General features: G+C 44.2%; 4 protein-coding genes and 2 non-coding genes across 6 annotated transcripts; 5 read left to right on the forward strand and 1 right to left on the reverse strand.

Annotated features, from left to right (window-relative positions):
• Positions 1–11,967: 11,967 nt before the first annotated feature.
• On the forward strand, positions 11,968–16,550 carry LOC102707136 (septum-promoting GTP-binding protein 1). The gene is made up of 6 exons (XM_040526497.1): positions 11,968–12,858; positions 13,132–13,252; positions 13,393–13,489; positions 13,602–13,641; positions 14,480–14,563; positions 15,713–16,550. Exons 1-6 carry the CDS (start codon positions 12,451–12,453, stop codon positions 15,875–15,877), a joined length of 915 nt encoding a protein of 304 aa, XP_040382431.1. The 5' UTR covers positions 11,968–12,450; the 3' UTR covers positions 15,878–16,550.
• Positions 16,551–18,416: 1,866 nt separating this feature from the next.
• LOC102707415 (60S ribosomal protein L44) lies at positions 18,417–20,570 on the forward strand. Its single transcript, XM_040525907.1, has 4 exons — positions 18,417–18,532; positions 19,710–19,889; positions 20,064–20,138; positions 20,305–20,570. Exons 1-4 carry the CDS (start codon positions 18,530–18,532, stop codon positions 20,362–20,364), a joined length of 318 nt encoding a protein of 105 aa, XP_040381841.1. The 5' UTR covers positions 18,417–18,529; the 3' UTR covers positions 20,365–20,570.
• LOC121055062 lies at positions 19,110–19,181 on the forward strand. Its single transcript, XR_005812281.1, has one exon. It is a non-coding gene; the product is annotated as a small nucleolar RNA R66 (small nucleolar RNA).
• Positions 19,467–19,539, forward strand: LOC121055063. The gene has a single exon (XR_005812282.1). It is a non-coding gene; the product is annotated as a small nucleolar RNA R66 (small nucleolar RNA).
• Positions 20,571–21,829: 1,259 nt separating the features above from the next.
• Positions 21,830–32,201, reverse strand: LOC102707695 (glucose-6-phosphate/phosphate translocator 2, chloroplastic-like). Its single transcript, XM_006657712.3, has 6 exons — positions 32,003–32,201; positions 23,622–24,151; positions 23,286–23,511; positions 22,759–22,981; positions 22,229–22,442; positions 21,830–22,117 (listed from the first exon to the last, which is right to left on the reverse strand). The coding sequence occupies exons 1-6, from the start codon at positions 32,199–32,201 to the stop codon at positions 22,106–22,108; spliced, it is 1,404 nt and encodes a 467-aa protein (XP_006657775.2). The 3' UTR covers positions 21,830–22,105.
• Positions 32,202–39,964: 7,763 nt separating this feature from the next.
• Positions 39,965–41,332, forward strand: LOC102707981 (vascular-related unknown protein 1). Its single transcript, XM_006657713.3, has 3 exons — positions 39,965–40,517; positions 40,688–40,753; positions 41,057–41,332. Exons 1-3 carry the CDS (start codon positions 40,086–40,088, stop codon positions 41,225–41,227), a joined length of 669 nt encoding a protein of 222 aa, XP_006657776.1. The 5' UTR covers positions 39,965–40,085; the 3' UTR covers positions 41,228–41,332.
• The last annotated feature ends 16,651 nt before the right edge of the window (positions 41,333–57,983 follow it).

Raw genomic sequence — 57,983 nt, forward strand, 5'->3', positions numbered from 1 at the left:
TTAGGCTCAAAAGATTCGTCTCGCAGTTCCCATGCCAGCCGTGAAATTCATTTTTCATTGTGGTCCGAAAACCCCTTCTGACATCCGGTCAAACGTCTGATGTGACACGTAAAAATTTTTATTTCACCAACTAAACACCCCTAAATTCTAGATCCTTGATTTAGAAGACTGCAAAAGACAGGACACCTAGCTATTTTTGTTTATGCTTTAAATCAATAAGAGTAATTGAAATCACAAAAAAAAAGTCTCCTCAAATTTGACTTTCGGGGCCTAATAATAAATTTGGAGATTAGAGACGCTAGCTTCATTTGTCAATGTGCTATGCGCGTACATAACTCAAGCAGATATACATAACTCAAGCAGATATACATTCCGCAGGATCGAGCAATCAGTCTTCAAGTTTAATGGATTATTATTCAGGACATTCTCGTGAGATGGACTAGATGCCAGTTTTGTGGTCCAAATTACATATATGGTTTCATACATCTCCAATAATTAACTTGGGTATGGTATTGCTATTTGAATCGGAATACGTTATTTCAATATGCCTTTTCTCACCTCTTAAATTTTCTTAAAAGGATAGACACTTTTCTCACCTCTTGAATGATAATCCAATGCTTCTCCTCGCTCCCATATTACTTACTATTTTTTAAAAAAAGTCAAATTATTATAAATATTTTTCTAAAAAACTTGAATAATAATTTTTTTCTAACCTAAACATGAAATAAAGTTACGACACATGAGCAATTACGAAATTGCATGGAAAAATATTAAAACTTAGATAAAATAAAATCATTTAATATATGACAGCAAAATTGCGACTACAATGGACTCAAGCTATACATTGCATAGCACCGAAAATTTAGGCGTGATTTTAGGCGAATGGAAATCTACAAATTTATGCGGATATTCACGCGTCTGAATATAAGAAAACCCACTGTTAAATTGTCGCACATTTTCATTTGTAACGGCCTTGACCCCTGTCGACGCACGGGCACTGGTCCGCACCCACAAACACACACACGGGGTTGTGCTGTGCCTGTGCCTGTGCTGCAATGTCACTTTGCAATTAGCTGGCCTGACCACGTCCTAATAACAAGCCGGCCCTTTGCCTAAGGGCATACGCAGTGCAAGGATTCTTATGGAGTGGTTCTAAGAAAAAACCAAGTGTCACGTGGAATAAAACCACTCCTCTTAGAGTGCTAGATGCTTAACGTGGGTCCCACAAAAACATACTTTTTTCTGGCGTGTTCTCTCTCCTCACTTTCCTCTCTCTCTCACGTCTCTTCGCTTGCTCTCTCTTCGCCCTCTCTTTCACACTCTCTCGTTTCGCCCGCGCCGGCGGCGGAGAGCTCGGCGCACGTGGTCCTAGTGGCGAAGGGAAGCCGGACGCGCCGGATCTAAGCCGGGCGGCTCCGGATCGTGGGAGGGCAACATCGGAAGGAGGCCGGCGGCGGCGGAGGAAGGTAAGGCGGCGACGGGGCGACCTCGGCGGCGACGGGCAACGTCGGTCGTCGGCAGCGCTGGGCGACCTCGCGAGCTACGGCAACCTCGCAGCGCTAGGCGACCTCGCGACCTCTCTTTCTCCCATGCTTTTCTGACGCTTTCTGACCAAGCTCCCGTGGACTCTGCGGGTCACGCGTGCCTCCGCAGGGGTGCGGTGTATGGTGACGTGGCAGTCCGGCTCTGACGTGGTGCGCTAGAGCCACCCGCCACGTCGGAGCATAGTGCATGCCCTAAGGGCATTCACAGTCGGCTTGCGTGGCGTGGATCCTCAGCCGCCACGACGGAGAGAGATTGCTTTTCAGCCGGTCAGCGAAGCTCCGCGCACCCCCGTGAAGAGCCGCGCACCTCTGCCTCGAGAGGAGCAAAGAATCGTTGAGTGACGCACTGGAGAGCTCGCGTCCCCGTCGTGTTCCCTAGCACCCATGCCCTCCCGCACCAGCATCGTCCTCCTCGCGAGCTCCGTGCCGTTGCCGTCGTCGCGAGCTTCGGCAACCAGCGCGCCCCAACGCCTGCCGCGCCCGGGCGTTCGGTACGGCCCGTGACCCTCCGCGCTCCCGCGTGGCCCATCCGCTGAGTTCCAGCGTGTCCTGGCGCCCTGACGCCCGCCCCACTCCCGCCGCCGCCACCGCCTCGAGCGCTGGTTGGATCTGGAAGAGAGAGAGTAGAGAACTACTGCCTGCTGGGGACTCGGTGAGAGAGAGGAACGAGCTGGGAGAGAGAGGAGAGAGGTGGGCCCCATTTCATGTGGCTTGCACGGTAAAACAAGTGGTCTCAGGAGGAGTTTTATCTACGTGGCATATAGGGGTGTAGCTCCTACTGTGAGTGTCCTAACCGAGCCACGCTAAAACAGGATTATAAGCACTTGGAACAGGGACGGAGCTACAGTACAATGGCCGGGGTCAACCGACCCCGATGACCTCTGACAAAATCCATTGTTATATTATTTAGGCAGCTTAGATGATACTAAAAATTAAATTAGATTAGTGTATTATGTCTTCAATGATGAACTAATTTTCTAGCTCCGCCTACCTACAGCAGCTGCATGTACTGTCACTCGCACCGCTCGCTCATCTTTTTCTCCGCTGATCGTTCTGCGCTGCGCTGTACGTCCGTGCGTCTGCACCATGTGTCTGGGTGAAAAAGATTCACAACTCCAGCTCACGAGATGCCTCCTCAGCCCAGCCCCCTGCAGCCTGCAGGCCACAGACAGCCACGACACCAACATGACTGCAACACACAAACGAGACACACCTGCGAAAGCTACTAAAAGCTAATTAACGGGGAAAGGCAAGAGCAACAGTTTGTAGTGGAGCAGTAGCAGCAGCAGCAGCAGCAGCAGCAGCGTTGGTGGCGAAACCCGGAGGGGGCGAGGTTGACGACGCGCCGCGCCGCGCCGCTCGTGTTAGTATGTATAGTAGAGTTTTTAGCCGAGAAGTGCGTGCGTGCGTGCGGCGGTTGCGCTCGAACGAATGGCGCCGTATATACGGCGTGGCGCCTCCGAGGCGGCCTCGGTTTTTCTCCTCTCCGGATCGTGCCTGCCGTGGCGTTCCAGATGGCCCTTGACGAGTCGGAGTTAGCAAGCTCTCCGCGCCTTTCCTTTTTTTTTTCCCGCGCATCTGTCTCAGGGCAGGACCGCAGGAGTACTGGGGTTGGACGCAGAGATCTACACGCTGAAATGGCCGCGGTTTTCCTCGATCCCCTTTTCGGGCCAAGCTTCAACTTCTCTTTCGACTTGTTAGCTAACACGTGGATCCAATATGTCAAAGAAAAATAAAAGTCACGTATTCTTAATCTTCCCTTGTCTTTTCTTCTAGAGGCCGAATCAAGGATAGGGCAGGTAAGCCTTAGCCTTAGCTGTATAATCTCGCTTATATCTTATTAATTCATCATATAAATTTTATAAATGATAAAGTATATGCTAACTCAGCTCATATTTGATTAGTTCCTAGTTCCGCCTCTGTCTTCGGCTACGGAAAGTTGGTGGGTACGTACCTGCAAAAAAAATAAATAACGCGGTAGCATAATGCGAAGGTCCATTGCTCCTCGGTTCATGCTTATCAGTGGTAGCGTCCTATCTTTTGCAGAAATTATTTATTTATGTTTGCACGTATATTCTCAAACTCCTATGTTTTTTTTCAAGATGATTCTATATAAAAATAGATCATCTCTCACATGTCTAAAGTGAAATGTCAATTTTGTAGTAATTAATTTTATATTTATATTATAAAATAGCTACCATACAAATCAAATAATCTATCATCTTCATCCTGCAAAAGGAGTGCATCGGTAGTAGTATTATCGTTCGGCGACGGACACGGCGACGCTTGTGATCGTTAGCTCGCAAAAAAAACGTCTAGTTTTAATTATCGTGTGGGTATAGGGCACTTTGCTTACCAGCCGGTTCACTCTCGATCGAAGAAGAAGTAGAAGAAGAAATGAAGAATGGAGTTTAGCTTTGGATGGCTACCAGCCGGGCACGGGTGTTAATCCTAAGTGTCATTGCCCCGTGTCCATCCGTGTAGCACGGGTGTAAATCTCGCTCTTACTTTTGGACGGAGGGAGTAAGAGGTTGTTTGTTTAATGTCCTTGTATTTGCGTCTGGCTCAGGCTTCGTTCTCAAGCGTTCAATTTTGGTCGCTTGTGGTCGGATCGACCTACCTGAGGAACCGTCTCTAGGCGAGGACAGCAACCAAACGATCTCTAATATATTCGTGTGTAAAGATTGAGATTCCGTGTGCATAGACAACATTAGCATATACATAAGGTTGTACCTAGTAATTTTCGTTCTATATAACGCTAGTCCCTCTTATCTAACTCTCCCACTCAGACTCCTTCCTCTCACATCATATGGCACTTAACAACGTCTGAGTCACCAGAGCACTCTCAGTGACTTAGTGAGACCCCCCTCATGGTCTCTTGAGATGTCACCGTCAAAACATGGATGATCTTTAAACCTAGACTTCCATGAACTGTCTCCCTTTCTCTCTTCACTCATATCTATACTTCTTATGGTGGTGGTGAATATACTGTCACCCCACCACCAACTCTTATCGTTTTTAAAAAGTGGTTGAGGACCAATATATGGACCATTCTCCACGAACTTAATTTCTATTTTATATAAAATAATAATACTTTAGAGCTATATATATATATAAACCATAATATTAATATGGGTTAATGACCATTTTCTTTAATTAAAATCTTGTTGTAGGACAATATGCTAGGTAGATACATTCCATTCAACTATCTGAGCTAAGATAATTGTGGTACGAAAAATATATTAAGTCATTAGGTACGATTGATTAAATATTAACTATTATAACTTAAAATAAAATTATTTAGTTTTAAAAGATATATAGAAGCATTTAACCAAAAGAAACGAGTTTACTAATATAAAATCGAGGGAGTAGCTCAGCTTAAGTTCATACTAAACAGTACCCTTGTCCCCCACTTAACCAGGATAAGTTGGCTGATGCCTTAGAGCTGAAAATTAGGCATCTTTTTACCATGGTAAGGCCCAGAAAATTTTTTGGGAGAGAAGTTACGTTAACGCGTACAATCACATATTTAAAGTATTAAATGTAGTCTAAATATAAAACAAATTTCAGATTCCGTCTGCAAACCACGAGACGAATCTTTTGAGTCTAATTAATACATCATTAGCACATTTTAGTTACTGTAGCACTTATGGCTAATCATGTACTAATTAGACTTAAAAGATTCGTTTCACAATTTTCCCCATGACTGTATAATTAGTTTTATTGTTCATGTATATTTAATAGTTTATTTAGATGTCGAGAGATCTGATGCGATGTTTTTAAAAAAAGTTTTTTGAACTCAGTAGCCTAAATCTAGCGCAAGACGAAATAGGCCAGGTCCACCTCTTCTCATGAATCGACGATAAAATGGAAGCAACACTCAACGCCCTTTATATTTTCTTTCTTTTAAAGCTCCCATTCAACGCCCTACTTCATCAATAATAGTAGTATATAATAAGTAGGGAAACTTTCGTTCTATAAGGATATGGAATATTACTTATGTTCTAAATTATAAGATATTTATGTTTTCTATATTATATAAATACTAATATACCTACTATATAATAATTTATAGATGATCGAATTCGGATAAAACAAAAATATCCTACTATCTAAAACTAATGGAGGGGGTAGTGTACGGGACAGCGACATGCAGAATAGTCTTTCAATCTGCTTCGAAGTCGTCGATGACGACTGCCGCTGCCCATATACATCGTGCATTCGTGCGGTATCGCGACCGGGTCCCGGAGCCCAACCGTGCATTTGCCCAACACCTCACACTTTCACAGTAACCATGCATGCGATGCGACATCTCTCCCGGCAGCAACCGGCCGGCATAACCAAAAAAAAAAAAATCACACAACTCAGCAACCATATACTGCTCAGGTTTACCGTATAAGAACAGGATAGTTTTTATTATCTTTGAAAAGGTACATCGATGCGCTAAAATTTATGTTTAAAATTTTAGTGTTTCGAGATACAAAATAACTAGTTATATCAAACTTTGTACTGAAAAATATAATATATATTGGTTCTTTCTCAGTGACAATAAAATTGGTAATAGGAGTATATTTTCTTCTCTTTCTCTGCGCCACTCACCTGGAAGGCTAGGCTGAAATGAAATTCACAACCATGCATCCCCATGCTGCTGCTGCTGCCACCAACTAGTATAGATTTACACTTGATCAGATCAGATCGTGAGAAGCAGATCCACAGCACCATTTGCATCGACCACCGTGGACGGACGCAGTACAAGATTCACCTGCCGGCAGAGGTTTCTTTATATACTAATACTTCCGTTTCATATTGTAAGAATTTTTAGTTTTGTCTAAATTCATCAATTGATGAATGTATATAATTTATATATATGTCTAGATTTATTAGTATCCATATAAATTTAGGTAAGACTAGAAAGTATTACATTGTGAAATGGACGGAGTATTAATCTTTGCTCTATCTTCTGTTCCGTTTTGTCTGGACGTGACAGTTGTACAGTAGTAGTAGGAGCATAGTTTAACCGGCCAAAACGAGATGCGTCTTCATTACTGCCAGCTGATTTAGTTTTCTGATCCGTGGGTGTAATTAATTAATCATCATCGTGCTAAACTGTAAGCACATTGTCCGGCAGATGAGATCGAGCATCCAGCTGACCGATTACAGTGATGATCCCAACAGCCGCTACGAGACGGACAGACGGAGAAACCGAGAGTGAGAATGGCTTCTTTCGCTAGGTAACACTTTGGCAGCCAACTGTTTTTGAGAAACTGTAATAATTGAGCAGGTAAATCCTAAACTTAGGGTGTGTTTAGTTCGTGAATGAAAATTTTTAGGTGTCACATTGAATATATGGCCGGATGTTGAAAGAGTTGTTCAGACACGAATAAAAAACTAATTTCATAACTCGCCTAGAAACCACAAGACGAATCTTTTGAGTCTAATTAATCTGTCATTAATTGGCACATGTGGATTATTATAGAATTTACGGCTAATCATGAACTAACTAGGCTCAAAAGATTCATCACGCGATTTGCCCCCTAACTGTGTAATTAGTTTTTTATTTATCTACATTTAGTATTCCATGCATGTATATAAAGATTTAATGTGATGCTTTTAGAAGAAAAAATTGAGAACTAAATCAGGCCTTAATGGTTTCTTCAGGTGACAACTCACTGGAATATAGTGAAAATATACATCCCAAAATGCTCGGCCGCTGCATCTTTTGATCAAAGGAAAGGACATGTAATTAAGAAGAATTTCTACTACCGGCGTATTATAATAAAATCAGATCTGTTAGATCTAAAGCAACGAATGACTCATAATTATTTGAGGGTACCTTAAAAAATCTACTTTTATAAGTATATTAAATATTTTATTTGAAGCTTTGTAAGATATTTATCAATTTATCTATTCTAGAATCATATATGACACATAAATTTATCGCAGAGTTATATATCTTAGTTTTAATTTTAACTTTATAGAATTTTTATTGTAGAGTTATATAATAAAATCAGATCCACTGGATTCAAAACGATTGACGGCTCAAAATCATTTGAGAGTATCTTAAAATATCTTATAAAAATACATGGTTAAATTTTACTGTACTACTACCATATTCCAAAGGGTTCCCGCAGCCACTAGCGATCAAGTTTTTTCCACAAACAGAGCACACGTTAGAAATGCTTGGGGTTCAACAATCAACACGGTGGATCTTGGGCAAAGCCATCTATGCAGGTTTACAGAGATCGCTGCACTGCATAGCGGTCACGTACGTGAGCCATCTACAATGTTGCATATTTGTCAGCCTCCCTGGCTCATCGGACATTTGGTCCACCCAAGTACGATGTGTTGTTCTCTGAATTAATCGACGGACCCTAGGCCCCGGCCATCCCTGTGGCACAGCCGCTGGGCTCGTCGGCGAGGACAAATGTACTCGTTATTTTTGCACACTCCATCTCAAAAATAACTTTGTGTTTTGTCTTTGTAAGTTTTGAATTAAAATGATGGAGTTATTTTGCCACGAATGAAGCATTACCAAATAATGTTGATGTGTGATGGAATTCACCTTGCTGTACTTGAAAAAGTATCTAGGTCATCTATCACTTTTGGCAACATGAGAAATAGTAATTATTAAGCAAATAGAAACCACTTCTCTATATTATGTAACAGCAGAGAGATTGTATCCATCTTGATTCTTTTTTTTAAAAAAAAATGTACGTAGCTCGTTTCTTGCATGTGGAACATTTAATATACCCCCGGACCCCGGCCCTCCACGAGAGTACGAGACAGCAGAGAGAATGTATACATCTTAATTCCTTTTTAGGGGTTTCATGAAATATACAGCCTCTATTATAGTTATTTGCGTATGAAATTGGTGCATTAATATGCTGAGCTGTAATGGCACAGTCGCACAGTTTTACTATCTATGATTGAAAATTGTGTTGCTCACTGTACCTGCTATCTTTATCTTTAAGCATACCGATTAAGTTAGCTCGATTCCTAGTTTAGTATGGTGCTTTCAGTAGCAGATCAACATACCCACTGTAGTGTTGTACGTATGAAATGGATAGCAAATTTTTTTTATTACCAACTACCTCCATTTTATGAAAAACTTTTTGATTGGATTTATATGAATACTGATAAATCTAAATATATAAAAAATAATATACTTTGATCGATGAATAAATGTAAGTATATCTAAAATATTTTACAATACGAAATGGATGGTGTGGCATATTTGCTTATGTGCTGCAATTGAATTTTATAAACATAAATTATTATTAACATGTTATTACCATTATTTTGTGTATATATTATCCCTTTATTGTTATATATATTTTATACTTACACATGAGTTCATAGGTCCCATAGTTTTTTTCTTCCCATAAAAAGTAGTGTCAGTGAGTGATGGTTAACAAGTCAGTTCTACCATCATTCTTAATAAGGAGCCAGTGGTGGCGTGGCTAGCAAATTCACTACCTACCAATGCTTCTTATTATAAAAGTATAGATATCTCATATTGCATATTGTAATATACCTAGACTTAGATATTGAATTGTTTTAAGCCAAAAATGTAATTGAGGACTAACCATGCATTCGTTGATTCGTATATGCACAGTCGAAACATGATTGAATACAAACCCAAATTTCAAACAACCTCACGCGAGCTTTGAATGCCAAACTTATGGGGCCCGTATCAAAGGATCCGTTGATGTACTGTACAGTGCTAACTAATTAACCTACACCACTGCACGTTGGTGTACTATCACATTATTAAATACTCCTATACAGATGCATCTGCTGTTAAGCTAGCTCAGATGGGAGAGGGTCGGCGAGGATTGAGATCCTCTAATGTTAATGTAGGATAGGTGTCGTGGTTATTGGCACGTAGAACCTATCTGTTAGGGTTCATATGTTAGCCACTTTGTATATTCGGTCGATGAGATGATCGTCGTAGTTGTTACCCAAATTATCGGTTATGATAAATTGGTAGATTTTCCTATACAATTTTGTGCGGACCTAGAATTTTTAAGAACTATTGCTTAGCCTCTTGAATTTGATAAATAATATATTGTGTCCGACCACGCTGAGGGATGATGGATAAAACTTAGGGTTGGTAAGAGTATCCTAGCAGATCAGTTATTCCATTCTTTATTTTAAAATATAGACAAGGAAAAGTAAAAGTTTAGCTCCAACAGAGCATCTATCTCATCTTCTATATTTTGATGTCATCCATATAAGAAGAGAGAAAAACTATATTTAGACGTTTTCTCCTCATATTCCAAAGAGATGCGGAGGATGTCATATAAGGATGACATGTTGGAGTACAAAGAGATATATTTTTTTAAGATCAAGATGATAAATTTAGATGAGTTGTTAGGAATGCTCTAATGGCTCAACTTTTTTGTCTATAAAATTTAATGGTTGGGTTTAAATGGGTTGAAGCTAAACTTTCATAGATTTTTGAGCTAAATTTCTTTAAGGATTAAATAGGGTTGTAAAAGAACACAAGTGCCTTGGCTGGTCCTAATGAAACTAAGTTCATAATAATTATTTAAGACTCTGGAAAAATAAAATAAATATGATAAAGTTAAAAGGTTGATGCTGATGAAAAATGCTTTTGCTAGATGTGTCGTTTAAGAACTTATGAGGCGTGCCCACTATAATTCCTTAATTGGCTACCAAAAACGAACATTCTCTTAGTATACAACTTGAAGTCTTGAACACTTGGTACTCCAAGTCTCATGTTTATCTATGGACAAAAATCACTATGTTAAATGGGAGAAGTTTATGGTCGATCCAATCTATAGCACCAATATATTTAACATACACTACGGACGTTGATGTTAGTAACACGAAATTATTGTTGCAATTTTGCTGTGATAACCAAACGAGAGAAAATCAGGAGACACGATTTTACAGAAGGGCTATTAAACACTAGAAATATAATCATATTTGATATACAACCATCATCTAAAGATACATGGTATTATTAGCCTGTAAGGTCCTATATGGAGGGGTGAAAAGTGGGTACGGACCGATACTATTCGTATAATCTAAAATTAGAATTTTAAAACTTAACTTTGGAGTTGACTTTTAGATTTTTTTATTATAGTTTATATTACAGCCATTACTTTTAGATAATTAAAAACACATATATAAAAGTTCTACCCATATATTATATTTTTTCAAGACTTTTCATTTGTAAAATTTAACTCTAATTTCTATAAATGTTGTATTGAAGTCGCTAGAGAAGTTAATTCATATGTATAAAAAGATTCCAACCATACTGAAACCATTTTCAGAAAAGTAATAAAATGTGGTACTATTTCTGACCACTTTATCTCTATCATGGACACTAATAATTACTATTTCAAGGGGAGAATTTATGACAACTCTGGTTTATAGCGAGCAGGGTAATAACCAGACAAGTTTTACTATTTTTAAGAAAATACATGGGTTAATAAAATTTTACAATATTTTTTTGGTACATCCATATACCTAATATCTATAGATGTTAAATTTAACATAAAAACAAAATATATTATCTCTTGCTAACTTATCTGAAAATGGTAAAACTACCCTAATGCTAACCAGGAAAAAGTGGACATAACCTAATCGAAGCCGTCGTGTTGGACTCAGCAAAATAAGACGACGACCTGGGAGATTGAGCGAAGAGAGGAGAGAGGAGCACATAAGAATGGGCGGAGTCAAAGCGAAAGGTATAATAAGAAAGTAACAATTCCGTCTCAGTTTTAAGGTATTTGTAAAATTTTATGTCCAATACTTGACCGTACGTTCTATTTAAAAAATTATAAAAACAAAAAATACTTACGCATAAAATATTTTAATCATCTAATAATAACATCGATCGTAAAACTTTTTTATACTCCCTAGTAAAAAAAAGGAAAAGAAAAAACACGAGACGACGTTCCTAATTTTTTTTCTAAAAACATCCTATCGAATTTTTTGACACCTAAATAAAGCATTAAACGTAGATGAAACAAAAAACTAATTGCGCAGTTATGTAAGAAATCTTAAGACTAATTTTTTTAGTCTAATTAGTCCATGATTAGCCATAAGTGCTACAGTAACCAACATGTGCTAATGACGGATTAATTAGGCTCAAAAGATTCATCTCGCGGTTTGTAGGCTAGCCGTAAAATTCGTTTTTTCATTCGTGTTAAAAACTCTTTCCGACATCCGATCAAATATTTAACGCATCACTTATCTCCGAAATTTTGTCGATCTAAACACATCCGAATCGTGGAGAAAAATCGCGGCCGTCACGTCCATCTCAACTCCCAAGTCCATCATCTCGCAATGGCGACTGCGAGACCACGGCCAAACGGGTCAACCACACCCACCCCTCTCCCGGTCTCCCTCTCCCCTTCTCCAGGTCTCCTCCTCATCCGCTTCTCTCTCTCTCTCCGCTCTCGCGCGCGCGCCGCCGCCACCACCACCACCACCACGCCATCACCAGACATGTCATCCACCACGCGCGCACCGTCCCCCCGCTCCCGCCCCCGCCCGTGAAACGACACCCACCGACCGCCCTGCGCCTGCGCCTGCGCGGCGAGTAGCCCAAGAACCACCCCCACGTAGGCAGGGCAGCCAGCCGCAGCCGACGAGGATAAAGAAGAAGAAGAAGGAAGCATCATGCCATCCATGGCGCCTCCGCTATAAGCAGGAGAGAGAGGGAGGGAGAGACAGCCAAGAACCTCCTCTGGCACGGGGACGGACACGCGCGCGCCTTGCTTTGTTTAGCGCCTCCCGGCCTCGATAATAAACGCGGTGGTGGTGGTGGTGGTAGTGGTGGGAAGGGACGGGGGGCGGCGATCCCGGTGGGTGTGTGTGTGTCCGAGGTGCGTTCCTTGCCCCGGCCCCCGGTGTGCATGGCCGAGACGCCATGACGACGACGAGCACCGCCATGAACGTGAGCAAGGCGGTGACGCAGCTCTGCGCCCCGGGCGGCGGCAGCGGCGGGCGGCGGAGGGGGAGGCCGGCCGTGCTGCGGCTCGACCTCCGGTGGGGACGCCTGCTCCGCCTCGCCGTCATCAGCAGGGTCGTCCGGCTCGTCTGGGACCAGCTACTCGCCTGCTCCTCCTGCACCGGCGGGGGCGGCGGCAGGTACCGCAGGCTCGGCCCGCCGCAGGGGGGCGCCGCCGGGGCCGTGCTGTCCCCGCTCCCCAGGGACGACGACGACGGCTGCTGCGGCCGCCGCGGCGGCGACCGCGAGGCGGCGGATGTCGAGGACGTCGTCAGCCTCAAAGTCAGCCTGCTCGGCGATTGCCAGATCGGCAAGACCAGTTTCATGGTAACTTCTTGCATCTCCTCCTCCTCATCCTCTTCTTCTTCCTTCAATCCATTCCAATCTCTCGCCATGTTGCTTTACTGCGTCGTTAACACTTAACAGCTTCGTCTCGATAAGTTCTGTTGGTTTCTTGCCATGTTCATGCTGTTTCATTCAACAAAGCCATCAACTGTCCAAAACTAACTCTGCGATCGATTTTCGCTTTTGAACAACTCGGATTCAGAATAGTCTATCCAGATTGTGAAAAAGTTAAATCTTTTTGTAATTGATTTGCAGGTTAAGTATGTTGGGGATGAGGAGGAGCAGAACGGCTTGCAGATGACGGGCCTGAATCTGATGGACAAGACCTTGGCAGTTCGAGGTGCTAGAATTGCCTTCAGCATTTGGGATGTGGCAGGTAATTGACACCTTTACACAAGCATGGGCCATCAAATTAGGATTTTTTTTCTCCCCTGTAATAATTGCATTTCATGAAGAATCAGATTTCCAAAATTTGCTTTTTTTTTTAAATGAGTTTTTGCTGTGGAATGGATGCAGGAGACAGCCAGTTCCTCGACCACGTTCCAATAGCGTGTAAGGACGCCGTGGCGATCTTGTTCATGTTCGATCTCACGAGCCGGTGCACGCTTACTAAGTTAGTACTCAGATCGGTTCCACAGCATCGTAATCTTGGATCAGATTTTGATTAATGTACCAAATCTTTCAGTATTCGTACTTATTGCTGCTTATATCTTTGTTTGGTGCAGTGTTATAGATTGGTATGAGAGGGCAAGGAAATGGAATAAGGTTGGTACATTGTTCTACTTTAATTGTTTGGTACCATTTCCTGCATGTTTTCTTTATGGTCATATCTGAACCATAGGTGGACTATTCATTGAAAAAAAATGTTACAAGTTGCTGCAAACAGTACTAGCAGATGGGCTCCCTCAATCCAACATGTGTCAGGGCATGCCTACAGATCACTGTTTCTAAACAATTTAGGGGGCGATTGTTTTCCTCTAACTTTTTTTTAAATCTCTGTCACATCGAATGTTTTGACACTAATTAGAAATATTAAATATAGACTAAACTCACCACATACTCTGAACTATTTCGTGAGACGAATCTATTGAGCCTATTTATTTAACTAGCATATCGCCCATGCGTTGCAACGGAATTTCATTAAATAATATCATTAGCATGTTAATAAGTAGAGTTAATAAAAGTAGTTTGATATGTAGGTCTTAATTATTTTTCCTTTTAAAAAATGAGAGGGAGTAGGTGGCGGATTCACCACCACCCACCACCACCACTACTCATCTTTATAGTAGTATAGATTATTAGCGAATATGATGCTATAGTAAACATTTGCTAATCATAAATTAATTAGGCTTAAAAACTTTGTCTAATGAAATAACCTTTATTTATGTAATTAGTTTTGTTATCAGTCTATATTTAATACTTCTAATTAATGTCCAAACATCTGATGTGATAGGGGGACTAAAAAAGTTCCTGATCCAAACAGCCTTAACGCTGAGATTTGTTCATATGCTTTTATCAGTGCTTTAGGTGAATAGTGAATTGTGTGTCCTTGGTTCTTGGTATTGTAGCTGAACAGTTATATTTCTGTTTTGTTTTCTGACAGACGGCTATTCCAATCCTAATTGGAACGAAGTTTGATGACTTCGCTCGGCTTCCTCTTGAGATGCAATGGACCATCGTTAACGAGGTGCGTTTATAATAGTAGTTTCTTGCAATCAAAATATTGCTCCCTTGCCTTTTTTTGGTTCTTGGATATGGAGCCTTCAGCATCTCCAATGTTGTTAGCATAGAAAGATGGTACCTTTTCTTGGTTCTGACGATATGGAGCCACACATGTTATGTTTTATCTCAAATGCTGCAAATTAACCAGCCGGATCAGAACTTTAATCTTGGAACGAGCCTTTTCATGGTTACCAAGCGCTAATAGAAAATCAGAAATATTCGAAAGCCAAGCATGCCCTGAAAATTCAGATTCCATTGCACTCCTTCAGTCTGCTCAGATTTCACAAAACTGCTACACTGAATCAGTTTTTCATCAAAGATTTTGAGATTCTTTCCATAGGCCATGAACACGAAAATTCTAGCTTGATGACATCTACAACTATTCCTATGTCGTGTTGGTTGGATACCCGGTGACAACGACAAGAGAGCCCAAATCAAACCTGAACCGAGTACAGCCGGCGACTAATTAAGTTTGTGCAGACCGTGCTGACCTGATAGCACCATATATATATGAATGCCTATTACTATTGCAACATTGAATACAGTGGACCTCGGTTGATCAAAGGGAGCATTCGCTAAGTAGGCACAAACGTGTCTTCTTCTTCGTCTCAGAGGAAGAAGGCTTGCCATTAACAGCAGCCGGGATGAGTCAGTGATGTAGAAAATTGGTTAGGCATGGATATAATTTTCCATTTTTGTTTGTGTCCACTTGCGTCTTGTCTGAACTATACGTCGATCATCTCTGTGGGCCTTAGAAGTTGGAACATACAGAATGTAGATCGATGGTCACTAATCACTCGACATATTAAAAGCAAGGAAAAGCTACATCACAACTAACTGAAAATAACTTTCTTTTTCCTCATGCTATTGGGAGCCCTATGCTTAAAATGTAGTTGCATTTCTTTTCTGCCTTAGTGAATAGCAATTTACTGAAAAGTTTCAGATATGCTTTTCAGTACCCCAGAATGAAAGTTCAATGGGAAGTCAAGATTGTGTTTTTTTTTAACTGATCCTAGAATTAACCAAGCTTGAAAGATGCCTGCATTTTGTTTACTCTTTGTCAACATGCCGTGTTCTTCCATCTGACGGGGAAAAAACTGTCGATTTTCTTCAGGCCAGGGCATACGCAAGAGCGATGAAGGCGACCCTCTTCTTCTCGAGCTCGACGCACAACATCAACGTGAACAAGATCTTCAAGTTCATCACGGCCAAGCTCTTCAACCTGCCGTGGACGGTGGAGCGCAACCTCACCGTCGGCGAGCCCATCATAGACTTCTGAAAATAGGGGACGGACTCCCCTGACTAACAAATTAAGGCTAGGCAAAAGAAAAGAAAAAAAAAAACTGTTACACGAGCCATTCCTTCGTCTTCCTCCTCCTGACCTGATCTCTCTCAGGCAATGGAGGCTGGCCGGGGTGGTCAGGCCATGGCTGAGCAGAGCTCATGCATGTACATAGGTGACAACGAAAATGGAAATCAAGCTGGGTGCATCGTCGAGGTGTTGGAGAGGAAACCGCGAGATGCTGTAGCCCTCGTCGGAGTGTATAGTACTAGGAGTTAACTGATCCGTGTAATATATGGTCATCGTTCTTAACACCAATTTTAGAGATGGGCGTGTTACAAGTATAAAAAAAACGAAAAGACGAGGGTGTTGGTCACTAGCCCATTATACACAAGGGCGGTATTAGCACTGGAGTAGCTAGAGTTAGAGTGGTCTAAATGTCCATTAAAATTATACTTTAAAGTTTGTGAAGTTCGAACAAAAATATATAGAAGATAACAGAAAATTTAAATTGTACTAATTCAGTTCTGCTATTGAGTAAACTGTGGTTCCGCCCCGGGCCTGGTTATACACACAGGTTTTAGAGACGGACAAAGACCAATCTGGGGACACTCATTGATACTAAGATTCATTCTGTTCAGTTAATTAGAGTTACCACGAACTCGGTTCAATGGGTAATTGTAGATTAGCTCGGGCCCTGACCAGTTTGCAATACGGTTCAGAAGGTGACTTCCCTCTTCGGTTTGGACAAATTGAACTGTTTCCTTTAAAATTTTTATAAAATTCCTGTGATCCGAATAAATTCTAAAAGTTTTTTTACTCGCATTTTCTGGCAGCTTGTTTGATCGGTTGAGTTAGGTCTATAGGAGCCTATGCTAAGTCTCCATAAAATTTTATGTCAAATATTAATAGAAAGAGGGCAAAACTTTATCTAGCTTGTTTACAGTATAGTATCATTTGCTAGATCCGTGAGCTGAATTGTTGGTTAGAAAAGATACGTATGAAAAGGGAACCCATGTCAAACATAACATACGTGAACGACCCAACGATCAATATATTTTTGATACAGGTCTTGAGTCATGCACGTACACCAATCACCACGCCTTTTGATTTGACTTTGGTCATGACACGCGGTTTAGTGGACAAATTAACCGGTGGTTAGAGCAGTAAATTTGTCAACGCGAGAGGCAGAAGACAGTTGCCGTTGTCATAGATGCCGGTAGTACAGCCACTGTATTTGGTGTTTCATCACAAGGGTAGCATTCGCCTCTGTCGAGTGCATGGCAGCTCATTCTTGTGACCCATCACAATTAATCCGACGACGTATAATTGCGAGCACTTACATTAGTATTCGCGATATAATTGCGATGTAACATGTCCACTTCTTAGTACGTATATACGAGTATAAAAGATTCAATGGAGATTGAATTTCTATCTTGAGATAAAATATGTGCTTCCTTTATTCGTAGGTACCTGTCACAACTCACAACTTTAACCATGAATAACTTTTCAATGTTTAGATTGCTTATATAGGTATTGGATAAGTATTATAGTTTTTTTTATGAAAAAGATGTGTGATGATAAAAGTTTGGATATTAGGCACTGTTTAGTTAAAAAAAATGTCGAGTTTACCGTCGAAACTTTGACAGATGTACAGAGTATTAAATATATTTAAAAATAAATAATTGCATAATTTAAAATAAATTTACGAGACGAATCTTTTGAGCCTAATTAGTCCATGATTAGTCATACCTGCTACATTAACTTACATGTGCTAATGACGAATTAATCAGACTTTAAAAATCCATCTCATGGTTTGCTAACACCCTATTTAATTAGTTTTTTAAATAGCCATCAAAATAGCCTTTCGATATCCGATCCAAACATTCGATTATGACACCCAATCCAAAAACTTTCATGATCTAAAACAAGCCTTAGGTCTTGTTTAGTTCCTAAAATTTTTTTCCAAAAACATCACATCGAATTTTTGGACACCTAAATAAAGCATTAAACATAGATGAACCAAAAACTAATTACACAGGTATGGAAGAAATCTTGAGACGAATCTTTTGAGCCTAATTAGTCCATGATTAGCCATAAGTGCTACAGTAACCAACATGTGCTAATGACGGATTAATTAGGCTCAAAAAATTCGTCTCGCGGTTTCTAGGCTAGCCGTAAAATTCATTTTTTCATTCGTATCCGAAAACCTCTTCCGACATCCAGTCAAACATTTGACGTGACACTCTCCCAAAAAATTTGTCAATCTAAACACCACATTAGTATCAGTGGATGCTTTTTGCCGTTCGAACCTGTACAACTCCCAGCCCATCTGGGCCGTCGGATGCAGACCAGATGGCCACGAATCCACAACGTCGCATACGGCCCATGGGCTGAAAGTGAGGCCACCACAAAATCGTGCGAGGCACGACGGCCCATCGGATGGGAAAAATTTAGGCCCACCAAGCAGCACGCTAAAGAGCCCTAGGCTCCTGGAGCCGCAGCCTGCCGTATAAAGAGGCAGACCTCTCCTTCCCCCTCCCCCTCGCCGCCGCCGCCACTGCTCGCCGCAGCTTCTCCACCAGACGAAGGGAGCCGCGCGCCTCCGAAACCCTAGCCCGCCCCCGCGTCCCCGCGGCCGCCGCCAAAATGGTATGCTCCTTCTCCTCCTCCCGTCTCGTCCGCCGCCCGACGGGAGTAGCATCGTGCACCCTGTCCTGTTGCTCCCTGCTCTTCCTCGACGGCTTGTAGGACGCGTCCTCTATTCATGTTGATCTGCCGTAGTTGAGGGATCCTGAGCCGGAGGAGTAGCTAGGTTCCAGCCGATGCGTTCCGCGGTCTAGAGATTTTAGCACCGGGGAGGTTTCTTCAGTGCTTGTAGCGATTTTTTTTTCATGTTGATAGGCACTGTGATTTTTTGTCATTTTTGTATTCGATGGTTATTTTATAATTCTGAGAAGACATTATTGATTATCGTCGTCGATTGTTTGATGGTTAGCTGGCTCTTTGCATGCTCTGTAAGATTATGAGTTCTGCTGGAAGCATCAGAACATTGTTGTCATTTCAGTTAGGCATTTGCGTCGTAAAGAGACATAACATTGTTCTCATTCAATTGACCACTTACCTTGATGTGTTAAACATTTCTATCATCTTCTCCCGAGGTCGTGGCATGAATTTATTTTGTGTTAAAACATTGTTTAGTAATCTCTTCTGGCTTTGACTTGTGGGCTCCTATGATGGCATGAAATCTTTGAGACCTGACATTCTTATGATGACAAACATAAGCATATTTTCTGAGGACCCAATCAAGGTTTTGATTCGTGGGTAGAGTCTTTATTATTGATTTATTGTCATCAAGATAGGCACGTTATCTGAGGAACTGACCATTGCATGCTCTAAAAGGCAGATTTTTTTGGTAACAGGCTATGTCTGGATTGTGTGTATTGTTGTCATTCAATTAGGCACTTAACTTCTGTGTTATTTTTTTTTATCATCTCCCCTCAAGGACATGGGATGAATTTCCTTTTTTCCCCTTATGCTCTGCTAAAATTATTTGGTACTTTTGCCTTTACTTTGACTTGTGGGCTCCTATGACGGCATGGAATCTTTTGAGACCTGATAATCTTGTGATGACAAACATAAGCATACTTTCTGAGGACCCAATCAAGGTTTATTTTTGTTGAATCTGTGTCTACTCTTGAAAAATATGGACAAACATTTGATTCTGATTATGCACGTTTGACTCTGCTGCTTATAGGTGTGCTATGTGCTTTCCAACAAACAGTATTGGTTAAGCTGAGTGTTTTTCTTTCACATTTGTTATCTATAGGTGAACGTTCCCAAGACCAAGAAGACCTACTGCAAGAACAAGGAGTGCAGGAAGCACACCCTTCACAAGGTCACTCAGTACAAGAAGGGAAAGGACAGCCTGTCTGCCCAGGGAAAGCGCCGTTATGACCGTAAGCAGTCAGGATATGGTGGTCAGACCAAGCCTGTTTTCCACAAGAAGGTATTGTGACAGTTTATGTGTGACTGTCTATTCGTTAGAAACATATGGTGTCATGATTGATTTATCCTGTTCTACTAATGTGGTAATGCCTATGGCTTTCCGCTGAGTAATCTTATTGCTTATGAATTTCTGCTGTGCATTTTTCATATTATAATATGTGGTTACTGTTTTCAGGCAAAAACCACCAAGAAGATTGTGCTGAAGCTGCAATGCCAAAGCTGCAAGCATTACTCCCAGCACCCCATCAAGGTACTATTTCATTCTCTAGAGTTGAATTTCTAAATTCTCATGAATTGATATCTTTTTTTATGTGTTGGATGGATCCCACTTACATTATTCTTCTGTAAATTCTCATGAATCCATATCTTCTTTTATGTTTTGGATGGATGCTCACTTCGATAATTCTTCTGAGCAGAGGTGCAAGCATTTCGAAATTGGTGGGGACAAGAAGGGCAAGGGAACATCTCTTTTCTAAATTGCTTGCGACCAACTGGATACTCTGCGCTTCATATTTCGATGTTTGTAGGAGCTTAATTTAAGCAGACCTTAATGTATTCAAGTATCATCTTCTGACGTTTGCTAGGGTTGGCTTTCTGCTGAATCAAATTTTTGTTGCTTAGTCTTCGTTGAATCCAATGTGATGGATGTGTCTATTTTGCAATTGCCGTTCTGATTTTGTGACGAGTTCATTTCCCTTGATTCCTCAGCGATTAATGGCTTTGTTACTCTAGTTTGCGCAATGTGATGACCAAGGGCGACCATCCTAAACGAGTTAATCGACGTGAGCATGAATTTTTTTTGACCAGTTTAACTAGTTCTCACCAACGTTTGATATTCTCAGCATCTATGCCCCCATGGTCTGTAGCGGACAGCATTGCTGCCAATGACATTGATGATGATGAATTGATGATAATGTATCCACTGAAATGCGGTTTTCTAAGTCACAACCATGCTGATTGTATTGCTGGCTCCAATTGTTTCGCTTTGGGGAAGAAAAAGTGAAATTTTGTTTTTTGCAAACGAAAAATAATTTGTGGATAAAAATTTTATGTGTTCGTAATGACCTAAAATTGAAATCAAAAATCGTTAAAAAAACATGATAAAGAAACAACAAAATCAACTTCTAAAATTTAATTTTTAACTTATAATCAATTGCAAGTGTGAATCGATGGTAGTCTGTATTTCTGTATCACAAATAGGCAGCAAGTAACATCGAAGAGGGCCATCTCAGTGATCCTCTCAAAAAGCAGGAAAGAAACATCTGCATTGGAAACTAAGCTCCGTGACCTTTTGAGCCCAAAAAAGTTGTTCCTGATCCAAGAACAGATCATCATCTGGGGTATATGCTTCCACCGAAATCCTAAAATTCTCATACATGCAAGAAAACGGCAAGAACAAGTTGAGCTAGAGTCCAATGCAGGATCCATCCCAGAGATCTCACTGAGCAAATCGCACAATGCCAGTGGGACTATTCAGGATTTCCTGGGCCATGCCCTGTACCCATCACCCTAAATTTTTACAATCTAGCTATTTTCGCAAGAAATTTTATAAATGGATCTATTTCTTGGCGTCTTACGTGGCGCTAAGGTGAGATTGACTGGTCTAACTCCACACCAACCTCACGTCTGAGCATATTAGATTCTAATCAATCCCATGTCGGTGCCCGGATGCGTGACCCTGAGAAATGAGTCTATTTTTTGATAATGTTTCTGAATTAGTCTATTTGTAAAAGTTCTTTACGAAAAAGGCTAAAACACCAAAATTCACCCCATCACCAGCAGCAGCAACGGAACAAGGCCGGGCTGTAGTGTGTCAAGCATGCACGGCTACTGCTCTCCGACCTCCTCGTGAGACATGACAAATTGAACGGTAGCCCCCAACTCATTCTGAACCACACACACCTCGTTTTGGACCACAAAATTTGGGAGGCAGCAGCAAAAGGGTCAAGCAAAAAATCTAACAGCTTTATTTAGGCAGATCCACCTCTCTACATCATCACCATTCATAGTTGTAGTAGTAGAAGAACACGACGAATTCAGAAAAGCACATTGGCAGCTAAAATCTACAGAAGAAACTGAAAAAAGAAAAAAATAAGAAGAGAGGAGAAGCTCTAGTATATTACAAATGGGTCCTTAGATATGCTCATAACATGTTACATCCCGAGCACCGAGTCGACCCGTGGCGAAAACGGCACCATTTCCATGTTTGAAGCCAGTTTACTGCTTCGCCTGAAAGAAAAGAGAAAAAAGAGAGTTTATTTTTGTCAGAGATTCAGGCTTATTTTCATGAAACTATGTGTGATTTGGTGAAAGAAAAGAACACGTGTGAAGAAGAAGTACCTGAGAGTAGATGAAAGTTCCGAGGATCGCAATGGCGGCTCCGAGGGCGTTGATGGGTTGGACCGGCGTGTGGAAGATGATGATGGAGGCGACGATGACGGAGATCCGCTTCATGGTGTTGCCGATGCTGAACGTCAGCGGCGAGATCTCGTCGAGCGACATGTAGGACACCTGGTTGTATAAGTGGTAGAACACGCTTTGCGCCGCCACCCACCTACAGCCAACCACACACAAAATTCACAGCCACATGAATCAGCTGGATTAATTATCAGACAAAAATATATCAGATCTTGGTATGATGGAAATTAACATATCTGGCTATAATGTTTCTTATGTACGTCTTGTTTCTCTTTCAGAATGAGCTGGATTAATTGTTAATGATTCTTGTGTAGAACTGACTAAGTGATTGATTGCATCAAGATTGTGATGCTACTGAAAGTACAGGCCTTGGCACGCTGAGACTGCTTGAAAACTATACCAAACACCGATACGAAATTGTGTGAATCAGTACAAGCAGCACGTGAGCTCACCAGAGGAAGTTGGGACCGATCTCGGCGACGGCTTTGTGCCATCCTGCAGCCCACACCTTGGGGCCCTCCATGGCGAGGGCGAAAGGGAGGAGGATCAGCAGGGAGAGCATGGAGAGGCAGGCGTAGTAGTTCATCCCGCTCACCGACCTGCCCTTCATCCCCTTCTTGGAGAAGATGTTCCGGAACACGAACGCCAGGTTTGAGATCATTGCGCCCATGAATCCTGCGACGAATTCAGCCAAAAACAGGTCAAAGAATAGTTGGTGTGTCTCTGAACAAACAGTGTGAGATTTCATCGTATGATTCTGATATATATATAAAAAATAGTGTTTTTGTGTGTGTGTGTGTGTGATAAAGTGTTGAAATGTGGTATCAGAATTATTAGTCAGTTCTTGTTCTCCAGAATTTTTTAGGATAATATATTAATTAATATCTGTGTATCACCAAAAAGTGAGGATATTTCTGGTGAATCTGCTGCGGCAAGTATCTCAGGTGAAGGGACAGAAAGATGCAGGGTTGCAGCTCACCGGTCATGTTGAAATTGAGCTCGGTGACGGCGGCGAGGGCGCATCCACCGATGATCGGGAGGAGGGAGAAGTACACCGGCGCCGGGAAGTGCTCGCCGAGGAAGAACCTCGAGACGAGCACGGTGAACGCCGGCTCGCCGCTCTTGATGATGTGGGTGAACGACACGGCCACCTTCGCCATGCTCACCGTCGCCGCGACGTGCCCGATGGTGTGCGCGATCGCCACCTGCTCGTCCACAGAACAAATCAATCCCATCCCAAAATCCACGCATCGTCGTTAGTAACAGAATCAGCAACGGCGGCGGCGAGTCGCCGACCATGGCGACGCGATCTCACCGGTGACAGGGCCTTCCAGAAGTCGAGGTCGGTGGTTGGCGCCTCGGCGATCTTGGTGGCCCAGGAGGCGAGCATGATGGCGGAGCCGGCGGCGAGCGACAGCGTCGAGGTGAGCCACGGGTAGGGGAAGGCGTTGAGCACCTTCTTGTTGTAGATGTTGAAGATCACGTTCAGCGCCCACCACGTCGCGAAGTAGACCCCGATCTTGGCGCGCCTCGCGGTCTCCGTCGGAGCTGCTGCTGCGGCGGCGGCGGCCTCAACAGGGTGAGCGCCGTCGGCGGTGGCGGACGGCGGCGCCGGGGACGCGACGGCGCGGTCGCCGGTGTGGCGGGCCCCCGCCAAGAACGGGTCCTGCCGGTACAGCGGGCGCGCTGAGAGGGAGAGGGGCCGTGGGCCACCGGCGGCGGCGGAGAAGAGTGGAGGGAGGTGGACTGGCTTGGATAATGCCATCGTCGGGGTGGCGGCCCCGGCCGTGGAGAACTTGACGGAGGCGGCCAGCATTTTGGCGGCGGGTTGGCAGCCGGCGTCTCCTCAGTTATTGTGGGCTTCCCTGCGTGTAGCCGGCCGTCGTCTGTGGCGGCGCTCCCTGCGGCGGTGCGGCGATGGTAGGGGAGATGTGGGGGTGGAAGCTCGTATTTATAGCGAGGAGAAGGTGAGCGGTTTGTGCATGTCGACATGGCATATTGCTGAGTACTAGGATGATATTTCCGAACAAAAATAATTTATTAATAAAATTTTTATATACACATTTTTAGTGATTTAAAAGATAATGTTAGAAAATAAACTTTGGTGGAAAAAAAATCCTAAAATCAACCAAACTTAAGGTTGAAAATTTAAATTTGGAATTAGCAATCTAAATCAATATTTAGAAAATAAACTTCAGGGATAAAGATTTCAAAATCAACTTTGTTAAAAATTAAAATTTGTCATATAAGCAAGTAAAAGGGAAAAAATAGGAGGGCTAGCCTTTTTTTTTGTTTCTTTTTCATCTTAGTGAGATTCTCTGTCTCCATTTTTGCTTTGATCTCTCTCTCTCAAAATGTATATGTTAGTTCTTGTTTATTATTTATTTGCCTCTCATTTTGTGCATTGGAGTTTTTTAGGGTAATTTTATCCATCAGAGTTGTTTACGGTTAGATTACGATCATAATCTTTACATAGTCCTCAAGACCTACGTATATTTATACCAGATCAAGAGAATGTAGTACTATCAGTAGAGACATTCACACCCAAATTCTACTGTAGTCAAATCAGGAGGACATAGATCCTCTGCAGGAAAAGGGCTAATGCTATGATAACTTCAATCTGCTGAGATAACTTATGGGACGTATGAACTGTCGTGTTCGATTAGGAGAGGCGATAAGTTAACTTATTCAGTGAAAAACATAGTAATAGATTAGTGCACGATTATTTAATTATTAATTATTAAAAGCATATAAAATAGATTAATATGATTTTTTAAAAACAACTTTCCTATATATTTTTTTTAAAAAATACAACATTTATCAGTTCAGGAAGCGTGCGCGTGTAATACGAGAGAGTTAAGTTAACTTATCTGCGGGGGCGAATGCGGCCCTAGTAGGATAAATCCTCACATGCTCACGTTCGGTTTGAACTGAGGATTAGTTGTTTCCTTTATCTTTGTTATGCATTTGTTAGCCTCTACACAGTATGCATGGTAAAACTCCACAATGTTGCTGCATTTCATTTATTCTTTATTCTTGTATCAAGTATTTTTCTCTTTTGTTCTAAAAAAAAGTATTTTCTCTTTCAAGACGAAATAATCATAGGAAAACTCTCTCATACTGAATTATATCGCAAGCAAAATCTGAAATTAACACATTCCATTTGTTTATGTTTTTGTAAATATAACAGTTGATTCGTTTTTGCTACAGTGTGCGATATTGAATAGCCCTATGTATATTTCTAAATCTAAATTAAAAAAACAGTGACAACTACATTTTTGTACGTGAGCATTCCAATTTTGTGTACACTGATATCGATTTATTCCTGAGGAATTCATAATTTTCATGTTGCGTTTTTGGGTATGGGCCATGACTTGCGACGTGTGAACCCGTAATACTATTCACGTACGTTTTGCACGTTTAAAATTGTCAACAGAATTTTCCTAGCATTTGCAGTGATATGTTTTCAGCCACGACCACTTGGCATTGGTTTGCCACTTTTGTCGCTGGGTGATACAACGAGGGCTTCATTTGACCGCAGCCTGTATACAGCAGCCAAATGAATCCTTCTCGATTTCTAAACATGCTCTAAGACTTCTATTCGGATGCCAAAACATCCCACCCTGCAAAAAAAAAAATCAACATCAATATATATATAAATGCCCTTATAGGGATACATGGCTTTATCAAACTTAAGAATGAGCAACGGTTGATTATGGGTCTGTTTGGGGAGCCTCTTCCAGCTGCAGCATTTGGAAAAAGCTGTCCTAAACGGTCCACAGCTTCTGAGAAACTGTCAGATTCTGGAAAATGAACTAAGAATCCAGAAGCTAGGTTTAGAAGCTTTTTTAGATTCTCAGAAACTGACTACCAAGCAGCTGCTTCTCAGAATGTAAAACTCCTCAAACAGACCTCATATAACTTACGCGTTCGATCACATAAGCCAACGACAATGAAATGAACATATTATGTAAATACTTACAAGCAGCTAGCATACCAAAACCTGAAAAATAAATGAGTAATCCTACATCTATGCTAGGAGTATAATTATTTGCAATTGACGATGAAGGGAACGGAAAATGACTTGGCCGCAACAGTACAAAACCTAGTCATCAAACTAGGCAGGAGGTCGATCGTCAACAGCCATCCCTGCTGTATGCCGGCAACGACCGCTAATTCTCACACGCCGTCGCCGGTGCAGCGAACCTAATTAGCGATCGAGCTAGCTGTCTTGTGTGTGTCTGTCTCTGCCTCTCAACCGTGACGACAAGGCCAGACCGACCGACCAAAACCCTCCTTGTCGATCGCGCATCACCAGCAGCGCGCGGGGCTTCGGCCGGGCGCTTTCACCTCGTGGGGGGTGACGAACCGGAGCGCGGAGCCAACGGACGGACGACGCGGGCACACACACATCGGCACGTCGAAATCGCGTCCTGTACCAACGCCAGCGGGCGCAGCTGTCTGTCCTCCCGGCCTCCTCGCGGCCGTCCATCCGCCCGTCCCACTACTGCCCAAGCGCGGCGCGGCGTGGGGAAGGAGAAGAGAGAGAGAGGGGGGGGGGGGGGGGGGGGCGTTTTTTAGCGGCGGAGAGCGAGCGTGGCTGGCCCCGCGTGGCGCGCGATCCGCGAGCCCTCGGCCGTCCGTGCGGACCCCCGGTCACGTGGGCGAGGCACGCACGGCACGGCACGGCAGCGCGCGCGGAGAGATTTTTTTCTCTCTCTTTTTTTCTGTCTGTCTGTCTGTACATGTCTCTGCTGGCGAAAATCGGTTTCACTTCGCTTCACCGAGAGGGGCGATCGATGGATCGATTCACGCGGCGACGATCGCCAACGACGCTGCAGCGGTAGCTGAGCAGGCAGGCGGCAGCGCCGTCGCTTTGTGCGCGTTTGCCATTGCTGCTGCTTCCCCTGAATGGCAAGTTGGACGGTAGTAAGCAGTAGTGGAGTAAAATTTGGACCGCAACAATGGAGTGCGTCATGTCATGGGTGATCAAGCTGTAGCCTGTAGGGACTAGGGAGGGCTCGCTCGTCCAAGAAAAATGCTATTACTATCATATAACGAATATTTACTACTCGACAGGAGGGTCCCGAATATGGGTGAAACTCCCGTTTTCAGGGAATCGAGCAGAAAGACACAGATGCTATACAACTTGCACGACCGGTCGATACCCAAGATGTAGCGACGTATTTGTAGCCTACCATGCTCATGCTCTCCATTGTAATTTACCGCTGCTACAAATTTACGATCGGTACGTACGCCCGTACCCACACACGGCGCCTTTCGTGGCATGCATTGCCGACGGCTACCAAACACGCCGTACGTTTTGTCAATTGTCGCGCACCAACCCGGGCGCGCGGCCGTGGCAAGCCAGCCAGGCCCCGTCTACTTCCTCCCTTCCTACTAGCCTTTTCCGCGCGCGCGCGCATGTCCGCGCCATGTGCTGTCGCGCCTCGCCCGGCTTTTGTTCGCATCCGCCCCCGGCCAACCCGCCATAGATTTTTCTTAGGAGCACCGTGCGTACGTGGGGCGTGCGGGTTTTTCACCACCACCCGATCACTGTTGAGTCTTGACGCGCGCGGCTCGGCGTTATTAGGGCGTGGTACGTGCGTTCGCGCGAGCGAGCGGGCGTACGTCTGTTTCCGGTGCGTGTTGCGGTCGGGCGCGTCATACAGGACCACGTGAAAAAGGAGGTCCAGTTCGTGCCCGGGTCTAAAGATGGCAACGGAGAATTCCTCGTTGGGGATGACCACCGTGTCCCTGTCCCCGTCAATATTGAACGAGCTATATTTTACCCATCCCCGTTCACCGTAGGTAAAAATTCCTCGTGTGTTTTTCCGACCCCGTAGCGCGCTGGACGAGGAGTGGGTGCATGCTGCGCACCAGTGGGTCGCAGCCGCGAGTAGGGGGTTGCCACGTGCAGCGAGGCCACATGTGCGGGTGGCGGAGGGCTGGTGCGCATCAGCGTCAGCAAGCGGTGGTGTGCAACGGCTGATAGAAGCTGGTGCGCTAGAGGCCTAGTCGTACGGGTGGAGGGGCGGGGCACCGACGGACGGAGGCCAGTAGAGAGGTGGCGCACCGGCGGGCAGGGGCCATGCACCCGCGTGCGGAGGGGGCGGCGCAGAGGTGGCGCACCCGCGGTCGGAGGGACGGCGCGCCGGAGGCTGGTCGAAGGGACGGCGTGCCGTCAGGCGGAGCAACCAAATGCTCTCCAGTCATCCACGCTCGCACTGGTGGATAGTTGTGTGCTAGGGTTTTTGCTTTATATATCATTTTATTGGGCTTAACTTTTGGGGCTAAAACATATACGAAGTCTATATTGGATCCCTCTACAGCGTAAATGGGTCACCGCGGGAAACGGGGATAGGGGGTGGTGCACCGTCCCCGTCATCCTCGATGGGGGTGAATTCCGAACCATTTAATTCCCCATGGGGTTATATATTAATCATCCTCGTCTCCTAATGGGTGAATTCACCGCGGGGAATCGATGATCAGGTCCCCGTTGTCATCTCTACCAGGGTCTTTGGAAACTGTTCTAGAGACTGAAACCGCACTCGAACGGTTTGGTGGAAACTGCGATTATCAATTAGTGTAAATTTGAATTTAAAAAATTGGGATCGAACCGTCGCGAGCTTGAATACAAAACTATGTGATATGTCCTAATTATCATGATAATTTTTAGATAGACATATAGATTTTCGCACTAGCAACAATCATTAGTTTGCTAGTGTCAATAGTCGTGGTGGCACGATCGGTATCTACAATCATAGTTTGGTGAAACACGTGATATGCTGCTATTATCATGATATTTTACTCTGGTTCTTTTTTTTTCAAAATTTTGAATTCTTACAAAATTTTCCAACCGTACCACGGTTTATCAAAGCCGCGTCCCGACGGATCAAGCGATTATCACGATAATTGCAACGGTTTTGTAAACACAGGTTTGTGTAAGTCTACCTCATTTTGTTCAGATCTTCGATCATACGGGAGAGGATACACAGTGATCCTACATGTTAAATCTTAAAAGGCACTAGTCCTTTTAAGGATTATTATTATAGATACATAGAGTTGCATATTCAAATATTTTGGACTTTATGGCAACTTTGATCATCAAATCTAAAAACTCATACCACACTTAAAAAAAAAAGGTCGAGCCAAGCCTGACCAAATTGGTCTTGTTCTTTTTGTCCTAGCCTTTGCCATGATTGGATCATATGTAGTAATTTTAAGATGAAAACGAAATCGCAGAACAGAGGAGACGAAGAAGAACAAAAGTTTGAGATGTGTGTAAAGCCGAGGACAAAAGGCAACAGTGCGAGTGGAGGAGGTGGCACTGGCACAACCCCTAGTTCAGGGAACGTAAAAAAACGAGAAAAAACTAATAATAATATGATCAAAGGAATACAACCTAATTTAACCTATGTCAGTCACAAGGTCTGTTAAAGCATAGCTATCCCAAAGGCAACGGAGGCTGGTTCATTGTCCACGGCGAGAATCACATTGCTTGGGACATCACTCCTTTGGATAAATACAACAATCCTCCACTGGTTATTCAAGTTCTAATCATAAGAGCTCGCACGTGATAATTGAATTTAGACATGAGATCGTTCCTAAATTTTTTTATATGATTTTGATAATAGGTTGCTACCTAACGATTATATTATAATTAGAAACAATAGATAAGACAATGAGACACTTAGAGAGGGACTTGGAGGTACGGAGGACCGTCAAGGATGTCCAGGTTAAGATGGAAACCTAAACCAAGTCGACTCGAGTATGTTTTGGAGTCTTGGATCTGTCTGCACTAAAACAGATGCACAGGTTGCATACATGCTCAGATTAATGCGTTCTTTATATGGATGGAAAGCTAAGAAGATAACATTTTCTAGTCTAATGTCCAAATTTGTTACGAGTCATCGAGAATCGACTGAACAAGTTGACGTCCAAAATCTATTCCGGTGTTGCATCACCAAATTTTGGCCTTTGGGCCATGTATCAGGTTGAAGCCCATTAAAGTTGCGTCAATGGGTGTCTGTACGACCGTGAACTCCATATATTAGTAGCCACTGCCACCTTTAAAGTTTTGGTTTTTCTTAGATTAATCTGTCAATAACATTTTCATTGATCCTTTGGTTTGTGGGACCCTAACTTGTGAGCTTAATCATTCATATGTAATTTGGTTGTAATCGTCCTTGTTTTTGTTTGTGCTCTTTGATTCACAATAAGGGATTAGCCTTCTCAGTGAGGTCAATCAGATTTCGACACAGTTGATAAGCAGAGGAGACGTGGTGCTACGATTACCGGACTCAAGAGCGTGTTTGTTAAGAAGTCGGATTGAATTGTGTCGTGACTCCACCAAATTGATTATTTATCAAAACCTTTTAGAAAATCGGGAACCCTTGTCCATCTCATCCTTTCTCTGTTGCAACCGCTCTCTCTCCATGGTTTGTGGCATCAACTAAGGAGCAGACGACAGGCCAGTGATGCGAGGTGCACATGTGTAGAGCTAGTTTGTGGCGGATGAAGTCATTGGGCTAGCAGCTCCTACTCTCTCCATAGTCCCAAAAAAACTCAACCCTTATGAGTATAATGAATTTGAACAATCGTTTGTTTAGATTCATTGTACTAAAAGGAGTCACGTCATTTCAAATTAAGCTTACCTAGAACGAAGGGAGTACTCTCTCCGTTCCAAAATAAACAAATCTTCTACTTTTTATATATAATGGTTGACTTTTCATCTTATTAAAAAAATTTTTACGATTAACATTTTTTGTTTTTATTAGATGATAAATCATGAATAATACTTTATGTGTGATTATTTTTTAATTTCTAAAAATTTTTTAAATAAGACGAATGATCAAACGCTGGAAACAGAATCTGAAATATTGTCTTATTTTGGGACGGAGAGAGTAGGCCACAAGCAGTGAGCAGCAGACGACATTGTCTGAGACTCGGGCGTAGGCGAACCGCTCCCCTGCTGGTGAAGCGAGCAAGCGCTGGGCATCAACGTTGTCACCAAGATACTCATGGACCAGAAGCCCAACTGACAGATTTCGGGGCCGCGCGTACCAATCTGGCGTGTCGGTGTGGACTCCCAACCAGGCCCCATTCGCTGGCATTTGCTCTTGAAATAAGTTCATCGAAGGTCCCTTAACTTAACATCAAGTTTACAAATAATCCCTAAACCACAATACCAGAAATGTTAGACCTTAAACTTGCAAATACCGTTTAAAATAGGTCCTAGAGCTGTATGGAATAGTGGTTTCGCTGTGGCATTTTAACCAACGTTTGCTCTCTTACATGGCAAAAGGTACATATGGACCCACGTGTTATCCTGACTCACGATCTCTCCTATCCTTCGTCTCTCCTGATGAAGAGGAGGTTGACGTGCTTGCCGGAGGCTACATGCAACGGCGCCCAATGGTAGCTCGGCTTGCGGAAGAGAGGACGACGGCGGCGAGGCGTCACGCGGCGCAAGGTCGTCGTCGACTAACGAATCGGGGGGGGTGGGGTGACCGGGTGAGGGGTAGCCGCAGGCAGTGCGGGAGGCATGGCCGGTGAATCGGGACGGGGCTATTGTCCCATTTGCGTTGCTGCCGCACGAAATGCGACGATGGCGGTGGCAGCAGGCGTGGGGTGGAGGCGTGGAGCAGCTGCTGTCACTGCTCATCGTGGGGACTCCATCCAACACGCCAGCACCTCCATCCAACACACCGGCCGCCGATAGCACCTCCAGCTCCTCCGCCTTGGACAGCAGCCCAAGCCACTCCATGGCCGACGCGACAGCCCCGTCCGCTCCCCGCCGACAGGAGGCCAGCCTCTCCGCCTTGGTCAACAGACGCAACTTCTCCACGTCTGTCAACAGCTTCACCGGCGCTACCGCCTTCCCGCTCATCATCTGGCGCGACCCCGGCTCCCCCACCGCGAAGCGCACCGTCGTCCCGGCCTGCACCACCGTAATACGGCCGCTCACTGCCGTTAGCTCTTACAAGTTACAAGCTCAGACGCCATGGAGCAAAACAACCAAATCCGAGGATGTGACAATCACGTACCCTTCTTGTGCCGGTGGCCGGATTTCTGGGTGGCCTTGGCGGCGACCTTGGGAAGGCCTGGGCGCGGACAGGGGGCTGGAGCTCCTGATGGTATGTGTTTTGATAATCGAACAAGAGCTAATTAAGCCCTATATACAACATGAAGACATCAAATCAATTTAACAGCACACACGACCAAATTAACAACCAAATTAGTGCTTTCATGCATGCATGCAGCCAAAATTTCACCATGGATGCGTATAACTACGTCGTCTCTACATGAATGAAGACAATGAATAGCGAGAAGCATACAGTAGTACGCCGGCCGGCCGACTGGCCTATCTCAGTTGATGCCGGCGTGTGACGGCACGCCGCCGGTGGCGGCCTAGAGGTCGGAGCCAACAACAACATCGTTGTCGGTGGCCAGGTGGGGCATGGCACCCCGTCATGGAGGGGTCAGCGACGTTTTGTTCAACGAAGCAGCACGCCGCAAAGGCGTCGACGGGGTGTAATCCGACAACGTGGCGCCCTGTAGAGGACTCAGTGGGGCGTAGTCCGTCGAAGCAGCGCGTCGGGGAGGACTTGATGGGGTGTAGTCTGGTGACGCAAGGAGAGAGGAGAGGAAGGGAGAGAATGAGAGAGAAAAAAAATTAAAAAAAACTAACATGTGGGACCCACCGGATGCCACGTCAGCAAAATCGGTCAAAAAAATAAGTTAATACTGCTGAGGGACTTTTTTAAACGGATTATAAAAGTAGAAGGGTATGGATTTCTGGTACTCCGGTTAAGGGATGAAAAACAGACTGGTCTTAAAGTTCAGGGACCTTGTGTGGACTTTTCCCTTTGCTCTTGGAGCCCACGCACTTCGCACCTTCCCAGCCCACCCCAACCCGCGTAATCCTGAGCATGCGGCCCAATAGGCCATACATAGCCCACACCCCCTTCTCTTCTCTTTTCTCAGTTTCCTTTCTCCTCGCTCCTCCCGCGCGCGCCGCCGTTTCTCCTCCTCCCTCCTGTCCCGGCCACCGCGCGTCCGCTTCGATACCGGCGTAGCAGGATCCCGAGGCCGGCCTGCGCGTTTCGCCTGCGGCGGCCACGTACCGTACCGGAGTCTCTCGAGATGTGGGGCCTGGGATGCCATCCTCAGGCTGAGGGTCCTTTGACTTTGAGTTTGAGGGTTTATAGGGTTCTGATGCCCGCGACGTGTTCGATGGATTGCGCGAGCGAGGGCGGTGGTTTGGGCTGCGTTCGGCGCCTTTCGGGTTTTTTTTTCTTTTTCTGGTCCTCTGTCGGTCTCTACCTCGTTCCGGCGTGGGATGGAGACTCGAGGCATGCTGGAGTGGAGTTGGGTGCTATACTGCTATCATTCGGGCAGCTAGAACAGGAAACACGTTGATTCCGCTGCTCAAATTCAAAAGATTGCTTTGCTGCCTCATCTTGTCAACCATCCTATAGCGGGACTGAAGGCGATGGTGATTTCCATCCCAGTAAAATCCGCAAGTTCCTGGATGTTGCACCTGCACTGCTGCACACCCCCTGATCTGCAGTCACATTAACCTTCTTCAGGAAGGCACATATGGTGTGAGAATGTCTTGTCACCCTATGGCCTCTGCAAACTTTATATGGAGCAAATGGTCAGATTTTTCACAACGTATGGTATTCAGAGGCTGCTGGCAACGGCCAATTTTTGCAACCTGTGACCAGGCAATTGCAGGATCTGTTCACATTGTTGAATTAGTATCTAGGAAAATAGATTATGTCGTCAGATAATGGTCATGCCTTTTGGCTCTGCTGCTGGGATCGTCATTTCGGTTTTGTGCCAACATACATCTGGTCTGTATTTTTTTCCCCCTGGAATCACATCAGCAAAAGCATTCTTTGCAGCTGGGAGTTGAAATATATCTCCGGCATGTACCCTTTTAGTAAACAAAGTATCAGAAATACACTAGGAAATAGGAGTGCTGGTTCCTTTTGGAGGTAGAAACATAAACTTAAATCTGTACTAGTGTATTCTTTTGCTTTTCGCCTGACCTTTTGCACGTTTTGAACTTGACTTACCTTTTGACAATCTGTTTACCCTTACCATATTTCAGGGATATGAGAAGATTCTATGGCCAAATATGCAGCTGTGGCATCTGGAAGCACCACAAATTGTGTGGATTCCATCTTTCTCACTGCTATTGCTACAAATATTTTTTGTTAACCAAGGAATCCTTCTCACTGCTATTGCTACAAATAATTTTTGTTAACCAATGGTACCCAGATTGCTTACTTTGGACACATGCTTCTCCTTATGTTCCTTCCTCCAACAAACTGCCGACATACTATTTATACTAGGTTTGCTGGTAGTGCAGTAAATTTTGGATATATCTGTATGTCCAGAGATTTCCTATTCATGTGACCTGACAATGATGTTTCTTTGGTGGAATTCAGCATTTGCAACTTAACTTTTTTAATCTGGTCCCTGTATCTCCACATGGTTAAGTTGATTATCATCTTAATTTTTTGCCATTTGATAATCTGACCAGATATATAATAGTTCTGAAGCTTCTGAATTCTGGACACGCACAGTTGTTTTTCCATGTCATATGGTTATTTGTTTCAGGCATCGCTATCTTTTAACTTGGACTATATCTGTAATGTTACATTATTGCACTATATCCATGCTTCTAAATTGTCTGCAACAGCTAACCACAGCAATCACATTGATTAGCCACCTTCTATGTATCTAGTTGTAGTACCTAAAAGCTAAAACTCTCTGATGGTCTACCTAGATTGTTCCCACATAGCACATAATAAACATTAGCCTTGGCATAAAATGTTCCAGTTATTCTGAAGCTGAATCCTGCATTTTATTAGATGATACGTATTACTATGTAAAATAATAGGGGATTGTTGGTGCTGATAGATACAAAAGGCTGTTCTTTGCTGTGTTTTTTATGCTTTTGTAATTTAAGACATACTTGATAATATTATTGTTCTGTGGTATCTTAGGATCTGGCTTTCCATTAACTTGATACATCTCTTTGGTTTTATTCTAAGCTTAGTATGTGTCGACCACCATAGTTTTAATATTCCCAGCACTGAAATGCTGCTAAGTTTCTATCTTGTATTGAACAGCTCATTATTTCTTATATTGAATTATCTGCACTGAATATTTGGAGCCCTTTCTTGCTGTTGACTAGTTAGAATAACAGTTGCATTTCCATTGATTTTTGTCCGTAAAACACGCCAGCATGAAGTTGCAGCTGGAGGTTTTCTGCGCTTTGCTTGCCACCACTGAGCTTAAAACGTGGACAACATCATTAAATCAAATCCTTAAGATTCTTGATGGATGCGAGGATAAACTAGTAGCAACAGCTGAGATCCCACTAGTTACTAGGATAATGATAAGTAGTATAACAACACATTACAATCCATTGTCTGTACAGGCTTTTAGTCTTCTGAAAGTTTTTAGTTGCCCTAATTACCTTGTATTTGTTTATGCACATACAATTAATATTTCTGATTTCTTGCTTCATGTACCTCTTAAGGGGCTGTTTAGTTCCTAAAAATTTTCACCAAAAAACATCACATCGAAACTTTAGATATCTAAATAGAGTATTAAACATAGATAAAATGAAAAACTAATTGCACAGTTACGTGAGAAATCGTGAGATGAATCCTTTGAGCCTAATTAGTACGTGATTAGCCATAAGTGTTACAGTAACCCACGTACGCTAATGACGGACTAATTAGGCTCAAAAGATTCGTCTCGCGGTTTCCACGCTAGCCGTGAAATTCGGTTTTCCATTCATGCCCGAAAATCTCTTCCGATATCTAGTCAAACGTCCGATGTAACATGTAAAAATTTTCATTTCACGAACTAAACACCCCCTAAATCATTTCCATCTTTATTGCAGGTCTTGTAAGCAAGTCATGGCAGGTACAATGGCACTATGTGTACAAGTCAATGCTCTCGTGCCATGAATTCTAACATGGGGCCCATATTCTATTAGCCCTTCAAACATACTTCCCCCTTCCCAATATAAATCCATTTAAAGCACCGTAGAGCAATTTTTTTTAAGAAAAAATAACTTACATACCCTTGTTAAATAAGAAGATGGTATGGAGTGAGTAGTAGGTAGAGGTAAAATGGATAGATATTTGAATGTTAGGCGATTGATGAAACAACTAGTGCTCCACAAAAATACTCTTGGTGAGACAAATTTGAATTCTTAAAATACACTTATTATGAGGCAGAGGTAGTAGTAGGGAAAACCTCAATAATTTGGCTCTGGAATGGTCAAAAGGAACCTCAGAAATGCTAATTTGATTACCCCGTCAAAAAAGAATTCAAGTATAACTTTCAACACCATGATCATTCTAGCTATCATGAAAACACAAGCCATGTGCACAAGCTGTGAGGTACATAATCTGTTTCTGAACATCAATTTTCATCCAGACAATGAACAGGCAGATGAAAACGAGTCTACTCTGTTTCTTTGGAGAAGGAACAAATTACATGTTTATAACTCGATCAGTTAGATGAAAACTCGCTATTCCCTACAGAAGAAACTCAATGCTTCACAGTGCGGCTCTATCTTTTGGTGTAGATACGAGTCAGAATATTAATCTAGACCACTTAAAATCGTAAACGGTGCAAACAACACCAATAAAACAAGCGCATTATGCCTATGTTCAGTCGTTTTAGCAACCATGACAGATCCCTTTCATGTCTTCGTATTTGTTTGCATGCATCTCTTTCAGGCTCACTATTGAAATGTGCTCTCCTTTTAGGTGCCATTTTGTACGTTGATACGCCAGGACAGATTCTAAATGTTTTACATCATTTGCATTCTCACACTAAGGCCTTGTTCAGTTTATGAAATTTGTTTGCAAAAACATCTTATCGGACATACGGACACATATTTGAAGTATTAAATATAGTTTAATTATAAAATAAATTAGAGATTCTACCAAGAAACTGCGAGACGAATCTTTTGAGCCTAATTAATCCGTCATTAGCATATGTAGATTACTGTAGTACTTATAGCTAATCATGTACTAAATAGGTTTAAAAGATTCGTCTCACGTTCATGTATATTTAATGCTCTATTTAGATGTCAAAAATTTGATGTGATGTTTTTAAGAAAACTTTTTGAGAACTAAACATGCCTTAACTCGTGCAGGGACAGGTTTTGTTCTCTCTTCCTCACTTTTCCTTTTCTTTTCAGAGAGAATGTCTGTTTGCTAGAGGGCATGCAGAAAACCAGGAGATGTGGTGCCATGCTGCCCCATGCATGCAGAGGAGAGTTTTGTCAACCACAACACATGGGCATCATCAATCATCCATCCATTAGAGGTGTAGTAGTGGTATGTAGTACTACTACTGCTCATCAGCATGTCAGGCATCCTGTCTCAACAATCTTGCAGGTAAGGTCTACATACTTAGGACCCTGTGTCATGTGGTAATCACCCCCAAAAATGCCGTAGCTGATACGTTGTTAATGGAGATTGGGCCACTTTATTATGCTCCCATGATCTGAAAATTTATCAGTTTGCTGAAAACCTGAAACCCGGTGCTTGCAATCTAGCTAGACAAGAAACAAAATGCCACTTGCTACATACATAATCAAGAGGTTCATGATACCATCAAAACACTTGTCATTTATAATTCCGTACTTCAAAACTAACGTTATTAAACTATAATAACTTCGTGTCAAAAGACCAAAACGGTGGACAGAAATCTATCACTCCTCCATACACACAAACACATTTTGGTCTGCACGTTGTCGACGGTGGCCTGAGTACCTAGCAAGCAAAGATTTTCCTGAGTTAATCATGGTGTCTTAGCTAGTACACTGACCCATCATTTAAAAAGCTAATTACTCTGTGATCCATTGCAGTTTTAATTAGGCTTAATTAAGCAGCTACGGTACGGAATTTTCCGGACTGTTTCTTGGGCGCGAGCATATATACGTTTTGATATGTCAATGATTGCTGGGCAGAGCATTGCCGCAAAAAAAAAAAAAAATAGCAGCAGCTCACGACGTGCGGCGCACTAATAGCAAGTTGAATAGGATAGCCAACTACGGACTACAATTTATCTATAGTCAATCTAATATGCAATTTATATTATAGTTACGTACAAAACATTAATACATGGTCTCATATATTATACGCACACTGTGTCTTGGAGACTGTACTGTAGCTAGCTACAAATTAGTAGGTCAATACTCTTCTATCCCATCTATTATCTCTTTGAAATATATTTATAGCTGGCTTATATAGTGCAGCGTACTATCGTTCCTGCTCTAATTGACATAGATTCAGTCAGTGCGTGCGTCAGTAACGGTAACAACGGCCGGGGTGCCAAACCAACATGTACACACCAACTGCTCTAGAGACCGGTGCCGCCATGTTCATCATCGTCATGCGTGCCTACCTATCTTGCATGCAATTTCAACGCAGCGATTGGTGCAGCATCTGCTTTTTATTTTTCTGAAAGTTGTTCTCTCTCTTTTTTTAAATAAAGATTCTTTGCAGAAAGCATATATCGGGAGCTTGATGATGTATGGTTCTGAGTTAATTATGAGGTAAACACATCACTCCATTTTATGCAAACTATTATTATGTGTTCTTGGAATTAATTAAATAGCATTGCTTATGTACTGCCTCTGTCCACAAATATAAATATTTTTTTTTATCTTTTATAGTACAGATCAAGGTGGAAGAAATCGAAACAAGTTTTAGTTTTTTTACGATAATGATCCTTGTCAAATGTGCTTTACAGAGTTGAACCGTGAAAGGAATAGGTCCGTGGTTAATAAGGGGCAGAAGAGTAAACAGTACAAATATATTGTTATGAATGTTTATATTTCTGGACAAATTCTAAAAGGTAGGAATTTTTATATCCTCAATGATGTCAGATTTTCCTTGCATATTTAAACATGGCTAATAAGAATTGAGAAATGAAAGGTGGGTTGCTTCATGCCTTGATATTAGCATGTACCATCCTAAATATTTGACGTCGTTGACTTTTGATCATTCGTCTTATTTAAAAAAATTACATAATTACTTATTTTATATTATTTTATTTATTGTTAAGTATACTTTTATGCAAATATATAATTTTTACCTATTTTATAAATTTTTTTAATAAGACGAATGGTTAAACGTGTATAAAGAAATTAATGGCGTTCAACCTTTAGAGACGGAGGGAGTATAATACAAAGTACGACAAATAACCATCTTGTGGTGTGTAGAGTCTATAGCTAATTGGTAGGTAGACTATGTTTGATGTGGCTGAAGCCTGAAGGCACATGGATTCATCAGATGTGAGCAATGTGTGAAGTGGGAGGGGCTGCGGCTGGAATTCTGCACATTACACTATTATCAAAAGATAAGGAGGAGAAGGAGGCGTGATTGATTAGGTCGGGCACTTCTGAAACCAAGGCAAAAAAATATTCTCTCCTCTCTCTTTTTTCTTCTCAAATAAAAAAATTTTGTAACGGAAACAGTACCGTTCCACTGTTGATCTTAACACCCCAACCACCTTACTCCTCGTGATGTCATTCAGCTAGCTTCACACCTCTCTCTCTCTTCTCTTCTCTTGTCTCCCTTCTGTTTATATATATAGAGAGCCAGGCTGTATGCATCTTTGCAAAAGCCATTGATCGATCCATTCATTGGCAGTACAAGCAGATCGAAGCTGTACGATTGAGGTTGAGCTTGCCTTAGCTATCACCTTCATTCTAACATCAAGAGACATGAAGGATCTAGTTAGTGGCGCCTCAACTGTGAGGAGTGTCCTTAGCTGCAGTAGCAGCGATGAAGAGCAAGAAGCTGCTGCAGCTCAGCCGGAGGAGAGCACCTGGACCGACTACTTCGTGGATTTCATGATGTCCGAGGAGGAGAAGAAGAGGCAAGAAGACGATGCTTCATACTGCACCCATGGCGACGGCGGAGACGGCGCCGTCGTCTATGGTGATTGCAGCGATCAGAAGGTGGATCAGGAGGAGGAAGAAGAAGGGGAGGAGGATTCCATGATCTCCGACGCCGCCTCCTGCGCCCCCGCGGCGGCGGCGGCGCTGCCTGATAGGTACAGGGAGCTGAGGAAGCTCAAGAAGAAGGTCTTCAAGGCCCTGGATCATGATGACTCCCTGGAGGACACTGCAAGCTCTCCTGTGAATAGCCCTAAGGTAGTTGCAACCTACAACTTGCTTGGCTTCCCTATTATTGTTGCCAAGGGTTTCATGTTAGCAATTGTACTTTTGGTTTTCATGAAGAAGAAGAAGCTAGAGAGTAGTTAGTACTAGTTGGTGTGTTAATCTGCTTAATTATGTGATGATTTTCATCTTTTGATGATCAGGTCAGTGCTTTGTCACAGCTGGAATTGAGCCCTAAAAGGAGGTGCAATATCAGGGACCTAACCAAGGTAATTTCAATTAGTAACTAGATGTTGTTTTTATTGAAAAGATAACTACTGTTATAAGTTGTTCATTCATTTGTTTCAGGGGAAATTTAACTTTTTGTCACTCTTACGAGTGGTCAAAACAAATTTACCACTCGCTGTCTATGACACGTGGGTCCTCATGAGTATATGACATGTCGGTTCAGTGGCAAATCTGTTATAAACATTTGGAAGAGTGGCAAAAAAGTTAAATGCCCCTTTTAGATATATATATCCTGAAATTTGAAAAGTATTCTAATTAGCATACTGTTTTTTTTTTCCTTAAAGGGGGTTGCGGTTTGCGATGATCATGGAAGAGAGATGGACTATGGAGAAGCAATGGTAGAGGGGGTGGGGTTTGTTGATCAAAGTCAGAAGAGTATAACTCCATGTGCAGAGCTAAAGGATAAGGGGCTTTGTTTGTTTCCTTTGTCCATGTTGCTACACTACCATGGATGAATTTAAGACTTCAATGTAGAGCATGTGTAGGGTTTATTACACCTTACATATGAATGTGTGGGATAAATGACCAAAGAATATAGTGTGCTGAGATTACTGTGGATATATATTTTTTTGGTGAAAATATATGTGAATATTACGGCGTATGCCGGCATCTCCTGTCTCGTGTCATCTCTTTCCATTTTGCTCTACTTACCAGCTATATATGTACTGTTACATAATGGAGCTAGCTCTGTGTAGTTAATATCTATAAGGATGCTCCTAAAACAATATATATAGATGGTTTGTACTTGGTCAAATAGTACAAAATTTGCATGGTTATTTACATGGTGCTTTCAGATGTTATACACAAAAATGAAGCAATGCGCCTAAAGCTGGGGCTTTTCTCCTGCACACACAGCTTTACATGTTAGTATCAAAGATCGATAAGAAACCATGCAACTTAATATTAGACATTAGAGAAATCTAAATGTCTTTGAGAAATTACCTAAAGGTACAAAAATTACACGCTGAAAATTTTATCACCTCAGAATACCTGAAGGAACCATGCTTTATACTATAAATGGTACACCTTTCATTACCTTCTCAAGAACTATAGTAAACCTACGGGAATTAATTTAACATACATTCACAAATGACTTGATGACCAACATGAGTTACAACATGACAATGCTCTCACTTTTACATGGATGTCTCTCACTTTGGCTCTAAAATAAAATAAGTGTTCCCAACCAACCAATGCACTAGCTTATCAGCATGATCAGATGGGCTATATCTACCAACTGCTACTTTTGTATACTGTACCAGTTTACCCAGTTACATGATATTTATCTAATTAGCTAGCTTTTAATCACTACCATGACTAGCTAATTAATTAGCAAATGCAACACTAAAATTGTAGGGTTTTGTTGGTGCTAAAGAAAAATTCCATTCTAAGGAGAGATCATAAAGTGGATAAGCATAAAGGCATATATAGGCAATGGCCATGCCTGAGCCCATGAACAAGTAGTGGTTAGGGAGTAGCTTTCACGAAGGGAGAATAGTTAAGTGCTTGACTGTTGCGAAGATTTGAAAGCTAAAAGACTTATTAACAAACCAATTAAATCTAAGGCTAGATGACTTCCCCCTAATTTGTCAGCTTTAGCTTGTCTCTTCATGCATGTTAAAACATTGTTTTCCCTGCACCATCTTCTTCGTAGCCTTATCAACCTTAGGAGTTAGGTTTCAAGCATGAAGTCTTGAGAGCTAGCTACTCACCCTATGTAGCTTATTCGTTGTACTACGTCTCATGCATGATTAATTCATCCTTGTTAATTACTGTCTGAACACACGGCTATATACTGGCCAAATAACCAATTTGCCTGCTGTCTAAATCAAACAAAAGAACGAATTCTACGTCGGTAACTGCTGTGCCTTGTTTTAAGGCTGTGTTTGCAAAATATTTTTTGTAAAAACATCGCATCGAATTTACGAACACATATTTGAAGTATTAAACATAGTCTAATTACAAAAAAAATTACGCCTGGAAACTGCGAGACGAATCTTTTGAGCCTAATTAATTCGTCATTACCATATATTGATTACTGTAGCACTTATGGCTAATCACGTACTCATTAGGCTCAAAAGATTCGTATCACAATTTTCTCCATAATTATGTAATTAGTTTTAATGTTTATGTATATTTAATATTTTATTTATGTGTCCAAAAATTCGATGTGATATTTTTAGAAAAAGTTTTTAGAACTAAGCATGGCTAAGTTGAGATTTGACATTACAAATAAATGAATGTGGAACATTGTATCATGTATTTAAAATGGAAAATAAGGTTTGGGAAATTTTGATTGATAAGACTTGTGACTGCAAAGTACACAAATTCAGACATGCATATGCCAGGCTCAGGGTTACTCCTCCATGCATATTCCGGAGGAGAGGCTAAACACAGCAGGACACAGTAATACATTTTATTATTGTCAAATATTAAATCGAAGACAATCATGTCTGGATCTCTTATGATGTTCTTCCCTGTTCGGCTACTAAGGTCTATATCAGTGCCAGTTTTTATGACATGTACTACTTTCAGTTCTGTATTATCACGAGGGGTAGATAATTGAGTTGTTTGTATGAGCTAGAATAGATGTTTAGATAATTTTATTTATTGAATCTTTTTGCTTTTGATTATGCTTATAAGTCAAAATTTAAAATTTTAACCTTATATTTAGAGTTCATTTTGTTTTTTTCACCATAGTTTATTTTTTGGCCTTGTCTTTTAGATTGCTAATAATACATGTATATAAAAGTTTATTCACAAATTATTTTTCGTTTATCAATATATCGTGAAAAAGAAAACAATCACCCACTAGAAGTTTGAGGTGTTTGCCAAACAATCCTTAAGAAATGGTACATTGCACTTGCAGATTTGGGCCATGTATGTTGGCCTGCATGTTACTGAAGATTCCAACCAAAAGGTGATACTGAAAAAAATAGAGAGAGTTTTTTTTAATCTAATCCTAATTAGGTACCAATCCTAATCACTACTTAGACAGCGTGCTGTCCTTTAAAAAATATCTCGAAGACTAATTTATCACACTTTGGTCTGAATCATCAGCTGTGTCGTAATGCACTGTGCAGAGAAAGTTAGGAACAAGTGGAACAAAAATAGCCTCTTGAATGTCCTGCTGGAGGTTGGACTAGTCTTTGGGGACAAAAAAATAAAAGAGGCTGCTGAATAAACAAAATTAGACAATAAAACTCAAACCAAGAAAAGAGTCATGTGTCCATGTGCACAGCATTAGGGTTGTTGTCACATATGAAAAACTGAAATATGATATCGTATCCACGTCTTGGCCGCCCGTGTATCCATGATTTGTATTCAATTCTTCATCAACTCGGCCGTCTGAATTTAAAAATTGCACCAAGTTGGAAATATTCTGCAGAATGGTGGAAAACATCAAAGAATTTTAGAAGAAGTCAATGTTCCCAGAGACAATCATGCTGCCACAGGCAAGAGAAATTATGAGTCTTGTTACTGTTACGTACCGTCAAACAACTGAAGCTATGACCTACTACAGTGCTCTCTGAGGTTTTCAGATACCAAAAGTAGTTTGATTCCTGAAGGCCTGTTGGCCCTAATTCTCAACTTTGGAAAAAAACAACATAAAAACTGGACTGTTTTCTTCCGAAACATCGAAAAGACTACTCATGTTTTTATGCCTCGTTTCCCAGAATCACTAATTGATCGACGCAAATATTATGTATTAAAATATGTGAGTAATTGAATCGCAATTGATTTGTTCTGTTCTTTAATTAATTCTCTAAAGCCTTAGGTATAGTTACATCAAGTCAAAAAATAACTTCTAATATGCAAATGTACATTATACATTACAATGTCCTGTCGAAGTGTCGAACTCTGTCAGGAGTTTGTTTTGTTGGTGTATGGATCAACTACAATTCGTTCCATGGTTTCTTTTCCCCTTATCTTTTTTGTTTTTCAGATATGGCAACAGTTTGTTGTACTGACAAGAAGGTTCCGTATGAGTGATGGATGCTTCACCTACCAAGAGAGCTAATTGGTGAGTGACAAGAACACATATAATGGCTCCCATCGTTTTGCATTTCAGAGAAATAAGCGAAAACGTGTTTTTACAAATAAAAAGTAATTTGTAGGTAAAACTTTTATATATATGTCCATAGCAACTCAAAAGCGAAATGTATAAATCATAAAATCAAGTCTAAAATTAAATTCTAAAATTTAAATTTTAGCTTATAAGCAGTTACAACTGTAAAACGAAATACGAAATGGTAGCTCACATGCTGCCCTGGAGTGTTCCTTTCTTTTTGGCTCGTTTCTTTTTTCTTTTCCTATCCATACAGGAGGTTAGCTAGTACAGTTGGCCTGTTGGATTGCTCACTCAGAAATTGCCACTCAGAAATCATAGCTTATTAGAACATACCCATCCATGTGAGAATCTTGATCAGAAGTCCTGATCACATAAAGCTCCATACTGTTGTTAGCTTCAGGGAGGAACTATGTATGAATCTTGGTCTGATCTATGGAACAAAATGATAGGCTGTATTATTATTCACACACCCTGATGAGATGTGTCAAGCATGAATTCAGAGTTTGATCTTTCTGAATGATAATTTGTCAACTTCAATAATGTTATCTACTTATTATCTTAAAAAAATGGTTCAATGCTTGGTCATTATCGAAAAAAATGGCTCTATGCTTGGCCAAAGAATTTTAGAAGGTCGGTGCTCGATTCTTGTATGCAAATGACTAGAGATCGGCAAGTGCAGAGCTGCAACTTGAGTAGGTATAATTTAATCCCAGATGTAGGCATTTGAGCGTATCCCGGCAAATGCATTATGTATCTTGTTCTTTTCTTTTTGTTGCACTTGGTAGGTACTCAATCGATTGATGGAGATAACACTGAATTAATTCGTTAATATTGCACCAACAATATGATATTCCTCCTGGATTTGAACAGAAATCATGTTAGTTGTCCAAGAGCATCCATAGCAGCTCATCCATCTCATTCTCCATCATGAAAATAGAGGATAAATGAGCTTCAGTAGAACATCTATCCTATCTCTATTTTTAAGAAGTCATCCGTATTAGGAGAAAGAAACTCCATATTTGAATATTCTTTATATCCTCCAAAGAGATATAATGTCATATATGGATAATCTGCCAGAGTGCAAAAAGATATAAATGATGAAACCGTTTTAGATGATCATCCAAATAAAGATATGGATGATCAAATTTAGATGAACTGCTCGGATGCTCTAATTTGGCAATTAGTATGACTAAACAGAAGATCTCAAGTTTCCATAAGAAATGTGAAAAATGTCTGAACCAACTGCCAAGATGGAGAGGTATTGTCACACCCGGAGTTTTGTCCCAAGCCTAAATTCGTAAAAGAAATTCGTAAATAATAATTGGCTTAATCAACTCAGGAAAAATCCCTCTAAAAGAAATTAATTTAATTAAATCGAGGTTCGCAAATCGATTAACTGGTTAAACTCAAATTACAGAGTATAAAATTTGGCCAAGCAAATTAATTTAAAACTCGGCAAAAATGAGACTTTTCCTTTTATTTTCCCTTCTTTTTCTTTCTTTTCCCTTCCTCCTCAAATCGGGTCGAAGTCCAATTTTTCTCCTCAATCTTTTTCTTTTCCTTTTTTTTCTTTTTCCCCTCTTCCTTCCCGGGCCGGCCCAGCCGAGCCGGCCCACCTCTCCCTCCAGGCCGGCCCAGCCGAGCCGGCCTCTCCCACGCGCGCCTCCTCCCTCCCTCCTGGGCCGCCGCCTCGACCCAGCCTCCGCGCCCGCTCGCCTGCGACGACCGGCATCCGGCGACGGCGCGCGGCGTGCGACCGAGGCGGCGGCGCACGCGGCGCAACCCGGCAAAGCAGCGGCGACGGCTAGCGCGGCGATGACGAGCGAGCGGCGAGCGCGGGCACGGACGGGCACGGGTGGCGGCGGCTTGACGACGGCGTCGCGAAGGCGACGACGACAGCAGCGGGCGGCGGCGAGGACGTGCTCCGGACGCGTCTGGCGACGGCGTGCGGCTCGGCGGCGGTCGGCCGGGAAAGAAGAGAGAGAGGGGAGGAGGACGGAGGCTCTCACCGGCGGCGGCGACTGTGCGGGCGAGTCGGCGAGATCGAGGCGGAGGCGATGACGCAGACGCGCGGCGGCTGGCGACGCGCGGTGACGAGATCGGCGAACGACGGCGAGGCGACGAGGCGCGGCGGTGGAGAGGATGGAGGAGCGGCGAAGGGCGCGAGGCGTCCACCGGCGGCGACGGGAGCCGGGGGAGGGTTGGCGACGCCGAGGCGGAGGCGATGACGCAGCTGGGAGGCGACGGCGAGCGACCGGCAGCGAGATTGAACGGCGGCGGCGAACAGCGACGGTGCGACGGCGACTCGGGTGGAGGCAGAAAGTGGGCGACGGCGCGCGGCGGGTCGGGATTTATAGGGTGGCGGCGCCGGTTAGGGCGGGCGGAGGTTGGAGACCGAGTCGGGCGCGACGCGGTCTCGGCGGCGACCGTTGCGGCGGCGGCGGTTGCGGCAGCGGCGCGGATTCGGACTCGGCCGGCGCGAGCGCGGCGCGGGCTGGCGGAGCTCGGTCGCTGACAGGTGGGCCCCACCTGTCCGTGACGCGAGGGAGGAGGGAGGCGGCGCGGACTCGCGGGCGAGCGCGAGCGAGCTGGGCCGGGTGGCGGCCCAGGTGGAGGCGCGCGCGGGGAGGAGGCCGGGGCCGGTCGGCTGGGCCGGCCGAGGGGGAAATGGGCTGGCTCGGCTGGGCCGGCCCGGGAAGGAGAAAAGAAAAAGAAAAAGGAAAAAAAGAAAAGGGAGGGAGGAAAATTGGACTTCGGCCCAATTTGAGAAGGAAGGGAAAAAAAGGAAAAAGGTGGGAAAAAAAGGAAAGCCCCACTTTTGCCGAGTTTTAAATTAATTTGTTTGGGCAAATTTTATACTTCTGCAATTTGAATTTAAATCCATTTAGTCGATTTGCGAGCCTCGGTTTAATTAAATTAGGTTCCTTTTAGAGGGACTTTTCCTGAGTTAATTAAGCCAATTGTTATTTACGAATTTCTTTTTACGATTTTAGGCCTAGGACGAAACCCCGGGTGTGACAAACCTACCCCCTTAAACGGAATCTCGACCCCGAGATTCGGAGGCACTGGCGAAGAGGTGCGGATGGGCGGCCTTGAGCTCATCTTCTCTTTCCCATGTCGCTTAGTCTTCTGAGTGGTGACTCCACTGAACTCTGCAGAATCTGATCACACGGTTTCGAGTCTTCCTTTCACTGGTTTCTAGAATCCGTGCTGGTTTCTCCGCATACGTTAGATCTTCCTGTAGTTCGATGTGCTCGGAGTTGGTCTGTTCCTCAGGCACGCGGAGACACTTTTTGAGTTGCGACACATGGAACACGTCATGGATTTCGGCCATGTTAGCAGGGAGTTCTAACTGATACGCAACTTCTCCCCTGCGTTCCACTATTCGGTATGGTCCCACGAAACAGGGTGCCAACTTTCCCTTGGTCTGAAACCGGTGTACTCCTCGCAAAGGTGTGACTCGGAGGTACACATAGTCTCCTGCTTCGAAGGCTAAGTCCCTTCGACGATTATCTGCATAACTCTTCTGTCTGGTTTGGGCTGTTTTCAACCTTCCACGGATTATTCTGACTTTTTCTTCCGCCTGACTTAAAACTTCAGTCCCAAAAACTTGACGTTCTCCTGTTTGATCCCAGAAGAGGGGTGTACGACACTTTCGCCCATATAGAGCTTCAGAAGGTGCCATCTGCAAACTGGCTTGATAACTGTTGTTGTATGAGAACTCTACATACGGTAGATTCTAATCCCAAGTTCCACCAAAGTCGAGAGCGCAAGCTCTGAGCATGTCCTCAAGAATCTGATTTACTCTTTCCGTCTGACCATCTGTCTGTGGATGATAAGCTGTACTGAAATTCAGTCGGGTTCCCAATTCTTCTTGCAGCTTCTGCTAAAACTTTGAGGTAAACTGACTTCCTCGGTCAGAAACGATCTTCTTCGGTAGACACATGATCCTAGCCAAGTAAATCTCAGCTAATCTTTTCCCCGAGTGGGTAGTGTGAACTGGTATGAAATGGGCGACCTTTGTCAATCGATCAACAATTACCCAAATCGAGTCATGACCGGCAGCAGTCCTTGGTAGACCAGTAATGAAATCCATCCCGATTTCTTCTCATTTCCATTCTGGAATCTGGAGAGGTTGCAACAGTCCTGCTGGCCTTTGGTGTTCTGCTTTGACTCGTTGACAAACATCGCACAAGGCGACATATTCTGCAATTTCTCTCTTCATACTAACCCACCAAAACTTTTCTTTGAGGTCCTGATACATCTTGGTACTCCCGGGGTGAATAGAGTACTGGGTTTGATGGGCTTCTTGGAGTATCAACTCCTTTAACTCCTTGTTATCTGGTACACACAACCTGTTACCCATCCAGATTGTCCCATGTTCATCCTCTGTAAAATCTCGAGCTTTACCGACTCACATATTTTTCTTTAGCTCGGCTATCTCCAGATCATTTGCTTGAGACTGACGAACTTGATCCACCAAAGTGGGCTACGCTTCTAGGGCTGCCACAAAACCTTCTTCGACTAAACCCAAATTTAGCCGTTCAAACTCCTGCTGTAACTGCTCACAAACTTCCGTTGATACCGCAGCATTGCAGTAATTCTTCCGGCTCAAAGCATCTGCAACTACATTTGCTTTGCCTGGGTGGTAATGGATACTTAAATCATAATCCTTGATCAATTCCAACCATCTTCGCTGGCGGAGGTTCAAATCCGGTTGTGTAAAGATATACTTTAAGCTCTTATGATCCGTATACATTTCACACTTGTTACCGATTAAGTAGTGTCACCAAATTTTTAGGGCATGCACTATAGCTGCTAGTTCCAAATCATGAGTCGGGTAATTACCTTCATGTGGTCTCAACCGACGAGAGGCGTAAGCAACCACCTTTCCTTCTTGCATTAGCACACATCCAAGTCCTGATTTGGATGCATCATAGTAAACCTGGAAGTCTTTCATTTGATCCGGCAAAATCAACACGGGTGCTGAAACCAACCGTTGTATGAGCTCTTCAAAACTCTTATTGCACTCACTTGACCATTTGAACTTCTCTTCCTTTTTCAACAACTGTGTCATAGGCTTGGCTATCTTGGAAAAATTCTCAATGAACCGACGGTAATAGCCCGCAAGTCCTAAGAAACTCCTAATTTGGGAAACCGTCTTAGGCAGGGTCCACTTGATTACTGACTCCACATTGCTGGGGTCCACTGCTACACCTTGCGCATTGATCACATGGCCAAGGAACTTCACTTCGTGCAGCCAGAAATCACACTTGCTGAACTTAGCGTACAACTAGTGTTCTCTTAGCTTCTCTAGCACAATCCGCAAATGTTGCTCGTGCTCTTCTTCTGACTTGGAGTAGATAAGAATGTCATCAATGAAGGCAACCACAAACTTATCCAGGTATTCCATGAACACCTTATTCATGAGATTCATGAAGAATGCCGGGGCATTAGTAAGTCCAAACGACATTACCGTACACTCATACAAGCCGTAGCGAGTAGTGAATGCCGTCTTGGGAATATCTTCTTCCCGAATTCTCAACTGATGATACCCTGATCTCAAATCGATCTTGGAGAAAACTTTGGCTCCCTTCAACTGATCAAACAGATCATCAATCCTTGGCAGAGGGTACTTATTCTTGATGGTAACATCGTTTAAAGCACGATAGTCCACACACATTCTCTTAGTTTTGTCCTTCTTCTCAACAAAAATAACCGGGGCACCCCAAGGCGAGGTACTCGGTCGGATGTAACCTTTCTGAAGCTGTTCATCCACTTGCTTCTTCACTTCTGCCATCTCATTAGCGGCCATCCTGTAGGGTCTCTTATAGATCGGTGCAGTCCCTGGTACCAAGTCGATACGGAACTCGATCTCCCTTTCTGGCGGTATTGTTGTGAGATCATCTGGAAACACCTCCGGATACTCACAAACCACTAGTATGTCTTCCAACTTCTTCGGATCTTTGTCTGTTTCCGAGGATTGCTCTTCGGCTTCCATCTGATTCAAACAAGTCCTGATTGTTACTAACTCCGGCGACTGATATGTCACCACTTCACCATCTTCACTGGTCAAGGTGACCGTACGCTTGGCACAATCAATCACTCCTTGATGCTTGGTAAGCCAGTCCATTCCCAAAATGATATCTAGGTCTTTAGATTCGAGAAGGATGAGATTGGCTAGAAAGGATGTCCCTTGGATTTCTATGGGCACATTAGGGCTATAAAGGTCCAAAAACATACTATGCCCTGGAGTACTAACCCGCATCGGGTTTCTTAACTTTTCCCTTCTTAACCCAAGCATTCCTACAAACTTTCTTGAAATAAAAGAGTGTGTAGCACCAGAATCAAAAAGTACTGTAGCAGGTACGGAGTTGACAGGAAACATACCCAGTATTACTTCTGGTGCAGCCTGTGCTTCTTCTGCAGTGACATGATTCACGCGAGCTTGCACAAACCTCTGCCCGCTGCGCTTCGGCTTCGGGCACTTGTCGGCAAAGTGACCTGGGTCGCCACAGTTGTAGCACACTCCAGGCTTTGCACCTGCATCCTTCCTGGCTGGAGGAGGTTGAGCTGTTGGTGGAGGAGCGTTCTGTTGCCGGGGAGCTGGTGCAGGGAGAGCACACTAAGGTGGAGCACGCTGGGACGAGCCACTGGAGAAATTGTTGGGATTGTAGGGACGGTGTTGGCGGACAATAAAGGTTGATTGCCCGTGCTGCTGATTCGGAGGATGGGGGCTGGTGTGGAACCGGGGCTTCTGAGGAGGCGGCTGGTTAGACCTGAACTGTGAGTCCTTCCTCTTTCTATCCATCTGGAGGTGCTGGTCCTCTTGACGGATGGCCTTATCCACCAGTCTTTCAAAGTCCGCATAGTCGCCCGAAAGCAACTGCTTCTTCAACTCATCATCCAAACCTCCGAGGAATTTTTCTTGTCTTTCGGCGTCAGTGCGAACGTCCTCGGGAGCATATCGCGCTAGGCGATTGAACTCATGAAGGTACTCTGTCACTGTCTTGGTACCTTGCTGCAAAGCGCGGAACTCTCGCTTCTTCTGGGTGACTATCCCATCAGGGATATGGGCCTTGCGGAAGTTAAGGCAGAACTCCGCCCAAGTTACTTCCGTGGTAGCAGTGCGGGTAACCAGGAAATTATCCCACCAAGCCGAGGCGAGACCCATCAGTTGATGTGCAGCGAAGGAGACTTTCTCTTGGTCAGTGCACTGTAGTAGATTGAGCTTCTTCTCGATAGCATGGAGCCAATCACTTGCCTCCATGGGGTTGGTAGTGCTTGAGAAGGTCGGGGAACGGACACGGAGAAACTCTGGTAACTTGGACTGCACTGGGGGTGGTCCATGCTGTTGCTGGTTGTTCTGGTTCTGGTTTAAAAGCTGTTGTAGCACTTGCTGGTGTTGCTGCTGCTGCTATTGCATTTGCTGCATCATCCAAGAGAGCATCTGTGTCTGGCTAGCAAGAATCTGAGCAAGTGACGGGTTCTCAGGTGGAGGCGGTGGGGGTGCTCCTCCGATGCTGGACTGGTCGGTGTCGCGGTTGCCGTGATGGGTGTTCACCATCTGCGGGAGCGGGAGGAACAGAAAGAGAAAGAAGAAAAAGAAACGGCTAAGCAAACAGGGCTTTATTTAATTAGTGGACTGTAATTGTCTTGCTTAAGAAACACACTTAAAACCACACAACTCCTGGCGGTACAACCATAACCCCACTACTGCTATGGTTCACCACTAGCCCCAAGCGAAGCAAACCTAACACACCAAAGCTAGCACACAACGACTAAGAACGAAGCTAAAGGCGACGTCTAGGGCACGGAAGGAGAGCGACGATCGACGACAGGGGACGGATCTTCTTCCTCGTCTTCAGAACGGCTCCTGGAGTTGCTGGGGAGACCATCTTCATCTTCACCAGAAGCGGACTCACTGCTGGTAGAGACTGAGACAATCCTGTTGCGGCTTCTTGCAGCGTTGAAAGGGGAGACACCTTCCTCGGGCACTGGGGTCAGAGAGGTTGGCACCATCTGCATTAGTGGTCTTGGTTCATCCGGGGCGCCGGGGTAAGACTGAACTCTTGGCGGCCCACGGGTTCGCTTCCTTGCTGTGGTGCGAAGCCTTGCACCACCGGGCTCTGGGAGTCCTTTGAGCCTGACGTTCTCCTTCTTCAACCGATCGATCTCATCCTGCAGACGGACGATCTGGGTGAGCTTGGCGTCGTTCAAAGCCTTGGACGCTTCGTGGAGATCGTGATGCATCTGGTCGAGGCCCTGTAGCACCGTGCACATCCTACCGAAGGTAGGGTCTTGGTCACTTCGGGCAGACCGAAACCTACTGACCATGGAATTGCTTCCACGACCAGGGTGATACCGGTAAGCCGAATGCCGAAACGTCAGGTCGTGCCTGGCCCTGAGCGTTGTCATCAGACTGTAAGCAGCTTCTTGGCAGGCATGCTCATTCGTGCCTCCGGCTCCTTCTGCTTCCAAGTTAGGGAGGAAACCAGGGATTCCATGTAGCTCCAATCTGACTCGGTGAGGAAACTCGCCTTCAAGAGGGTGGATCGTAGTGTACTCTGGCTCATAGGGGTATCCTGCCGTGAACGAGACTCTAGCCAACTCTGCCACGAATCCAGCCATTCCGTTTCCACGATGATATAAGGGGTGGTCAGCCATCTAAAGAACACAAGGATTTGGAATCAATAGATACAAAATTTTATTTCAAGATAAATAAATCATAAAAGAAACAAAGTAAATAAAGTTTTACCCGTAAATCGATTTACTCACGCTTTTCAACAAAAGGGGTTTTGTCTTTTTAAATGACTCACGCTTTTGAAAAGCACTAATACATTTTCAAAACACTCTAACTTTCGCAAACGATGCACAAACATGAAAAGCAGAGGGCTCTTAGGGTTTCCATTGGGCTGATCCTACGGTCAAAGGAAGCTCTGATACCACCTTGTCACGCCCAGAAATTCCTCACACGAATTTCTGAACTTAATTGTGTATTAAGTCCCTGTCCAGGACCAGCCAGGGTACACAAAAAGACAATGTTGATTACATAACCATCGTTCTTAGAAACAACTGAAAATTACACTTATTCTAACGGAAATGCAGCGGAACGAAAAAGGTAGACTAGCTCCAGCGGGTACGGCTCCAGTCCACAGGCAAAGCTTCGACGGCGGAACAGCTCACTCCTGAGAGACACCTCCATCGGACTCAACTTCTAGCTCTGGGGTGGGAAAGTTAAGCAAGGCTGAGTACAAACCACCGTACTCAACAAGTAACACGGACAAGGGGGAAATAAACGATGCATAGGGATTAACAAGGACAGGCTAGGGTTAGTCGCAATAAAGCAGCAGTTAAACAAATAACAGAGATTAAAAAGAAAACAGGTAATTGAATACAATAAAGAATAAGTAAATAACAGTTATAAAATACCAGAACACTGTCCAACGTTACACCACGTTGCAACAGGCCTAACCACTACTCAACGTTACACCACGTTGCAGTAGTCCCGAGTGATAACCAATTTACTCAAGTTATTAAAGGTTCACTAATCACAGTGAAGCTGGGAGCTCGCTCGTAACCGTGGGCACGACTATTCGAATAGGTTATACTCTGAACAGAGGTGTACTACTATAACCACAAGACACGACTCCACTACACTTGAACGTGCGTCGACATACCACCATGGTATACCAGAAAGGAGACCGTGATAGGACCCGTCACATAACCCTCCCTATTTAATCGCACCACACTTCAGGTTTCACCCCCTCCTTTACGCCAAGTCGGACAGTCCCCTCTTGTGCCTTGGTAGATCCGGAAGCAGCAGAGGCTTTCGTTACACCACGATTGCCCGTCCATACTCCATCACGCCTACCCTTTCCTGGGTGCGTCAAATAGTTCGAAGTCATGCTCCAAATCCCACCTTACCCATTTCGGCATGTGGTTAGCACTTAATTACTTCCAGGGTTTCCCGTGAACCGGTCCTTAATTGCCATGGGTGCGACTCTCAAAACTATGCACCCACAGCCCACCATTATCAATATTTTAGTTGACATTAACCCGAACCGGGTGATGAATCAATAACTCAGCCATCCAGAACTAAGCATGATTAAATATGATCCCATGAGCTATTTGTTCTAAGCACGGCTAAGCATTAACCTAAGCCTAACTCTAATCAAGTTACCCCTGGTCCATCAATGAATAAAGTCGGATAACCAACGGCATAATAATAAGGTTTACCCAAAGAAATTAAATACAGTAAATATTTTAATTAAAACAATGCATATTTGAATAAAGAAAGCAGGGAATTTGCAATAATGGGTTCAATATGATCAAAGATGAGTGTCACTTGCCTTGCTCTAGCCCCTGGGAACTTCGGCAACGATCTCGAAGTAAACCGGCTCTTCGGCGGGGTCCGAATCTAAGCGACACAACACAAAAATAAATAAAACAGGCACAAACTCTACTGAAACAGCAAAAAAAAATATTTTTAGTGGATTCTTGACAATTTTATGAATTTAATGAAATTTGAATGGACCTAAACGGAGACTAGATGAATTACTTATGAATTTTAGAAGTTTTCTGAGTTTTTTAGCTAAACAGAAAAGTCCTAAATCAACTATTGCGTAATTAATGGGGCTGCTGACGTCAGCGAGAAGAGAGGAGGCGCTGACAGGTGGGGTCTGCTTGTCGGTGGGAGAGAGGGGAGAGGAGAGACTGACAAGTGGGTCCCACGGGAGGAGAGAGAGGAGAGAGGCGCGGGGTGACTGACGGGTGGGCCCCGTCGGTCAGCGAGAGGGGAGCAGAGAGGGGAGCAGCGAGCGCGGCCTGCGGCGGGAGCTGCAGGCGGCGCGACGGCGGCGGCGCACGGCGATGGCGACGGCGCGACGGCGACGACCGGCATCCGGCGACAGCGCGCGGCGCGCGACCGAGGCGGCAGCGCACGCGGCGCAACCCGGCAAAGCAGCGGCGATGGCTGACGCGGCAACGACGAGCGAGCGGCGAGCGCGGGCATGGACGGGCGCAGGTGGCGGCGGCTTGACGACGGCGTCGTGAAGGTGACGACGACAGCAGCGGGCGGCGGCGAGGACGTGCTCCGGACGCGTCCGGCGACGGCGTGCGGCTCGGCGGCGGTCGGCCGGGAAAGAAGAGAGAGAGGGGAGGAGGACGGAGGCTCTCACCGGCGGCGGCGACTGTGCGGGCGAGTCGGCGAGATCGAGGCGGAGGCGATGACGCAGACGCGCGGCGGCTGGCGACGCGCGGTGACGAGATCGGCGAACGACGGCGAGGCGACGAGGCGCGGCGGTGGAGAGGATGGAGGAGCGGCGAAGGGCGCGAGGCGTCCACCGGCGGCGACGGGAGCCGGGGGAGGGTTGGCGACGCCGAGGCGGAGGCGATGACGCAGCTGGGAGGCGACGGCGAGCGACCGGCAGCGAGATTGAACGGCGGCGGCGAACAGCGACGGCGCGACGGCGACTCGGGTGGAGGCAGAAAGTGGGCGACGGCGCGCGGCGGGTCGGGATTTATAGGGTGGCGGCGCCGGTTAGGGCGATGACGGAGCTCGGTCGCTGAGAGGTGGGCCCCACCTGTCAGTGACGCGAGGGAGGAGGGAGGCGGCGCGGACTCGCGGGCGAGCGCGGGCGAGCTGGGCCGGGCGGTGGCCCAGGCGGAGGCGCGCACGGGGAGGAGGCCGGGGCCGGTCGGCTGGGCTGGCCGAGGGGGAAATGGGCCGGCTCGGCTGGGCCGGCCCGGGAAGGAGAAAAGAAAAAGAAAAAAAAAGAAAAGGGAGGGAGGAAAATTGGACTTCGGCCCAATTTGAGAAGGAAGGGAAAAAGAAAGGAAAAAGGAGGGAAAAAAGAAAAGCCCCACTTTTGCCGAGTTTTAAATTAATTTGTTTGGCCAAATTTTATACTTCTGCAATTTGAATTTAAATCCAGTTAGTCGATTTGCGAGCCTCGGTTTAATTAAATTAGGTTCCTTTTAGAGGGATTTTTTGTGAGTTCATTAAGCCAATTGTTATTTACGGATTTCTTTTTACGATTTTAGGCTTAGGACGAAACTCTGGGTGTGACACGCCTCCCCGCCCTAACCGCGCCACCTCGCACTATAAAGCTGAGCCACCGCCGCGCCGCCGCACCCGTTCCCGAGTCGCCGCCACGCCCAAGCTCGCCGCCGCCGTTCGATTTCGCTGCCGGACGCTGATTCCCGTCGTCCAGCCACGTCGCCGCCTCCGCCTCGACCTCGCCGACCCTTCGCCGACCTTCACCGCCGCCGGTGGGCATCCCAGCGCCCTCGCCGCCCCTTCATCCTCTCCACCGCCGCGCCCCATCGCCTCACCGCCATCGGCCGATCTCATCACCGAACGTCGCAAGCCGCCGCTCGTCCGCGTCCCTACCTCCGCCTCGCTGTCGCCAATGTGGTCCCGCCACTGCCGGCGTATCGCCGCGCCCGTAGCACGCCGTCGCCGTTGCCCTCTCCGAGCCGCCGCCGTCCTCTTCTCGGCGTGGCCGTTGTCTCCGTCGCCCGCCGGTCCGCCGTCGCCCGTCTGCTCACGCCACTCGCCGGACCGACCACCGCCTTTTCGCTCTGCCGGCCGAAGCCGCCGTCTCCCTCTCCCTTCTTTGTTTCGTGCCTCTGCCGGCCGGGGCCCACCTGGCAGCCGCCCGCCCCTCTCTCCCTCTCTCTGCTCCTGTGGGGCCCAGCTGTCAGCCGCCCACTTCCCCTTTCTCTCACCGACAGGTGGTCCCCACCCGTCAGCACCTCCTCTCTCCTCCGCTGACGTCAGCAGCCCCGTTAATTGCGCAATAATTGATTTAGGACTTTTCTGTTTAGTTAAAAAAACCCAGAAAACTTCTAAAATTCATAAGTAATTCATCTAGTCTCCATTTAGGTCCATTCAAATTTCATTAAATTCATAAAATTGTCAAGAATCCATTAAAAATACTTTTTTTTACTGTTTCAGTAGAGTTTGTGCCTGTTTTATTTATGTTTGTGCTTTGTCGCTTAGATTCGGACCCCACCGAAGATCCGGTTTACTTCGAGATCGTCGCCAAAGTACCCCAGGGGCCAGAGCAAGGCAAGTGGCACTCGTCTTTGATCATATTGAACCCATTATTGCAAATTCCCCGCTTTATTTATTC

Source organism: Oryza brachyantha, chromosome 7 (genome assembly GCF_000231095.2).
Source record: "Oryza brachyantha chromosome 7, ObraRS2, whole genome shotgun sequence".
Classification (NCBI taxonomy): domain Eukaryota; kingdom Viridiplantae; phylum Streptophyta; class Magnoliopsida; order Poales; family Poaceae; genus Oryza; species Oryza brachyantha.

What these genes read in the sequence shown, in the direction of transcription:
- LOC102707136 (XM_040526497.1), top strand. Translation starts at nt 12,451, where the DNA reads ATGACGACGACGAGCACCGCCATGAACGTGAGCAAGGCGGTGACGCAG. An exon ending in TCGGCAAGACCAGTTTCATG is followed by an intron (nt 12,859 to 13,131) that starts GTAACTTCTTGC and finishes ATTGATTTGCAG; the next exon opens with GTTAAGTATGTTGGGGATGA. An exon ending in AATGGACCATCGTTAACGAG is followed by an intron (nt 14,564 to 15,712) that starts GTGCGTTTATAA and finishes GATTTTCTTCAG; the next exon opens with GCCAGGGCATACGCAAGAGC.
- LOC102707415 (XM_040525907.1), top strand. An exon ending in AGCCTGTTTTCCACAAGAAG is followed by an intron (nt 19,890 to 20,063) that starts GTATTGTGACAG and finishes TACTGTTTTCAG; the next exon opens with GCAAAAACCACCAAGAAGAT. An exon ending in ACTCCCAGCACCCCATCAAG is followed by an intron (nt 20,139 to 20,304) that starts GTACTATTTCAT and finishes TCTTCTGAGCAG; the next exon opens with AGGTGCAAGCATTTCGAAAT.
- LOC102707695 (XM_006657712.3), bottom strand. Translation starts at nt 32,201, where the DNA reads ATGATGAGCGGGAAGGCGGTAGCGCCGGTGAAGCTGTTGACAGACGTG. An exon ending in TCTGGAAGGCCCTGTCACCG is followed by an intron (nt 23,512 to 23,621) that starts GTGAGATCGCGT and finishes GTGGACGAGCAG; the next exon opens with GTGGCGATCGCGCACACCAT. An exon ending in ATCGGTCCCAACTTCCTCTG is followed by an intron (nt 22,443 to 22,758) that starts GTGAGCTCACGT and finishes GGTTGGCTGTAG; the next exon opens with GTGGGTGGCGGCGCAAAGCG.
- LOC102707981 (XM_006657713.3), top strand. Translation starts at nt 40,086, where the DNA reads ATGAAGGATCTAGTTAGTGGCGCCTCAACTGTGAGGAGTGTCCTTAGC. An exon ending in CTCCTGTGAATAGCCCTAAG is followed by an intron (nt 40,518 to 40,687) that starts GTAGTTGCAACC and finishes TTTGATGATCAG; the next exon opens with GTCAGTGCTTTGTCACAGCT. An exon ending in ATATCAGGGACCTAACCAAG is followed by an intron (nt 40,754 to 41,056) that starts GTAATTTCAATT and finishes TTTTCCTTAAAG; the next exon opens with GGGGTTGCGGTTTGCGATGA.